Raw genomic sequence first — 72,089 nt, 5'->3', positions numbered from 1 at the left:
CATTAGGCATGCCAGATTATGGGAAACCCTTTGAATTGTACGGTATGGAAAGTGTGGGTGTGCGGCAGGTGTTTTAACACAGAAACATGGTGATGCCAGCAGACCAGTAGCATACTACAGTGCACAGTTGGACACTGTAGCAAGGTCTCTCCCCACATGCTTGCGAAGTGTTGCAGCGATAGCTTTGCTAGTGAGTAAGAGCGAAGACGTAGTGTTAGGACACAACCTGACAATCCATACACCTCATGCAGTATCAGCCTTACTGAACTCCGCCCAAACCAGACATGTCTCATCGGCACGGTTTACAAAGTGGGAATTAGCACTAATGGCCCCTGTAAACATCACCATAAAGAGATGCAGCGCACTAAATCCTGCAACTTATCTGCCAAGTGTGCCTGGACAGGCACAAAGGGTGGAGGATGAGAATGATGGTGAAGGAGGATTTAGTGCAGACACTGATATGCATGATTGTATGGAATTCCTCAACCAAACTTTCACTGCGAGACCTGACATTAGTGACAACCCACTGGAAGGCGTAGATTTAACTTTTTACACTGACGGTAGTTGCCACAGACAGACGGACTCGGGAGACCTGTGTACTGGATACGCAGTTGTAGACGACAGAAGTATCATAGAAGCTGAGCCCCTGGGCCCACCGCACTCAGCACAAGTTGCTGAGCTGGTCGCCCTAACCAGAGCGTGTGAACTGGCCATGGGTAAGTCAGCTAATATATACACAGATTCTAGGTATGCTTTTGGAGTGGTACATGATTTCGGGGCCCTATGGCGCCTCAGAAATTTCATGACAGCAGCTGGCACACCCGTGGCGCATGCGACCCACATCAAAAGATTGCTATCAGCAATACAAGACCCCGACAGAGTGGCTGTTATCAAGTGCAAAGCAAACACTTACAGTTAAGACCCAGTGTCACTTGGTAACAGCCAGGTAGACGAAGCTGCCAAGGCAGCAGCAAGTTCAGCCACACTAACCAACATCACACCACTGATGACATTTAACACAATAAGCACACAACAACTCATTGAAATGCAAGATTTGTGTTCCCTGCAGTAGAAGTCCATCTGGAAGGCGAAGGGATATGGAAGAGAGTCTTCGGGCCTCTGGACAGATGGGCAAGGTAAGCCAGTGGCCCCCAAGATATATCTTCCAGCCCTAGCGGAAGCAGCTCACGGCCTGACCCACTTGGGCAAGGAAGGTATGTGCAAACTTGTCAGGGCATACTGGAGTGCACCAGGGTTCTCATCTCATGCAGGTAGGAGGGCAATGGCTTGTATTACCTGCATGAGAAAGAATGTTGGGAAGACAATACCGACGGAACCATCCCATATCCCTCCTACGGACGGACCCTTCCAGGTAATACAAATAGACTTCATACAGTTACCACCCTGTAGGAATCTGAAATATGTCCTAGTGTGTACAGATGTCTTTTCAAATTGGGTAGAAGCATTCCCCGCTGCCACAAATACTGCTACGTTCACTGCAAAGAAAATTGTGCAGGAATTTGTGTGTAGATATGGTATCCCTAGAATAATTGAAAGTGATAGGGGTACCCATTTTACAGGTGAAGTCTTTCAGGTCATGTGCAAACTGATGAGTATTAATAGCAAGCTACATACTCCGTACCGGCCACAGGCGAGCGCAAAAGTGGAGAGAATGAATAGCACTATTAAGAACAAGCTTAGCAAAGTGATGGTTGAAACTGGATTGTTGTGGCCAGAGGCATTGCCACTAGTGTTGTACAGCATCAGAACTACTCCCAGGTCACCACTTAACCTATCACCCTTTGAAGTTATTTTTGGGCGACAACCTCACGTAATGATTGATCCCCAGGATGATTTGAAATGTAATAATGAAGTGACTGTGCAATATTTGGTTAGGATGAGCCAGCAGCTCAGAAATCAACAAAGAAATCTAAAGCTGGTGATTCCTGACCTACCAAACAGTAATTGTCATGACATTGAACCTGGGGACTTTGTGATGATTCAAAATTTTCTACGCTCAGGTTGCCTCATTGACAGGTGGGAAAGACCGTACCAAGTTTTATTGACCAGTACAACAGCACTAAAGGTCGGCGAAAGAGAGACTTGGGTCCACTCGTCCCATTGCAAGAAAGTTGCAGACCCGGAGACAGCTCGTGATAAGGAGAAAGGTGAAGAGAACCTTGTATCGCTGGAGCAGCTATTCCGGGAGAACTAAAAAGGCAAGACTGTTGAGCGGCACCCGAGCATAGGGAGCGGAAAGAGCAAAGAGGGTTGGTGCAGCCAGAGACAGTTAACAAAGATCAAGGAAGGTTGTCGCACCAGTTTTTCTTTTTTCACCTCCCCACTACTTTCTCTTTGTTTTTCCCCCTCATCTTCCTATTTTTGTCCCTAACGAAATGGATCCATCCCAAGAGACTGTATTCAGGCTTTTTCTGGTGGTTTTGTTTTTGTGCAGGACAATTTGTTTTTGTGAGGGCCCCCGAGACGTCGAGCAAGGATCTGGAGTGAGTTCTGATGGAGAGTACGGGTTGGTAGGACCCCAGGATCAGCGTATCACTTTCGCCAAGGCTAGTATCAGAAAAAGGAAATCCACAAACCGGAACCCAACTCATCAATCACCAAAAATGTCATTTTATTGTTGTATGTACCGTTACATGTCTTCTGTTCATCTCTGTAGGGCTAGGTTAGTGAAACACACATAGTCATTAGATAATAGGGTCACATAATTGCTCACACATATGGATCCCCACGATGTATCATCAGATAAATGTGCTCCCCATTTATCATATAGCTCGGTGGAGTTTGTTGGACCATGTACAGACCCTTAATACGGGATGTGAAGGAATATAATGAATACTTCGCAAAGCCTAGAAGCTAGTGATGCACGATGATACATCCCCCTCAGGCAGTTACTCATACATACACGTATTTCCTATCACACTAGGCCATCCATTTCTCACCTATGACCTTTTCTCCCTCTTCCAAGGTACATACTCGCCCATTGTAATGTATAGCATGTAAATATTTTTTTCTGTTATTAATATTAGTGGCAGTTATTGTTGACTGCCAAAGGGTGGACTGTCGAAGTCGGAAAATATTGCAATACACACACCACATGCAAACACCACACAGATGGCATCCATGCATGTACTCAGTCTGCCGTGCGTGCGCATACTCGCAAATTGCGTACAATTGCCTCCCACGGGAGTGCGCGTACGGGCATGGTATGAGCAATTACAGAAAGATTCTTACTTGCAATGGAAATGATTAGACACATGCCACAGTGCCCAGCCTGTGTCGAGTCACTGTTCACACACACACTAATCTAACCAAACATGCACATCCTTCCAACACAATGTCTTGTTCACTCCAATGTTTGAACAGACCCCCTGGTCTGTGAAGAAAGACAAACACAAACCGAACAAGTCATCGTTTGGTGGGAGCCAGAACAATGGGAGACAAATATCCCAATAGATACACATAAGCCTGCGTTTTCAAATTATTAACTACAGGCAGCCTGCGGTCTAGAAAACCTTTGATATAATAGCAGGGAAACACTTATAATATATATATATATATATATATATGTGTATCTTGAGAATGGTTGGTCATTTCATGTGTAGGATCATGTTGCCTGGAGATAACATAACAAAGTAACCTAATGAACATGGAAATATCTGTCACACATTACATATTTCCCAAACTTAGTACACACATTACACAGTCTCCCCTTTCCCCTCATGCAACTTTTACTTATTTACAAGGCACAACAAGGGAATTATACACCTTTACAGTATGCGAGGGGACAGTAACTGATCAGAGCATCATGCATGGTATCTACGTGTTTGGATAATTATGAGTAATAATCCGGTGTTGGTTTGGAGTAGATCGCATGTCATTGCGAATAGTTATTCGCAAAGGCAGATTAAAGGTATATTTGTGTTTATTATGTACTTGGTATGCGGTGGGAATCCAGAGCTGACCAGCTGTACACACCCCTGGATCAAGGCATCACCCATCTCTTCAAACCAACCAATGACCTTTCCTGTACTGTAAACGACCATCCCTCCAACCAATCAGTGGAGAGCATACAACCCCATTGTATTATATTTTGGGCAGGGGTATATAAACCTTGCACCTGGGCCGGTCACTCTCTCTCTCTGCTTTTTAAAGACTCATAGGTCGTCTCGTCAGATGACTGGGGACCGGATCCGGTTGGCGCAAGCGACAAAGCGTACGTATCATTGGGTGTGACTCTCTCTCTGTGATTGAATTGTAAAGTGTTGTACCATTTATATTGTAACTTATTGTAATCCCCTTTTCAAATATATTATTACTTGTTGCTGCTTTGGACCACAACTTACAATCAAATACTGGTGTCGCATTCAGTTTCTGTTGAGCGTTTGTATAGTGTAATTGCCACATCTAGAGCTGCCTCGTGCTCTCAGCGTGTCGGTCTGTGTGTATGCACTGGAGTGTAAGCTGCACGGCTATTCTGGTGGGTGGTATTCATGTGACCGACAGTCACATGACCTCCTCCACCATGCCGAGCGCTCACTATCCCGATGGTCGGCATGCCGACCAACAGGGACTATTTCCACTCGTGGGTGTCCACGACACCCATAGAGTGGGAATAGAACCCGTGGCGACCGCAGGTCGCCACCGAGCCCGCAAGGGGCTTGCTGCACTCGCCCCTCCCCGCCGGGATCCCGGCGTCTGTATGCTGCCGGGATCCCGGCGTCGGTAAGCTGACCGGCGGTCAGGAGACCGCCGGTCAGCCGTACTACACCCATTCTGGTGTGTGTACGCAAAGTGCGTGCACAGTACGGGACTGTGTACGCTAACTGGGGACAGAGTACGAAGGTAAAGGATTTATTACAGCGGCCGCAGCGGCTTCAGTTACAGTGAGCAATAGGGGTTAGTGGCTGCTTTCCAAGAAGTCTATCGAACTTCTCACCACTCTTGGGATGAACACTGTGGATAGTATCACCTGTTGTATTTCTGTCCATGTTAGGACCTGAGTGGTCTCTCGCATCGCCATGTAACTTCGAGTACTGCCTTGTCGGTTGATATAGGCGACTGCTGTCGTGACATCCAACTGTACTCTTACTGGTTGAAAATGAAGATGAGCCAGCTCCAGTAACATAGAGTTCCAGTACATTTACGGGCAACCTGCTTTCCTGGGTTGACCACCGTCCCTGAAAGTGATAGTCTAGGGCTACCGCACCTCATCCTCTGAGACTCGCATCGGTCGTTAGAAGTATACAATTCCAGATTCCAAATCTTCGACTTGCAGTCAGATTGTTGGTCTGGAGCCACCATAGGAGCAATAACCTGGTTTGAGGTGACAATTGGCCCGTCTGATGTAGATGTAGGTGAGAACCTGACCATTGAGAGAGCAGGTCTAGTTGAAATGGTCTGGAGTGGAAACACCTGAGTTGTAGTGCCTCGAAAGCAGCCAGCAACTTTCCTAACAGTCGAATGCAAAGGTGTAAGAACACCTTCGGTTTGAGGACAAGCTGACCATTTGATGAATGTCGTGTACCTCGACTATTGGCAGAAACACATGTTGCTTCTTCATGTAACGTATTAATCCTAGAAATCAAAGTCTTTGGGATGGAATCAGGTTGGATTTATCGAAATTGAATAGCAGCATGATGTCAGATGGAGCTTTGATCTATAGGTCGTCCAGGTATGGGACTATTGTGATACCCCGCAATCTTTGGTGTGCAACCATCACCGACATGACCTTGGTGAAAACGCGGGGTACCGATGACAATCCGAATGGCAGCGCCCGAAATTGATAATGATCCTGTAAAATTGCAAACCTAAAAAAATACTTGATGAGGTTTCCAGATTGGGATGTGGAGATTAAGTACTCCTCTGGTTCCAAATTCATAATCACTGATTGAATCGATTCCATCTTGAACTGGTTTAGAGTTTTCAGGTTTAAATTGACCTGAGTGAACTGTCTGGTTTCGGTACTACAAAAAGGTTTGAGTAGAGCTTTTCACTAGACGAGCTATACCAGCATCTACAGAGGAATGAACTTCCCACTTAGTACATTACCCCTCTGTGAGAGGGTAGAAAAAAAGCCAGTTTTCTTAGTAACTAAAACTTCCTGTTAGGGGGACGCAAAGCCTCACGCATGAGTTCCGTGAGCTATCATGTCACAGGCTGGGTTTGAAAAATGACAGTTAGGAGCTGACTGGCTGGTCCTTTATCACCTTCCACTTTATTACTTTACCGAGCTTAATTAATCTGTTCCTGTGTAAGGTTATACCTTCGGAAGGGGATGCTGAGTCTCTACAGAACGACTTACTTAAACTGGAAGCATGGGCGTCAAAATGGAGAATGAGGTTCAATATAGACAAATGTTAGGTAATGTAATGTAATCTAAGGTAAGGTAATGCACTTTGGTAGCAAGAACAAATATAGGGGGTAATTCCAAGTTGATCGCAGCAGGATTTTTGTTAGCAATTGGGCAAAACCATGTGCACTGCAGGGGAGGCAGATATAACATGTGCAGAGAGAGTTAGATTTGGGTGGGGTGTGTTCAATCTGCAATCTAATTTGCAGTGTAAAAATAAAGCAGCCAGTATTTACCCTGCACAGAAATAAAATAACCAACCCAAATCTAACTCTTTCTGCACATGTTATATCTGCCTCCCCTGCAGTGCACATGGTTTTGCCCAATTGCTATCAAAAATCCTGCTGCGATCAACTTGGAATTACCCCCATACTACCTACACACTAAATTGGAAAAAACTAGGGGATTCGGTTTTGGAAAAAGATTTAGTAGTTAACATAGCTAACAAACTTTGCAGTAGTAGTACCCAAAGCAAGAATGCAGCAAATAAGGTAAACAAGGTATTAGCTTGCAGAAAGCGGGGAATTGATGCAAGGGATGAGTGTGTAATACTCCCATTATATAAATCACTAGTGAGGCCACATCTTGAATACTGTGCACAATTATGGGCACCATACTATAAAAAGGACATCCTGGAACTAGAAAAGGTTTAGAGACGGGCAACCAAATTGATTAAGGGGTTGGAGACGCTAGAATACGAGGAAAGGCTTGCTAGGCTAGGCATGTTTACACTGGAAAAAAGGAGATTAAGAGGGGACATGATTAACATTTACAAATATATAAGGGGACAATACACAGAGCTAGCAGGGGATTTGTGTTTGGTAAGATCAACACAAAGGACAAGCGGACACCTGCTTAGATTAGAGGAGATTCTGCACCCAGAAACGTAAAGCTTTCTTCACAGTAAGCACAATAGGTATTTGGAATTCCCTGCCTGAGAGAGTAGTAATGGCAGACTCGATCATTACTTTCAAGAATGGGCTAGATAAATTCCTAATGGATAAGGATATACAGGGTTATGGAGGGTAAATCATGCACTTAAGTAAAAAAGATACAAAAAAATAAGAATTTACTTACCGATAATTCTATTTCTCGTAGTCCGTAGTGGATGCTGGGGACTCCGTCAGGACCATGGGGATTAGCGGCTCCGCAGGAGACAGGGCACAAAAGTAAAAGCTTTAGGATCAGGTGGTGTGCACTGGCTCCTCCCCCTATGACCCTCCTCCAAGCCTCAGTTAGGATACTGTGCCCGGACGAGCGTACACAATAAGGAAGGATTTTGAATCCCGGGTAAGACTCATACCAGCCACACCAATCACACTGTACAACCTGTGATCTGAACCCAGTTAACAGCATGATAACAGCGGAGCATCTGAAAAGATGGCTCACAACAATAATAACCCGATTTTTGTAACAATAACTATGTACAAGTATTGCAGACAATCCGCACTTGGGATGGGCGCCCAGCATCCACTACGGACTACGAGAAATAGAATTATCGGTAAGTAAATTCTTATTTTCTCTGACGTCCTAAGTGGATGCTGGGGACTCCGTCAGGACCATGGGGATTATACCAAAGCTCCCAAACGGGCGGGAGAGTGCGGATGACTCTGCAGCACCGAATGAGAGAACTCCAGGTCCTCCTCAGTCAGGGTGTGCCCCTGACCAAGTATCAGCTCGGCAAAGTTGTAAAGCCGAGACCCCTCGGGCAGCCGCCCAAGATGAGCCCACCTTCCTTGTGGAATGGGCATTTACATATTTTGGCTGTGGCAGGCCTGCCACAGAATGTGCAAGCTGAATTGTACTACACATCCAACTAGCAATCGTCTGCTTAGAAGCAAGAGCACCCAGTTTGTTGGGTGCATACAGGATAACAGCAAGTCAGTTTTCCTGACTCCAGCCGTCCTGGAAACTTTATTTTCAGGGCCCTGACAACATCTAGCAACTTGGAGTCCTCCAAGTCCCTAGTAGCCGCAGGTACCACAATAAGCTGGTTCGGGTGAAACACTGACACCACCTTAGGGAGAAACTGGGGATGAGTCCGCAGCTCTGCCCTGTCCGAATGGACAATCAGATATGGGCTTTTTTGAGACAAACGCCGCCAATTCTGACACTCGCCTGGCCGAGGCCAGGGCCAACAGCATGGTCACTTTCCCTGTGAGTTATTTCAAATCCACAGATTTGAGCGGTTTAAACCAATGTGATTTGAGGAATCCCAGAACTACGTTGAGATCCCACAGTGCCACTGGAGGCACAAAAGGGGGTTGTATATGCAGTACTCCCTTGACAAACTTCTGGACTTCAGGAACTGAAGCCAATTCTTTCTGGAAGAAAATCGACAGGGCCGAAATTTGAACCTTAATGGACCCCAATTTTGAGGCCCATAGACACTCCTGTTTGCAGGAAATGCAGGAAACGACCGAGTTGAAATTTCTTCATGGGGCCTTCCTGGCCTCACACCACGCAACATATTTTCGCCACATGTGGTGATAATGTTGTGCGGTCACCTCCTTCCTGGCTTTGACCAGGGTAGGAATGACCTCTTCCGGAATGCCTTTTTCCCTTAGGATCCGGCGTTCAACCGCCATGCCGTCAAACGCAGCCGCGGTAAGTCTTGGAACAGACATGGTACTTGCTGAAGCAAGTCCCTTCTTAGCGGCAGAAGCCATGAGTCCTCTGTGAGCATCTCTTGAAGTTCCGGGTACCAAGTCCTTCTTGGCCAATCCGGAGCCACGAGTATAGTTCTTACTCCTCTACGTCTTATAATTCTCAATACCTTGGGTATGAGAAGCAGAGGAGGGAAGACATACACCGACTGGTACACCCACGGTGTTACCAGAACGTCCACAGCTATTGCCTGAGGGTCTTTTGACCTGGCGCAATACTTGTCCAGTTTTTTGTTCAGGCGGGACGCCATCATGTCCACCTTTGGTCTTTTCCAACGGTTCACAATCATGTGGAAGACTTCCCGATGAAGTCCCCACTCTCCCGGGTGGAGGTTGTGCCTGCTGAGGAAGTCTGCTTCCCAGTTGTCCACTCCCGGAATGAACACTGCTGACAGTGCTATCACATGATTTTCCGCCCAGCGAAAAATCCTTGCAGTTTCTGCCATTGCCCTCCTGCTTCTTGTGCCGCCCTGTCTGTTTACGTGGGCGACTGCCGTGATGTTGTCCCACTGGATCAATACCGGCTGACCTTGAAGCAGAGGTCTTGCTAAGCTTAGAGCATTGTAAATTGCCCTTAGCTCCAGTATATTTATGTGGAGAAAAATCTCCAGACTTGATCACACTCCCTGGAATTTTTTTCCCTGTGTGACTGCTCCCCAGCCTCTCAGGCTGGCCTCCGTGGTCACCAGCATCCAATCCTGAATGCCGAATCTGCGGCCCTCTAGAAGATGAGCACTCTGTAACCACCACAGGAGAGACACCCTTGTCCTTGGAGATAGGGTTATCCGCTGATGCATCTGAAAATGCGATCCGGACCATTTGTCCAGCAGATCCCACTGAAAAGTTCTTGCGTGGAATCTGCCGAATGGAATCGCTTCGTAATAAGCCACCATTTTTCCCAGGACTCTTGTGCAATGATGCACTGACACTTTTCCTGGTTTTAGGAGGTTCCTGACTAGCTCGGATAACTCCCTGGCTTTCTCCTCCGGGAGAAACACCTTTTTCTGGACTGTTTCCAGAACCATCCCTAGGAACAGCAGACGTGTCGTCGGAAACGGCTGCGATTTTGGATATTTAGAATCCACCCGTGCTGTCGTAGAACTACTTGAGATAGTGCTACTCCGACTTCCAACTGTTCTCTGGACCTTGCCCTTATCAGGAGATCGTCCAAGTAAGGGATAATTAAGACGCCTTTTCTTTGAAGAAGAATCATCATTTCGGCCATTACTTTGGTAAAGACCCGGGGTGCCGTGGACAATCCAAACGGCAGCGTCTGAAACTGATAGTGACAGTTCCGTACCACGAACCTGAGGTACCCTTGGTGAGAAGGGCAATTTGGGACATGGAGGTAAGCATCCTTGATGTCCAGGGACACCATATAGTCCCCTTCTTCCTGGTTCACTATCACTGCTGAGTGACTCCATCTTTATTTGAACCTTTGTATGTAAGTGTTCAAAGATTTCCCATTTAGAATAGGTCTCACCGAACCGTCTGGCTTCAGTACCACAATATAGTGTGGAATAATACCCCTTTCCTTGTTGTAGGAGGGGTGCTTTGATTATCACCTGCTGGGAATACAGCTTGTGAATTGTTTCCAATACTGCCTCCCTGTCGGAGGAAGACGTTGGTAAAGCAGACATCAGGAGCCTGCGAGGGGGAGACGTCTCGAATCTCCAGTCTGTACCCCTGGGATACTACTTGTAGGATCCAGGGGTCCACTTGCGAGTGAGCCCACTACGCGCTGAAACTCTTGAGACGACCCCCCACCGCACTTGAGTCCGCTTGTACGGCCCCAGCGTCATGCTGAGGACTTGGCAGAAGCTGTGGAGGGCTTCTGTTCCTGGGAATGGGCTGCCTGCTGCAGTCTTCTTCCCTTTCCTCTATCCCTGGGCAGATATGACTGGCCTTTTGCCCGCTTGCCCTTATGGGGACGAAAGGACTGAGGCTGAAAAGACGGTGTCTTTTTCTGCTGAGATGTGATTTGGGGTAAAAAAAAGGTGGATTTTCCAGCTGTTGCCGAGGCCACCAGGTCCGATGGACTGACCCCAAATAACTCCTCCCCTTTATACGGCAATACTTCCATGTGCCGTTTGGAATCTGCATCACCTGACCACTGTCGTGTCCATAAACATCTTCTGGGAGATATGGACATCGCACTTACTCTTGATGCCAGAGTGCAAATATCCCTCTGTGCATCTCGCATATATAGAAATGCATCCTTTAAATGCTCTATAGTCAATAAAATACTGTCCCTGTCAAGGGTATCAATATTTTCAGTCAGGGAATCCGACCAAGCCACCCCAGCGCTGCACATCCAGGCTGAGGCGATCGCTGGTCGCAGTATAACACCAGTATGTGTGTATATACCTTTTTAGGATATTTTCCAGCCTCTCAGCTGGCTCCTTGAGGGCGGCCCTATCTGGAGACGGTACCGCCACTTGTTTTGATAAGCGTGTGAGCGCCTTATCCACCCTAAAGGGTGTTTCCCAACGCGCCCTAACTTCTGGCGGGAAAGGGTATACCGCCAATAATTTTCTATCGGGGGAAACCCACGCATCATCACACACTTCATTCAAATTTATCCGATTCAGGAAAAACTGCAGGTAGTTTTTTCACACCCCACATAATACCCTTCTTGTGGTACTTGTAGTATCAGAAATATGTAACACCTCCTTCATTGCCCTTAACATGTAACGTGTGGCCCTAAAGGAAAATACGTTTGTTTCTTCACCGTCGACACTGGAGTCAGTGTCCGTGTCTGTGTCGACCGACTGAGGTAAATGAGCGTTTTACAGCCCCTGACGGTGTTTGAGACGCCTGGACAGGTACTAATTTGTTTGCCGGCCGTCTCATGTCGTCAACCGACCTTGCAGCGTGTTGACATTATCACGTAATTCCTTAAATAAGCCATCCATTCCGGTGTCGACTCCCTAGAGAGTGACATCACCATTTCAGGCAATTGCTCCGCCTCCTCACCAACATCGTCCTCATACATGTCGACACACACGTACCGACACACAGCACACACACAGGGAATGCTCTGATAGAGGACAGGACCCCACTAGCCCTTTGGGGAGACAGAGGGAGAGTTTGCCAGCACACACCAAAAACGCTATAATTATACAGGGACAACCTTTATATAAGTGTTTTTCCCTTATAGCATTTTAATATATATATACATATCGCCAAATAAGTGCCCCCCCTCTCTGTTTTAACCCTGTTTCTGTAGTGCAGTGCAGGGGAGAGCCTGGGAGCCTTCCCACCAGCATTTCTGTGAGGGAAAATGGCGCTGTGTGCTGAGGAGAATAGGCCCCGCCCCCTTTTCGGCGGGCTTCTTCTCCCGTTTTTCTGAGACCTGGCAGGGGTTAAATACATCCATATAGCCCCCAGGGGCTATATGTGATGTATTTTTAGCCAGAATAAGGTACTATCATTGCTGCCCAGGGCGCCCCCCCCCAGCGCCCTGCACCCTCAGTGACCGCTGCTATGAAGTGTGCCGACAACAATGGCGCACAGCTGCAGTGCTGTGCGCTACCTTACGAAGACTGAAGAGTCTTCTGCCGCCGTTTCTGGACCTTCACTTTTCGGCATCTGCAAGGGGGGTCGGCGGCGCGGCTCCGGGACGAACCCCAGGGTGAGACCTGTGTTCCGACTCCCTCTGGAGCTAATGGTGTCCAGTAGCCTAAGAAGCCAATCCATCCTGCACGCAGGTGAGTTCACTTCTCTCCCCTAAGTCCCTCGTAGCAGTGAGCCTGTTGCCAGCAGGACTCACTGAAAATAAAAAACCTAACAAACTTTTACTCTAAGCAGCTCTTTAGGAGAGCCACCTAGATTGCACCCTTCTCGGCCGGGCACAAAAATCTAACTGAGGCTTGGAGGAGGGTCATAGGGGGAGGAGCCAGTGCACACCACCTGATCCTAAAGCTTTTACTTTTGTGCCCTGTCTCCTGCGGAGCCGCTAATCCCCATGGTCCTGACGGAGTCCCCAGCATCCACTTAGGACGTCAGAGAAATAGAGGAATTGACATAATGGATAACCATTCACCACAGTTATAATCAGTTTTAACATATTACAGTGTAGGAGATCATTAACAGGTTGAACTCGATGGACAAATTGTCTTTTTTCAATCTCAGAAACTATGTTACTGTGTTCCTATGTTACTGTACAAAATCCTGAGAGTCTAAGCCAGCCAAACAGGATCTGCATATAATCAGTATAGGAGCCCCAGCCTCCACCTTGTCTTTAGAGGACTTCCCTTTAGACGTAGTAAATAATTCACACAGTGTGTAATTACTAAACATGCAATATGACTCCCTTCACAATTTCCAAGTAAATGTGAGGTACAATAAAACCCTTAAACACCTGGTATGTGAGAGAGTAAATACAAGGATAACTATGCAGTACAGCATGATTTAAAAGAACAAACAGCAGTAGCTAGCAAGAAGTCTCATACAACGCATATATATTGGGCACTGTATCAACTACACAAGCCTCAGAGGCTGGAGAGGTATAAAGGGAGACTAAATCTGGCTTCTAAGACTTGCTGTGGCAGGCTTGTGTAACAACGGCTGCCGAGTGTCTCACTCACTGGGGGAGGAGGGTAGAAGTAGCAGCTCAAAAAGGTGGGAAAATCCTTAGAGAAATCACACCCTGGGCTGGGGGAGGGGCTACCAGGGAGAGCCACCTCCACTATGCTGACATCACCCCCAGGGCTGACCCTGGCCTTGCAAGTATCTCCCGATGCCAGATACATATTATAGCCCTGATTGTCTAGCGAAGGAACGTGAGCGACCGAGTTCCCGCCCTCAGTGGTCTCCGTCACCGGAAGCTAATGGCCACTGTGCACTATAGTACATGAGATTCCCCGCAAGCTGGGAATCACCTTAACTGATCACCTGTACATCCTGCTGCGGTCTGGGTCCAGAAGGAGCTGTTTGCTAGAAAGATCCAGCTGGCGTCTGCAAAAATCACTTGCAAAGTCTTCTGTGTTGTGGCGCCGGCAGTGATGCTGAAGCAGTAGTGCAGGCGCCCTATGGGACGTCCCCGCTACTTGCTCTGACAATCAAGTAACTAAATAGTTAAGAAAATCATAAAAGAAAGCTTGGAGCTGCTTAACAGCAGCTCCCCTGTCTAAAGGAGCATCCAGCGCCTACCAGCACCAAACAAAAACTGGATGGGCTGGGGTATATAGGAGGAAGGCCCAGTGCATCCTGGGACCTGAAAGGTTAACTGTTTGGTGCCTGTTTCTCTCCAAACCACTTATACCCCATGGTAAACCCTTTGGACCCTGAAGAAGAAATAAAACTTTCATGTAAGTGATGTAACATGGTATGTCGAGACAGATTCTGCTCATTAGATTTTGTTCTGTGTTTGTTTTTTAGTTATTAGCCAGCAGTACTGTAGCAGTCAGAAGGTAACTCCTTTTATTTTACTCCATTGCATATTAAAGTATAGATTTTAGGTCAGAAATCCTTCAGAGTATATTAAATGGACTCTGGGACTGTTAGAACTATAAGTACATAAAATGATCAGGGAAATCTATAGAGTACAACATAAAATAGTTGCTAGATTTAAAAAGCAAGCGCCACCATGTATGACTGAGAATCAGTATCAGATATGGGGACAACACAAGGGAATCGCATGTGCACACACCTTATATGCCATCAACAAAAATTGCAAGCTTTCTAATCCCAAGCAACAAACATGGAAACTGCTGATTATGCCTAGTCAAAACTCACACTGTAATGTGGCTACAGTAAGGAGTACAATTTGTGCCTTACAGTAAAAAAAGATTAATCAAGTTCCCTGTAAAATATAGGTTTGGGGGAAACAAGAATCTGTAGAGGCCACCCATATACCTGAATTAAGCCAATTCTGGTCATATCCTCTTTTGGTTAGAATACGGACAATCACATAAACCAAAGCATAAGTAACACTAAATTTGCAGGCAGGTGTAAAATCCTTAAGATTTTGTTACTATGGAACGTTTAAAACTTAAGGGGTCAATTCAATTAAGAGCGATGCAAAAATAATTTGTTCTGGCAGTATGTATATAAGATGTGCAGTGCACATACATCTCATACAGGTGGTAGACTTAATTTGTGCATTCTAATATTCAGCTCTAAAGCTGTAAACAAATGTGCAACTTAGGGTTCCATTGCTGGCATTCAGATGCTGTCACTCCGAATTGTATTAACCTTACAATGGTCTGGGCCATTGCAGTCCTCTAAAAAACAAAAACAACAACTAAATTGTTTGATGGAATAGAAGCATTGACAAATAATAGCTATGGTAGACTTACCGTTGATAACTCTATTTCTCCTAAGTCCACAGGATAAACATTGGGATATGAGGTAGCGAAAGCGGATTGGCACCAACGATCAAAGTTTTCGGCCTCCCAGAATGCAACGGGCCAGTCCCCTATATCCACACCCCCTGAGACTCAGCCAATTCAGTTGTTTTTCAAAGCTCAAGGCAGGAGCATTATAGAGAGCCCTAATAAGGCGAGAAGAACACACATGCACACCCTTCCGTACAAGAAGTAAGATATTAGTAGGTGAAAGGATCCTCAAATCAGGTGCATCGGGGGGATCCCTGTGGACTTAGGAGAAATAGAGTTATCAACGGTAAGTCTACGTAACTATTATTTCTCCTGCAGGGTCCACAGGATAAACATTGGGATGTCCCATAGCAATTTTAGTGGTGGGGACGCTCCTGATTGGACAGGAGTATCCTTCGCCCGAATTCAGCATCCTGAGAGGCAAAGGTATCAAAGGCATAATGTCTAATGAATGTGTTAATGGAAGACCATGTGGCCGTCTTACATATCTGTTCAGCTGAAGCACCACGTTGTGCTGCCCATGAATGACCTACCTTACGAGTAGAGTGAGCAGAGACATTAGCCGGAATAGGGAGATCAGTTTGAGAATATGCATCTGAAATAATCATCCAAAGCCACCTCGCCAGTGTCTGCTTGTCAGCAGGCCATCCTCTCTTGTGAAATCCGTAGAGAACAAAGAGTGTCTGCCTTTCTGATAGCACTGATACGATCCACGTCGATCCTTTAGGCACGGACTACATCCAACGATGCATCTCCAGTAGAAATGTCCGGCCCTTGGAAGGCCAGGACTACAATTTCTTTGTTAAGGTGGAATTCAGACACCTTTGGAAGATACCCAGATTGGTTCTGAGAACTGCTCTAAACTGGATGAAAAATCAGAAAAGGAGGGCGACATATTAATGTCCCTAAATCCGAAACTCTTCTAGCTGAAGTAATAGCCAGTAGAAAGAAAAACTTTAGCTGTCAGCCATTTAAGATCCACTTGCTTTAGTGGTTCAAATGGAGCATCTTGAAGGGACTTTAGGACTAAACTTAAATCCCAGGGCACTGCAGGAGGAATAAAAGGAGGTTGGATGTGAAGCATTCCCTGGAAGAAAGTGCGAACATCTTGTAGGTTAGCAATTTTCTTTTAAAACCATACAGTCAATGCTGACACCTGCACTCTCAAGGAAGCCACCCATAGACCTTTGTCCATTCCTGCCTGACTCTGGAAACCCTGAAAGACCTAGGGTCAAATTTCCAGTCACCGCACCATTGAATATAGGCTTGCCATATTCGAAGATAAATGTGAGCAGAGGATGGTTTCCTTGCTCTGAGCATTGTTTGAATTATAGGTTGTGAGTATCCTCTTGCTTTCAGGATGGAAGTCTCTTGATCCACGCCGTCAAAGACAGTCGATCCAGATGGGACAGTAGATCTGGACGTTGAGGGAGTAGTAATGGAGGATCCATCGACAGCCTCTGCAGATCTGTGTACTAATGTCTTCTGGGCCAAGCCGGAGCTAATAGTATCACGGCACCCTTTCCTTGTTTTACCTTTCGCATCACCCTAAGTTACAGGGCTATCGGTGCAAACACATAGGCCAGACGAAAGTCCCAACCCACTGACAAGACATCCACAGAGGTCACTCTGGGATCCTTTGTTCTTGACCCGTATGCGGGAACTTTGTTGTTCTGACGGGACGCCATGAGATCTCTCTCCGGTTACCCCCACTTGTCTACCAGACCTCGGGTTGTAAAGCCCATTCATTTGCATGAATTGCGTGTCGACTGAGAAAATCCTCTTCCCAGTTTAGGACTCCCGGAATGAATACTGCGGACAAGGCTGGATGAGGACGCTCTGCCCAACTTAACGTACAGCTTATCTCCTTCATTGCTTTTTGGCTGCGAGTTCCTCCCTGATGATTGAGGTACGCTACTGCAGTTGCATTGTCCGAGTGAATTTGAACTGGTTTCCCCTGGAGGATGTCCTTTGCCTGAATGAGTGCCATATATATGGCCTGAAGTTCCAATATATTTATTGACAGGCAACTTTCTTCCTTGGTCCACTGCCCCTGGAAGCAACTTCTTCCTGACACTGCTCCCCAGCCCTAAAGACTAGCATCCGTTGTCAGAAACTTCCCAATCTGATATCCAAAAGGGTCTCTCTTTGTTCAGATGGGATGTCTGTAGCCACCAGGCTAATGACCTCCTTACTTCCAGAGGAAGGACCATAGTCTGTGTTTTCATTGTCTGATGTAACCCATTCCATCTGGAAAGGATCAGACGTTGCAGAATCCTCGAATGAAATTGAGCAGACTCCTCCATGTCGAATGTCGACACCATAGATCCCATCACACGCATTGCTGCGTGAATGGATACCCTTTGAGTGTGTAGCAGCTCCTGGATCCTCTACTGAATTTTGGATAATTTTGTTCAGAGGTAAAATTACTCTCTGAAGACTCGAATCTAACACTGCTCCCAAGTGAGTCATCCGTTGTGACAGAACCAGGGACGACTTTGCCCAATTTATGAGCCAACCGTGTCTCTGCAAACAAGCTATTGTCTGTTGCAGATGACACTGAAGCAATTCCTGAGACTGTGCCAGGATTAATAGTTCATCGAGTTATGGCAAAATTCTTATCCCTGCTGACGGAGATAAGCCGCCATAACCACCATAATTTTGGTGAACACTCTGGGAGTTGTGGCCAGTCTACATGGTAGGGCCTGAAACTTAAAGTATTGCTGGAGGATAGCAAACCTGAGATGGCACTGATGGGACAGTGCTATAGGAACATGCAGGTAAGCATCCTGGATATCCAGGGATACCATAAAATCCCCAGGCTCCATGGCCAAAATAATGGAACGTAAAGTCTCCATATGAAACCGAGGCACCCAAAAGTACTTGCTTAGCACCTTGAGATTGAGTATGGGCCATAACGACCCATTTGGCTTCTGAACCAACAGGTCGGAATAAAAACCTTGTCCTCGTTGCACAGGAGGAACTGGAATTATCACTCCTGACTGAAGCAACTTATGAACTGCCTCTTGCAAAGCCCTGGCCTTCGTTTCCACTGAAGACGGGCTGGTACAAAAAAATATATATATATTTGCGGAGGGTGTTTCTTGAAGGCAAACGCATAACCGTGAGATACCGCTTCTTGCACCCAGGCATCCATGGTGGACTGCTGCCAGATATGTGCAAAATAAAGAAGTCGGCCTCCCACCCTGGGATCCCCCAGGTGGAGGCCGGCACCATCAGGCTGATGGCTTATCTTCTGACTTGGAAGCCGGCCCTCTGGTAGACAAATGCTTTTTAGTCTTACCTGACTTGTCAGATTGAGACTGTTTGCCATAACCCTTTCCTTTTGCTTTTCCCAGAGTCCGAAAGGGCCGAAAAGCTGGAAATCTAGGCTTGGATTTGTATGTGGAAGGAAACTTCACTTTATTGGAGTCTGCTTCTGACTCCAAAATACTGTTTAATTCTTTACCAAAAAGAATATCTCCAGTAAAAAGGCAAAGACTCTAGAACCTTCTTAGATTCTGAGTCAGCTTTCCATGTACGTAGCCAAACTGCTCTGCGAGCTGCTACTGCTGAAGTTTGAGAAGCAATTGTACCCAAATCCAAGGCTGCTTCTTCCATAAAAATAGCCGCCTGTTTAATATGTGCAATATGGGATTTTTGCTCTCTAGATGCCAATGAAAGATCATCCTCCAATGCATCAGCCCAGGCTGCCACTTCTTTTGCCATCCAGGCTGATCTTACGATTGCTCCAGACAATCTATTTTCCTATCCGTGACATCATTTAATGATGTTGAAGGCAGAGATAAGGTAGATTTTCGCACCAATCGAATGACATGCGTACCTACTTTGCGAGCCACCTCCCTTTTTAAACAGTCCCCACCCGAAGTGGATAATTGGAATTCCATTTCTTTGGAATTCTAAACTTCTTACTGGGTGTAACCCAAGCCTCTTGCATAATTTCAGTCAGCTGTTTTGACCCAGGAAACCCAGTCCTAACTGTTTTGGGACATTTAAACACAAGTGCCGTAGAGTTTAACAAAGGCTCTGCTGCTTCATCTAAGGATAGAATGGCTTTCATATCACTAATTAGCTCAGGTATGTCCACTGAGCTGAGGCCTTTATCCTAGTCTCTGTATGAAGACCCAGTGTGCGATGAGTCCTCATCTGAAACATGTGTAGATTGTGAAGATGTTTTCATGTCAATGTGATTTACTTACCACTGGCCTTTCAGGCTGTTTTTGTTGAGAGGCTGCAGATTCTTGTACTGGATGTGGTAAACCACATGGAGAATGTTGCATGTAAGTACTAATAGGGTAACTTATCCCTGGTATAGGTGCTGGCATTATCCGCTCAGCTATACTGGATAATGTCTGTACAAAAGTAGCTAATGGGGGTTCATCTTGAACCTGTGCCTGCCTCAGATTATTCAGGAGGCTTTGGTGAAAGCTAAAACAGTTTGCACATAATCCATTTTGAACCAGATCCCGAGAGGTTAACCCAGCTTTGCAAGACAAACATGAAATGAGTGTTGGTGCTGTTGTAGAGAGTGTATCCTCCCCACCCTTGCCTCTCCTAGAAATGATAAATAAATCACACACCTGTACAGTGTTATCTACGCAATTTGTGACTGCAATCACTTTAAAATTTGTTAAAGTGACAATCCCTACTTTGCACCAGCATTGAGGATCGGAATACACAGAAACTGACAGAATATAGGGGGTCATTCAGAGTTGTTCGCTCATTGCCGATTTTCGCTATACTGCGATTAGTCGCTTACTGCGCATGCGCAAGGTACGCAGAGCGCATGCACTTCGTTATTTTACACAAAAGTTAGGTATTTTACTCACGGCCTAACGAGGATTTTTCATCGTTCTGGTGATCGTAGTGTGATTGACAGGAAGTGGGTGTTTCTGGGTGGAAACTGGCCGTTTTCTGGAAGTGTGCGAAAAAACGCTGGCGTTTCTGGGAAAAACGCGGGAGTGTCTGAAGAAACGGGGGAGTGTCTGGGCGAACGCTGGGTGTGTTTGTGACGTCAAACCAGGAACGAAACTGACTGAACTGATCGCAATGTAGGAGTAAGTCTCGAGCTACTCAGAAACTGCTAAGAAATTTCTATTCGCAATTCTGCTAATCTTTCGTTCGCAATTCTGCTAAGCTAAGATACACTCACAGAGGGCGGCGGCTTAGCGTGTGCAATGCTGCTAAAAGCAGCTAGCGAGCAAGCAACTCGGAATGAGGGCCATAGTAAAGTCAGCAATCACACTAGCAATCAGTCACAGGTTATACATTAGTATAATAAGCAATATGAGCACATAATCAACTACAGATACATTTCAAGTATGTAGAAACATATTACTGCAATACCTTATATAGGATTTTAAACATATTCAGTCACACAGCGACAGAAACAGCAGCAATAGTTTACAGACTCCTATGCATCAGGCACTTATCCAACTATTCATACTCAAAGGTAGAGAGAGACTTAGGGGGTAATTCAGACCTGATGGCAAAGGTGCATTTTATGCATCCCTGTGATCAGGTAGTCACCGCCTACAGGGGGAGGTGGAATTCGCTGTACAGGTGTGCGATTGCATGTGCAGGAGAGCTGCACAAACAGAAGTTTGTGCAGTCTCTGCACAGCCCAGGACTTACTCAGCCACTGCGATGATCAGGGCCAGAGCGGATGTCAGGAATCCTCCCTCCAAACACCTGGTCCCTCCTGCATTTTCCCGTACACTCCTCAAAAACGGTCAGTTGCCACCCACAGACTCCCTCTTCCTGTCAATCTCCTTGCGTTCGCCGATGCAATGGGATTTTGTACACCATCCTGTCACTCCCCGTTGCTACGGATCATCACGCCTGCGCATTGCGGTGCATACGCAGTTCAGACTTGATCGCCCGCTGTGCAAAAACGCACAGCAGCGATCAGGTCTGAATGGGCCCCTTAGTGCTGTATCACCCGGCTCCGGATAGTGGGATACAGGGAGACTTCACCCCGCTTCCTGGATCGATCAATACGTTAGAGAACGCTGAGTGGATCTAGACGCTATTAGTGTACACAACCACCCCGTGAACCTACAGTGAACACAGACGCCCAAGTGAACACCGACACACCAGTTATACAGTCGCCTATGCTGCAACTGGGTCCTTTTAGATACATAGCATCTCAGGCGACAGCGGGAACTCAGTTTATGGGGGGAAATTCGGAGGAAACTGGTCATGAACCGGGGGCAGGGGCAAACAAGAGAGCATCTTACTCCCCACTGCTGACATCAACCCTAGGGATCGCAGCCTCATACTTCCCCTGGAGCCTATGATCCCTGAGGCCTAGCGCTGGGGCACCCGAGGTGGCAGCCACGTCAGCGACTGTTCAGCAGTCTCCATCCTGAAGCGGCTGTATCTCGCATTTCCCCTATTAAGCGGAACCAATGTTTACCTTCTCCCCGTGCTCCGGCCACAGCCTGGTAACATCTGCTGGACTTGCTAGTACATCCTACGCAGACGCCTGCCGAAACAGCACTGTACACATAGGTAAGCGCTGTTGCGATCCGGCGAGGAGTTGTTGGAGCAACTCTTTCTAAGGTACGTATAAGACGCTTTTTAGAAAGATCGCTCAAAAAAAATAAGATTTTACTTACCGATAAATCTATTTCTCGTAGTCCGTAGTGGATGCTGGGGACTCCGTCAGGACCATGGGGATTAGCGGCTCCGCAGGAGACAGGGCACAAAACTAAAGCTTTAGGATCAGGTGGTGTGTACTGGCTCCTCCCCCTATGACCCTCCTCCAAGCCTCAGTTAGGATACTGTGCCCGGACGAGCGTACACAATAAGGAAGGATATTGAATCCCGGGTAAGACTCATACCAGCCACACCAATCACACCGTATAACTTGTGATCTGAACCCAGTTAATAGTATGACAAACGTAGGAGCCTCTGAACAGACGGCTCAGAACAATAACAACCCGATTTTTTTTTTTGTAACAACAACTATGTACAAGTATTGCAGACAATCCGCACTTGGGATGGGCGCCCAGCATCCACTACGGACTACGAGAAATAGATTTATCGGTAAGTAAAATCTTATTTTCTCTGACGTCCTAAGTGGATGCTGGGGACTCCGTCAGGACCATGGGGATTATACCAAAGCTCCCAAACGGGCGGGAGAGTGCGGATGACTCTGCAGCACCGAGTGAGAGAACTCCAGGTCCTCCTCAGCCAGGGTGTGCCCCTGACCAAGTAGCAGCTCGGCAAAATTGTAAAGCCGAGACCCCTCGCGCAGTCGCCCAAGATGAGCCCACCTTCCTTGTGGAATGGGCATTTATATATTTTGGCTGTGGCAGTCCTGCCACAGAATGTGTAAGCTGAATTGTACTACACATTCAACTAGCAATCGTCTGCTTAGAAGCAAGAGCACCCAGTTTTTTGGGTGCATACAGGATAACAGCAAGTCAGTTTTCCTGACTCCAGCCGTCCTGGAAATCTATATTTTCAGGGCCCTGACAACATCTAGCAACTTGGAGTCCTCCAAGTCTCTAGTAGCCGCAGGTACCACAATAAGCTGGTTCAGGTGAAACGCTGACACCACCTTAGGGAAAAACTGGGGACGAGTCCGCAGCTCTGCCCTGTCCGAATGGACAATCAGATATGGGCTTTTGTGAGACAAAGCCGCCAATTCTGACACTCGCCTGGCCGAGGCCAGGGCCAACATCATGGTCACTTTCCATGTGAGATATTTCAAATCCACAGATTTGAGCGGTTTAAACCAACGTGATTTGAGGAATCCCAGGACTACGTTGAGATCCCACAGTGCCACTGGAGGCACAAAAGGGGGTTGTATATGCAGTACTCCCTTGTCAAATTTCTGGACTTCAGGAACTGAAGCCAATTCTTTCTGGAAGAAAATCGACAGGGCCGAAATTTGAACCTTAATGGACCCCAATTTGAGGCCCATAGACACTCCTGTTTGCAGGAAATGCAGGAATCGACCGAGTTGAAATTTCTTCGTGGGGCCTTCCTGGCCTCACACCACGCAACATATTTTCGCCACATGTGGTGATAATGTTGTGCGGTCACCTCCTTCCTGGCTTTGACCAGGGTAGGAATGACCTCTTCCGGAATGCCTTTTTCCCTTAGGATCCGGCGTTCAACCGCCATGCCGTCAAACGCAGCCGCGGTAAGTCTTGGAACAGACATGGTACTTGCTGTAACAAGTCCCTTCTTATCGGCAGAGGCCCTGAGTCCTCTGTGAGCATCTCTTGAAGTTCCGGGTACCAAGTCCTTCTTGGCCCATCCGGAGCCACGAGTATAGTTCTTACTCCTCTACGTCTTATAATTCTCAGTACCTTTGGTATGAGAAGCAGAGGAGGGAACACATACACCGACTGGTACACCCCTGGTGTTACCAGAACGTCCACAGCTATTGCCTGAGGGTCTCTTGACCTGGCGCAATACCTGTCCAGTTTTTTGGTCAGGCGGGACGCCATCATGTCCACCTTTGGTCTTTCCCAACGGTGCACAATCATGTGGAAAAAACTTCTCGATGAAGTCCCCACTCTCCCGGGTGGAGGTCGTGCTGAGGAAGTCTGCTTCCCAGTTGTCCACTCCCGGAATGAAAACTGCTGACAGTGCTATCACATGATTTTCCGCCCAGCGAAGAATCCTTGCAGTTTCTGCCATTGTCCTCCTGCTTCTTGTGCCGCCCTGTCTGTTTACGTGGGCGACTGCCGTGATGTTGTCCCACTGGATCAATACCGGCTGACCTTGAAGCAGAGGTCTTGCTAAGCTTATAGCATTGTAAATTGCTCTTAGCTCCAGTATATTTATGCGGAGAGAAGTCCCCAGACTTGATCACACTCCCTGGAAATTTTTTCCCTGTGTGACTGCTCCCCAGCCTTTCAAACTGGAATCCGTGGTCACCAGGACCCAGTCCTGAATGCATAACTGTGGCCCTTTAGTAGATGAGCACTCTGCAGCCACCACAGAAGAGACACCCTTGTCCTTGGAGACAGGGTTATCCGCTGTTGCATCTGAAGATGCGATCCGGACCATTTGTCCAGCAGATTCCACTGAAAAGTTCTTGCGTGAAATCTGCCGAATGGAATCGCTTCGTAAGAAGCCACCATTTTTCCCAGGACCCTTGTGCAATGATGCACTGACACTTTTCCTGGTTTTTGGAGGTTCCTGACTAGCTCGGATAACTCCCTGGCTTTCTCCTCCGGGAGAAACACCTTTTTCTGGACTGTGTCCAGAATCATCCCTAGGGACAGCAGACGTGTCGTCGGAGACAGCTGCGATTTTGGAATATTTAGAATCCACCCGTGCTGTCGTAGAACTACTTGAGATAGTGCTACTCAGACCTCCAACTGTTCTCTGGACCTTGCCCTTATCAGGAGATCGTCCAAGTAAGGGATAATTAAGACGCCTTTTCTTTGAAGAAGAATCATCATTTCGGCCATTACCTTGGTAAAGACCCGGGGTGCCGTGGACAATCCAAACGGCAGCGTCTGAAACTGATAGTGACAGTTTTGTACCACGAACCTGAGGTACCCTTTGTGAGAAGGGCAAATTTGGACATGGAGGTAAGCATCCTTGATGTCCAGGGACACCATATAGTCCCCTTCTTCCTGGTTCGCTATCACTGCTCTGAGTGACTCCATTTAGAATAGGTCTCACCGAGCCGTCTGGCTTCAGTACCACAATATAGTGTGGAATAATACCCCTTTACTTGTTGTAGGAGGGGTACTTTGATTATCACCTGCTGGGAATACAGCTTGTGAATTGTTTCCAATACTGCCTCCCTGTCGGAGGTAGACGTTGGTAAAGCAAACTTCAGGAACCTGCGAGGGGGAGACGTCTCGAATTTCCAATCTGTACCCCTGGGATACTACTTGTAGGATCCAGGGGTCCACTTGCGAGTGAGCCCACTGCGTGCTGAAACTCTTGAGACGACCCCCCACCGCACCTGTTTTTACGGCCCCAGCGTCATGCTGAGGACTTGGCAGAAGCGGTGGAAGGCTTCTGTTCCTGGGAATGGGCTGCCTGCTGCAGTCTTCTTCCCTTACCTCTATCCCTGGGCAGATATTATGGGGACGAAAGGACTGAGGCTGAAAAGACTATGTCTTTTTCTGCGGAGATGTGACTTGGGGTAAAAAAGGTGGATTTTCTAGCTGTTGCCGTGGCCACCAGGTCCGATGGACCGACCCCAAATAACTCCTCCCCTTTATACGGCAATACTTCCATGTGCCGTTTGGAATCTGCATCACCTGACCACTGTCGTGTCCATAAACATCGTCTGGCAGATATGGACATCGCACTTACTCTTGATGCCAGAGTTTCGCATATATAGAAATGCATCTTTTAAATGCTCTATAGTCAATAAAATACTGTCCCTGTCAAGGGTATCAATATTTCCAGTCAGGGAATCCGACCAAGCCACCCCAGCGCTGCCCATCCAGGCTGAGGCGATCGCTGGTCGCAGTATAACACCAGTATGTGTGTATATACTTTTTAGGATATTTTCCAACCTCCTATCAGTTGGCTCCTTGAGGGCGTCCGTATCTGGAGACGGTAACGCCACTTGTTTTTATAAGCGTGTGAGCGCCTTATCCACCCTAAGGTGTGTTTCCCAACGCGCCATAACTTCTGGCGGGAAAAGGTATACCGCCAATAATTTTCTATCGGGGGAAACCCACGCATCATCACACACTACATTTAATTTATCTGATTCAGGAAAAACCACATGTAGTTTTTTCACACTCCACATAATACCCTTTTTTGTGGTACTTGTAGTATCAGAAATATGTAACATCTCCTTCATTGCCCTTAACAAGTAACGTGTGGCCCTAAAGGAAAATACGTTTGTTTCTTCACCGTCGACACTGGAGTCAGTGTCCGTGTCTGTGTCGACCGACTGAGGTAAAAAGGACGTTTTAACGCCCCTGACGGTGTTTTAGACGCCTGGACAGGTACTAATTGGTTTTCCGGCCGTCTCATGTCGTCAACCGACCTTGCAGCGTGTTGACATTATCACGTAATTCCTTAAATAAGCCATCCATTCCGGTGTCGACTCCCTAGAGAGTGACATCACCATTACCGGCAATTGCTCCGCCTCCTCACCAACATCGTCCTCATACATGTCGACACACAAGTACCGACACACAGCACACACACAGGGAATGCTCCGATAGAGGACAGGACCCCACTAGCCCTTTGGGGAGACAGAGGGAGAGTTTGCCAGCACACACCAAAAACGCTATATTATACAGGGACAACCTTTATATAAGTGTTTTTCCCTTATAGCATTTTAATATATATATATACATATCGCCAAATAAGTGCCCCCCCTCTCTGTTTTAACCCTGTTTCTGTAGTGCAGTGCAGGGGAGAGCCTGGGAGCCTTCCCACCAGCATTTCTGTGAGGGAAAATGGCGCTGTGTGCTGAGGAGAATAGGCCCCGCCCCCTTTTCGGCGGGCTTCTTCTCCCGTTTTTCTGAGACCTGGCAGGGGTTAAATACATCCATATAGCCTCCAGGGGCTATATGTGATGTATTTTTAGCCAGAATAAGGTATTATACATTGCTGCCCAGGGCGCCCCCAGCAACGCCCTGCACCCTCCGTGACCGTTGGTGTGAAGTGTGTGACAACAATGGCGCACAGCTGCAGTGCTGTGCGCTACCTTCATGAAGACTGAAAAGCCTTCTGCCGCCGGTTTCTGGACCTTCAATCTTCAGCATCTGCAAGGGGGGTCGGCGGCGCGGCTCCGGGACGAACCCCAGGGTGAGACCTGTGTTCCGACTCCCTCTGGAGCTAATGGTGTCCAGTAGCCTAAGAAGCCAATCCATCCTGCACGCAGGTGAGTTGAACTTCTCTCCCCTAAGTCCCTCGATGCAGTGAGCCTGTTGCCAGCAGGACTCACTGAAAATAAGAAACCTAAAAAAACTTTTTCTAAGCAGCTCCTTAAGAGAGCCACCTAGATTGCACCCTGCTCGGACGGGCACAAAAACCTAACTGAGGCTTGGAGGAGGGTCATAGGGGGAGGAGCCAGTACACACCACCTGATCCTAAAGCTTTAGTTTTGTGCCCTGTCTCCTGCGGAGCCGCTAATCCCCATGGTCCTGACGGAGTCCCCAGCATCCACTTAGGACGTCAGAGAAAATAGCAAGACTATAAAAATAAAATAAAAAGCTTATGGTTGCTAAAAACCAGCAGCCCATTGACCATGGTCCGGCTCCTGCCGTACCACACAATAAATTGAATTGCCTGAGCCAGGAGGCGGGGATATAGGGGACTGGCCCGTTGCATTCTGAGAGGTCGAAAGCTTTGATCTGTGGTGTTAATCCGCTGTCGCTACCTCATATTCCAATGTTTATTCTGTGGATAACCTGTGGATCCTGCAGGAGAAAACAATATCCCTACTATCAGTTTACAACAAAATGTTAATTCTCTATTCAGAATTTAGTTCTAAGTAAGAGCAGTAAAACGCAATAACTTGCAATCCAATTTAGGAGATGCATAAACATACTGTATTTATTGTTAACAAGACACAGATCAGTGATAGCAAACGGATATGTTTGGAAGATCAGCGCTGGGCACGGTGTCTGCTTGTAGTTAGCCGGCGGGCACTAGAATACATTGTGGCTCACTCTGGAGATCAGTCCTCTGCAATGCCACTTATTTTCCTGTGTCCATTAGACCTGGACACACTCTGTGTTCCTCAGACATACGCTATGGCATCTCCGTTTAGGTGCTCAAGTACCCAGCTGTCCTCCCCACAGTGAGTACACAGCCTGATGGTCCATTATAACACCCAGCAACTCCTTGCATGCTCCACACTGACATTACTGTGTCACTGTTGTTACTCTGTACCTGCTGTTCCACAATAAACCTAAAAGCCTGGTTAAGGATCTTTGTGTTGGCTAAATTCCATTTCACAATTCAACTGGTGCCTATGGTTAACCTCCCAGGACCAAGGTTTTACTTTAAGGGCTTCCCATACAGCATTTTAACCTTCATGAACCATCTATATATTAACAACGCAAGGACGATTTTTACAAGCGACGTATTTCTATGATGCAGTTACCTCAGCAGGGCAAATCATACACTAAATTAAAGCTCTCAGTCCGTAGATGTGCAGAATTACACTGGCGTTGTATTTGGTTGCTTTGTTTCTGTGTTATGGGTCAACACATGAAAAGGTCAACATGAATTTTTTACAATTATGTTTATTTTTAACTTTTTTATACTTTACTATCAACGTGGACTACTATTGGTAATAGTAACCTGTACAGAGGCACCTTGCCTGCAGCATGCAAGAGGACGCGGTGCACTAATTGAGTATCCTGGTAATGTTACGCAGGGGGGGGGGGGGGGAAGCTTTTTTTTTTTTTTTTTTTTTAAAGTCTCATGTTGAACCTTGTCATATGTTGACCTGTCTGGTGTCAACCTTTTCACTGTATCAACTAATAGTGGTCGACCTATTGACTGTTGACCCACTACCCTGTTTTGTACTTCTGCTCTGAAAGGTAATTTGCATGGTTTAAATTCACTCTTAACAGGGAGGGGCTATTCTATGGCACTGTTTCTCTGCCAGGGGCAGATGTACTAAACCTTAGAGAGTGATAAAGTAGAGATAAACTACCAACCAAATCAGCTTCTGTTATTTTTATGCACAGCCTGGAACACAGCCGTTAGGAGCGGATTGGTACTTTATCTCAACACTTATCACTTGCCAAAACTTAGTACCTATGCCCCCCAATCTTAAGCCTATAGTAAAAGTTGGGCGACTACCTACTACAGATTTGTGGTTACGGAGTTGGGCAAATGAAAGCACTCCCACAGCACACATTACCTGTTTGTTTGAATAACAGAAAATAGAAACGTAATAGTGTTGCATTCCCATTTGAGGCGCAACTTGACATATTTTAGGATTCTAGTTCACTTTATTTTATTGCTCCTGGCCAACTCAATGTAGCGGTATTAACAGCAGTTTTGTGTGTCATACAAAGGCAACTAGATAATAGAGGCCTTAGGGAAGAAAAAGATAAAGCAATGGAGTACATACAAGTTTGTGGGATTCAGCAGGGCACATTACTGCTGTACTTCAGTCACAGGTAGGGGGAACAAACACACACACACGTACAAGCTTTAAATAGATTTATTTTTATAGACTGCATGGTAACAAGTGATATGGGGCTTTTCTCTGTATCAAATATTGTTCACAATGAGATTTTACAGTAATAGAAAGGACAGTCATTATTTCCTACATTCATTCATATGAAATCCTCAGACCGTAAAACAATCAAGTGTCCAAAATTTTCCTGAAAGTTACATTTTGGTGACTAGTAGCAAGCAGTCCTGCCATCAGCTGGGTAATTGATGGTACATCCTATTTTATGTAGGTGCATAGCATCAAAGAGGTCAAACAAATCTATATCCAGAAAAAATAGTAACCATTCCTAGACCCAGCAACATATGAAATAATTACTAATTACTTAAATTTACATAATACAAAAAAAGAAAATAACATTCCTGCACACATATCTACGACTCGTCACATGCTGTAGCACATGAATTTGTGCAGATTAAAATTCAGTTATCTATGGCTGACCATTTATTTTTGGTTCTTTCACAACCTCCCTCCTCAGTATTAACCTAAACCTACAGAATTCTGTATACACAAAATTAACATTAACCCCGGGGCCGGTACAAACGCTGTAATACCCCTTTCACATCGCACCCCTTTCACATCGCACAAATAACTTGGTATCGACCAGGCATATTGCCAGGTAGACATGGGTCACTGTGCGATGTGAAAGGGCCATGTCCGAATTCCCGGGTCGCCTAACCTGGTAATTAACCCAGGTAATAAGAGGGGTTATTCCCGGGTTGAATACCGGGTCAGGCACAGTGTGAATGGGTTGCCGGTTCGATGCGACCCAGTACCCATTCACAGCTTAGGGAGAGGCGGCGCGGAGATTAGCTCGTCTCCCAGCGCCACCTCCCCCCCACCCTTGCCGGCTCCACCCCCGCCGCTATGACAGCCGACCTGGCAAATTGCCGGGTCGGGAAGCCAGCAAGCAGCCTCTAATGCCGGATCCCACCTGAGAAGGACCCATTTCCAATTCCCCGGTGGGATCCGGAATTGGAAATGTGAAAGCGGTATGACTGGCAAATGCTTTAATATTGCACTTCAGAATGTTTGCATGGTACAAGAGTTTGCCTGCCATCTTGCAGGTAGCTAATTAAACAAAAATAAATAAATATTTCTGAAACTACTGCTCTCCCCTAGACACTAATATACTTGCCTTGAGTAGAAAAATAAATATTTAGGAAAAAGTGACATTTATTAAACATTTGCAAATCTGACAAATTAAATATTACAAAAAGGCAATTTGTTTGTTTTGAAAAATGCTGCAATCCCAGTGGAAGAACACACATTAAATTAAAGTCTATACATAAAATATATTAATATATAAGTTAATATCAGATACAGAGTTCTGCCTCATTTTAACAATTTAAATGGTGTACAAACTCCAGTAAGGGAGTGCCAGAAGAAAACGAGAGTTACAGAGTGATTATTCATGCATTAAAACAGTGCAGCTTTAATACAGTTCTTTCAAATAAATATGAGGTTTGTGATAAATGAGAACCACATACAGACAAGAGCACTTGCATCTTTTAGCCTTTTCAACTCCTTAAATCACTTCACAAAGCTACAAGTCACAGTGATGAATGTGGAGAACAACACTTATTATAACTGGTCAGGGTCCATTTTAAAACTGAAGCTGCAGACCAATGACAGGTGATCTGAAGGGTAATTGAAAGAAGGAAGCCTGTTGGGCCCAATTTGCTCTTCTGTAAGAAGGCTCAAAGCAGAATTCACATTTAGGGCATGCTGGGAATACCATATGTAATCCAAAGTGTTGCAAGATTCTCCTGTGGGGCGGATTTTCCACGTTGTGTACGGAGGTTCGGTCTCTCCGTCTTCACTAAGAACCTTATAAGCACTATTGAGATTCAGGCTAGAGGAGGCAAAACGCTTGTAGACTTCCTCGGTTGGCTCTGCATTGAAGTCGCCGCAGATGACCAAGGGGATTTTGGCACCTTGTGTTATAGACTCTAGATTCCGCAGCAGATCTGTACCCTGTGCAAGCCTGAACCTCTCCCACCCGGTGCGAGCTTTCAGGTGTGTGACAACAAAGCACACTAACTTCCCAGTCTCGTTGCACTGCAGTATCTCTGCAATGGCCACCTGGTTGGTTTTGAGAGTCCGGGCTGATAGCCTCAGTTTGGCACTGCTGACCAGCTGAAAGCGGTCTTTCAGAAAAAACAAGGCACAGCCATCTGGCCCATTATTGTGCTCTACATCAAGGCAGGGAGACCATGGCTTTGCTAGGAAAGTGCATTGATAGCCTAACCTACTGAGGATAGGTTGGAAAGTGTCAAAATAATGATCCACTTCCTGTAGGCACAACACATCCGGCCGATAAATTAGGATCTCTTCCAGTATCAAGTACTTCCTTTCTTCCCAATTCAATGCTTCCATTGGACATTTAATAAAGTTGTCCTTGCCTTCTCCAAGAGCTGGAAAGGAAAAACAAATACTTTAATGAAATGTAGGTCCTGAAACCAGATGGTAGTCTGAAGTGGGTATTCTTTAATATTGGGAGGATACAATTTGTATCTCTTCAATTGCACGCCTCTCAGTCTATTGCCCTGCACATTACCATTACATTCAGTTATCAGACCACTCTCCATTGCTGCCACCTGTTAACTAGTCCCCCATACCGTGCCTTTAAAAAAAAAAAAAAAAATGGGAACGGAGGAGAGACTGAATTACACAAAGAGCACTGATCTGCAGGACAACTGCTGAACAGTGAATTGCCAGAAGGAATAAAAGACCATCAAATCCAGTCATAGCTATATGATTTTTCTGGAAGGCATTCACACATGTATATACATATCTCTATTATTTTCCCCCAAATAACTATTTATTAATCCTTTATTGTTAAGGCGCTGCAAAGTTTCTGCAGCGCCACATAGTGTCTTTACACAGGAACAGCAAAATGTGATGGATCACTGGTACAGCAAGTGTACAAAGACACATCAGTGCACAATACAGGGCAATAAAACTGACAAACTAGGTAGGATCCAGACTATAGACTGAGGAGTGGAGACTCACTGTTTATTAACAGGCAAGTGTTGGTGAGACATTAGAGGAGGGAGTCCGACCAGCACTCAATGAACCTGTACTGGTGAATGGGCAAGCACACAGTAACTGAAAGGGACAGAGAATTGGAAGCAAGGATAGATCTGGGGAGTAATATCAGGGATGAGGGCCCTGCCCGTGAGACCTTACACACTATTCAGGGAGGGGAGAGAAGAGGGACAAGGAAGGGATTGTGGACTTTGATAAAAAGGTATGTTTTGAGTGACCAAAGTGCTGATCCGCATAGTTTGGCTGTGGAGGTGGGAGATTAATTTAATATTTTTAATTCTTTAATTTTATCAATTCCACAAGACTTTTAATAGCTTTTACTAGGGGGGGGGGGGGGGGGAGGGGGGGGGGATTCAATTAGCATTGCAGGATGTAGCTCCAGTGTTAATTGACTGCACTGAGCCAGCCACTTAATGCTGGAGGAGGACCTTGCTGCAACGAATGCCTGGGCTTAGCTGTGGTTAACTGCATTTCCTGGGTTAAATCTGGGGAACAATGTGGTAGCAATACGACTAGCCCAAAGGCATTAGTTAACACACTAGGGGCGGTATCCTATTAGCCCCGAAGCTCTTTCGGACGGAAAAAACAGGCGAGTATCGCGATGATTGAACGATAGTCATTATCGCGGTATCCAATGAAGACCCCCGTTCACATATGTTTTCGCGGATTATGCTTCAGAAGCATAATCACCAATAAATGCCAGCATCGGGAGAAAACTGTGCCGGCATCAAGGCTAAAAGGGATCACCCCTGGCGATCCTATTAGCAGTGGGAAAGTACCACTGTTAATAGGATACCGCCCTAGGTAGTCACGGGATTAATGCGCAAGCAATTTAATAGCACCGGGCACTTAACCCGGTAGCTTCATACCAGAGATGCTAATTGAATTCCCCCCGGTGTGTAGTTTGAGAACAAAACCAAATTTTGTTTATAGCCCAGTTTCTTTACAGCTACTTCAAAAGTATTACAGATATAAGTGGAAACCATGTATTTCTGTTGGGAGCTGCATCCAAATCCAGTTTATGTTCTGAAAATGTATGTAAATATACAATGGTGTTAAGCTTACAATTCTAGTTCATATTCTCTTTAACACATAAAACAATCTCTATAATACTAGGAAATGTACAATACATATCTTACAGCGGACACAATCAGATAATAACAAAATAAAGTCAAAGTTGGTTAACCTCTCAGTGTGATCATACCTTGAGCCAAGATATTCCACTGCATCACTCGAAAGGGGTTTGGGCTGTTGAAATCATCCTTGCGACTGACAAACTCTCTGTGGAGTCGGGCAGGTCGTCCCTGTAAAGCCACCTGGCACTCCTCCAAGAGATTCTTGGGGTCCAGTGGATCCTGCTGTTCATGCTCAGACTGTTCCAAGTACTCCTGATGCTGAGCAATGGCAGCTGTACTGCTGAGCGTCTTGGCAAGAGCACTGTACAGGCGGCTGGTGCTGTTTCCCATGGAACACCCTGTGTGGAGGAAAACAAGAAAATGTTCACAAGATTATTCATATGAAAAAGGTGTTCATGCAGATGTTTGAGCTTGTGGTCACAGACCGAATATATGCACCAGTGATGTCCCATGAACGCCATAAAAGCATAGCAGAGGTGAAAGTCAACAAGAACTAAATTCAAAAGCTAAATTGGCCATTTAGGACCAAGATTGTTTATAAAAACAAAAAGGTGATTCCATACCACAGTGCTAGCTATGCATCATATAACAAATAAGATCGTGAAATGGTACGATATCATATGGGTGGCTAGCATAACAGGGCCAGTCAGTACAGAGATGGTTACGTCACACAAGGGGTCTTCAAACAGAAGATTTTGATCTAGATTAGTAAAAAGCAAAAGAATCAGAGACTTAAAGACAAAAATATATATATATGGGTCTATTCAATTAGAGTCGGAATTTCTAGATTCGACACATTCAAGTCCAGTGCAGTTTTTCCGACATGTCATAAAAAACATGTGGAACGACAGATTAGCCGCAGATCCACTTTTTTTTGTCAAATATGAGGGCGTTTCCGACAGGTGTTTTGGCCAGTTTTCGACAATGCCAATTCGACTTTAAAAAAAAAACGTTGGATCGGCATTGTCGGAAATGGCCGCAAATTGAATAGTGAGGTGATCTGACACTAATTGAATATACCCCCATAGAGTACATGAAGGAATAATATTCTGGACAGTTTATCTGTGTTAATGCGGGAAAGCCCTGCATTGCATACCAGGATTAAAAAAAAAACAAATTAAAAAAAAACAGAAGAAAAAAAAAAAAAAAAAACACCCCACACACAGGACATTGTCTAGAGTAGGGATGGGGAACCTTTGGCACTCCAGCTGTTGTTGAACTACACATCCCAGCAGGCCCTGCTAGTCTTAGCATTGCCAAATACCAAAACTGTAGCAGGGCCTGCTGGGATGTGTAGTTCAACAACAGCTAGAGTACCAAAGGTTCCCCATTACTGGTCTAGACAGTGTAGTTCCCAAGGATCCAAGACAGGCCAGCATTATTGATAGCTCCTCATTTAGCATGGAGCTAGGTCAGTCAAAGCAGTCTGAGCCGCTAGGTCAGTCTGACAGCTTGACCCAGTTGTGTCTAAAGGTGGGTACACACTAATAGATATATCTGCAGATCAATTGATCTGCAGATATATCTATGGGCGGATCGGGCAGTGTGCTGTGCATACACACTGCCCGGTCCGTCGGGGACAGACGTCATGAACTGGGCGGGCGTGTACACACGCCCGCCCAGTTCAGCTGTCAATCACCGCCGGCCGCCGCAGCATGTGTACGGGCGCTCAGCCGACCCGCCCCGTACGCACACAGCGACGCGCCAATATATCGGTAGATATATTGGGCGTCGGCTGTGCTGCGCGGCCGATGCGATACGTCTGTGAACGACGGAGTTCACAGACGTATCGGCCGTACACACTGGCCGACGGTCCCGGCGATATATCGGCCGTTCAAGAGAACGGCCGATATATCGACCAGTGTGTACGGGCTTTAAGAGGAGCTAATTGTACAGTTTTGCTACATAAATATGTTAAGATGATCTAAGTACAGTTAGAAATTTGTGAAACAAAAATACCATATCGCTAAGGGCTTTCCACCTTAATATAGGTATTAAGGGAAAAACTTTCCCAGGGTAATGATGAGCACAGTTAAACAGTGTGATAGCCCAAACGGGCCATAATAGAATTTTGAAACAGAATTTGACGGCAGATAAGAACCACTACTATATCATTCCCATTATCTAAGGATAAGGAAAATGGGAAAACACATATACACCTTATCTGCACCTTTTGTGTGTGTGTAAAGCCCCGTACACACTAGATGAGAAAGTAAAAGATCTCGCTCAGAAGGTCCAATCTGAGCGAGATCTTTCACAACCTCGTCCAGTGTGTACCCTAAATGTCATTAATGATGCGTGCTCCCGCGCATCATTAACGACCCCCTCAGTCGTCTGAACATGTACCAGATGAGGAAGGTACCCGTTAGCGACAGCCAGGCTGTTGTTCCCCCTGCCCCCCCACCGTTGCTCCCTTCCCGCTGGCATTGGCAAGTGTGTATGCACTTGCCAATGCCGGCACCCTGCCAGGTCCCCGTCGCCGCCAATATCAGCGGTGGCTCGGCTAGTGTGTATGGGGTTTAAGTATACATCCTATTTAAAATGTACAAATGATACATTGTATACAGACAGACGAAGTGCCCTTGACTGCAACATCATAATCAAAAATAAATAGCTAGAAGTTCAACAAAAATCATTTAGTGACGATGTACCCTACCTTGGTGAGACAGACCATGGTATTCTTTTTGAATGCTTGTCATGGTAACCGCAAAATATATGTCCATCCTGCCTGAATTACAGTCACCCAAACTAATGCAGTGATCTGTCTGCTCCACTCCAAGCAGGACTTATATCTCCTTGCCTACTAAGTCTGTGTAGGCCAATCAGTGGATAAAAGGTAGTTAAACACGTTAGACCCTAAGCTATGTCTGACACACAAGGGCATCTGTTCCAAAGAAATTACTGTACTGAAGAGCAAATATAAAGGGATAGAGAGGAACCAGTGTTTCTGCAAACCATGAACAAGAAAGCATGTGTATCTACCCGCCTGCAACTAATGCCTTTCTCTACAGAGTGGACCACACTTAAGTGCTTATGAGTATTTCTAAGTACTATATATATATTATATATATATATATATATATATATATATATATATATATATATATATAACACTCTCCTTGGTCTGGCACTCCTCTTTCCCGCAGGTCGTCTATATACCGGGTATATAGAAAAATGGACCTGGCTTGGGCTGCACTACATGTAGCTACATGTTAACAGGGGACTCCATCTCACACCCACATACTGGGAAGAAGTTGAAGATCCCCAAACCATTGACATGCAGCTCCATGTTTGTAATTTACGTTTTGATCTGTCCCTGCAGCCTTTATTATGTGGGCAAGACCCAATGCTTATTTAAAGAGCGGATGGCCCAACACAGATCGGCGATCAGGGCAGCCCTGGTGTCAGGGAGTAGCGAACAACCTGTGGCACGACATTTTGCGCAGATGCGTCACAGCCTTGCCTCCGTCCGCTACAAGATACTGGACCAGGTTCCTGATTCCATCCGAGGTGGCAACCGAGCAAAAAAATTATTGCAACTGGAGGCAAGATGGATCCACAAATTAGACACGATCCATCCTCGTGGTCTAAATGAATATTTAAGCCTAAATTGCTTTCTTTGAGGCAGGGTATAGATGCAAGGTTGAGTATGGTTAATAGAGCACGCATTCCCCCAGCAACACGTGCAGGGTTACTCAGAACTTAATAGACAGTGCATCTAAGTTAGAGCACTGGAATCATTAATAAGTTCCAGACAGATGTATACATGGGGACCCACGTACCTGTGAGAGAGGTAGTGGTTTCCCCCTCCAACTGCTGGCTGACTGACGAGGGTAGAGTTTATATAGTTATAGATCTGTATGGTAGTCTGCTGTATACGTACTCATCAAGATTAGACATAACAATTGACAGCAGTATGTGTCTTATGTTTTTAACTTTTCACTTAATTATGTCAGTATGTATTCTTTAGGTGAGATTAGCTTTAGATCACAGATTTTTACGGAGCATAACATGTTCTTCACATTATCTATTGTGCACAGCACTGTGTGCCTTTCTGGCATTAGATGTGTCTTTTAAATATTTATGTATTGCTATATCCACGCAAGTGGTCCGATTTGCACAGTTTGCTATATTTATGTATTTTCTTTCTGTTGTCATGGCAACATGTTGCCATGACTATACAGGTTCCCTGCTCGTGTGGGTCCTCCCCGCGGCTACGTCGCCCGGCAACGGAGCAACGTCATCCGGAAGGGGCGGGTACTGCCGAAACCGGAAGTGCGGGCTCCGGAGGTCGGGACGCCGCTGGCCGTGACCGAGCCAGGAACTGGTAAGGTATTTAAGTTTGTTTTATCACTGTGATCACTTGTATTGCTGTGTCTTGAAGAAGGGAGTACGTCTCCCGAAATGTTACACATTAAAAGCACGTTTTCTACTTTCAAGAAAGTCTCCTGAGTGCCGCCTTCCATTATATATATATATAAATATATGAGAGAGAGAGAGAGAGAGAGAGAGAGAGAGAGAGAGAGAGAGAGAGAGAGAGAGAGAGAGAGAGAGAGAGAGAGAGAGAGAGAGAGAGAGAGAGAGAGAGAGAGAGAGAGAGAGAGAGAGAGAGAGAGAGAGAGAGAGAGAGGTAGCATACGGAGAGTCTGTGTTTTATGCATTTAAGTCCGCGAGTGCCGCCTGAATATACTGTGATTAGGAAGGCACCCAGCAGGTTAATTTTTACTACGTATCAGAGTGCCCAGTGGATTTTAGTTTTCTGGTGTGCACTGGCTCCTCCCTCTATGCCCCTCCTCCAGACCTCAGTATCTGTGCCCGGCCAGAGCTGGATGCACCCTAGGGGCTCTCCTGAGCTTCCTAGAAAAGAAAGTATTTGTTAGGTTTTTTATTTTCAGTGAGACCTGCTGGCAACAGGCTCACTGCAACGAGGGACTAAGGGGAGAAGAAGCGAACCTACCTGCTTGCAGCTAGCTTGGGCTTCTTAGGCTACTGGACACCATTAGCTCCAGAGGGATGACTCTGCAGCACCAAATGAGAGAACTCCAGGTCCTCCTCAGCCAGGGTATCAAATTTATAAAATTTTGCAAACGTGTTTGCCCCTGACCAAGTAGCAGCTCGGCCAAGTCGTAAAGCCGAGACCCCTCGGGCAGCCGCCCAAGATGAGCCCACCTTCCTTGTGGAATGGGCTTAGAGATTTAGGCTGCGGTAGTCCCACCGCAGAATGCGCAGCTTGTTGGGTGCATCTAGGATAAACAGCGAGTCAGTTTTCCTGACTCCAGCCGTCCTGGAAATATAATTTTTCAGGGCCATGACTACGTCCAGTAACTTGGAATCCTCCAGGTCCCTAGTAGCCGCAGGCACCAATAATAGGTTGGTACAAGTGAAAACCTGATACCACCTTCGGGAGAAAGTGAGGACGAGTCCTCAACTCTGCCCTATCCATATGGAAAGTCAGGTAAGGGCTTTTTTATGACAAAGCCGCCAATTCTGACACATGCCTGGCCGAAGCCAGAGCCAACACATGACCACTTTTCATGTGAGATATTTCAAATCCACGGTTTTAAGTGGCTCAAACCAATGTGATTCCAGGAACTCCAAAACCACATTGAGATCCCAAGGTGCCAGTGGGGCACAAAGAAGGGGCTGAATATGCAGCACTCCCTTACAACGTCTGAACTTCAGGCTGACATCCTTCCTGGCTTTGATCAGGATAAGAATGACTACCTCCGGAATGCCTTTTTCACTCAGGATCCGGTGTTCAACCGCCATGCCGTCAACGCAGCCGCGGTAAGTTTTTGAACAGACAGGGCCCCTGCTGCAGCAGATCCTGTCTGAGCGGCAGAGGCCATGGGTCCTCTGAGATCATCTCTTGAAGTTCCGGGTACCAAGCCCTTCTTGGCCAATCCGAAACAATGAGTATAGTTCTTACTCCTTTTTTTCTTATTATCCTCAGTACCTTGGGTATGAGAGGGAGAGGAGGGAACACATAAACCGACTGGTACACCCGCGGTGTCACTAGAGCGTCCACAGCGATCGCCTGAGGTTCCCTTGACCTGGCGCAATATCTTTTTTATTGAGGCGGGACGCCATCATGTCCACCTGTGGTCTTTCCCAACGGTTTACTAGCATTTGGAAGACTTCTGGATGAAGTCCCTATTCTCCCGGGATGGAGTCTGCTGCGGAAGTCTGCTTCCCAGTTGTCCACTCCCGGAATGAACACTGCTGCCAGTGCTACCACATGATTTTCCGCCCAACGGGGAATCCTTGTGGCTTCTGCCATTGCCCTCCTGCTTCTTGTGCCGCCCTGCCTGTTTACATGGGCGAGCGCCGTGATGTTGTCTGATTGGAACCGTACGGCTGGTGAAGCAGGGGCCTTGTTTTGCTTAGGGCCTTGTAAATGGCTCTTATCTCCAGAAAATTTATGTTAAGTGAAAACTCCTGTTTGGACCATAGTCCTTGGAATTTTATTCCCTGTGTGACTGCACCCCAGCCCCGAAGGCTGGCATCCGTGGTCACCAGGACCCAGTCCTGTATTCCGAATCTGCGGCCCTCTAGTAGATGAGCCCTCTGCAGCCACCACCGCAGCGACACCCTGGTTCTTGCCGACCGGGTTATCCGCTGCTGTATCTGGAGATGGGACCCGGACCATTTGTCCAACAGGTCCCACTGGAAAATCCTTGCGTGGGACTTTCCGAATGGAATTGCTTCGTACGAAGCTACCATTTTTTCCCAGGACTCGTGTGCATTGATGTACCGACACCTGTCCCGGTCTTAGGAGGTTTCTGACTAGAGATGACAACTCCTCGGCTTTTTCCATTGGAAGAAACACTTTTTTCTGGTCTGTTTCCAGAATCATTCCCAGGAACAGAAGACGTGTCGTCGGGACCAGCTGTGACTTTGGAATTGAGAATCCAGTCCTGCTGTTGCAGCACTTCCCGAGAAAGTGCTACCCCCTTACCAACTGTTCCTTGGACCTCGCCTTTATCAGGAGATCGTCCAAGTACGGGATAATTAAAACTCCCTTCTTGCGAAGGAGTATCATCATTTCGGTCATTACCCTGGTAAAGACCCTCGGTGCCGTGGATAATCCAAACGGCAGCGTCTGGAACTGATAGAGACAGTCCTGTACCACAACCTTGAGGTACTCCTGGTGAGGAGGGTAAATGGGGACATGCAGGTAAGTATCCTTGATGTCCAGAGAGACCCTGTAATCCCCCTCGTCCAGGTTCGCAATAATCGCCCTGAGCGATTCCATCTTGCACTTGAATCTTTTGTTATATGTGTTCAAGGATTTTTTATATTTAAGATGGGTCTCACCGAACCGTCCGGTTTCGGTACCACAAACATTGTGTAAAAGTAACCCTTTTCCTGTTGAAGGAGGGGTACCTTGATAATCACTTGCTGTGAATACAGTTTTTTGGATTGCCACCAACACTGCCTCCCTGGCAGAGGGAGTTGCCGGTAAGGCAGATTTTAGGAAACGGCGGGGGGGGAGACGTCTCGAATTCCAGCCTGTACCTCTGAGATACTGTTTGAAGAACCCAGGGATCCACCTGTGAGAGAGCCCACTGTGCGCTGAAATTTCTGAGACGGGCCCCCACCGTACCCGGGTCCACCTGAGCAGCCCCAGCGTCATGCTGTGGACTTACCGGACGCAGGGGAGGACTTCTGCTCCCGGGAACTAGCTGTGTGCTGCAGCTTTTTCCCTCTACCTTTTCCTCTTGGCAGAAAAGATGAGCCTCTAGCTCTCTACTTTTCTGGGGCCGAAGGGACTGTACCTGATAATACAGTGCTTACTTTTGCTGTGGGGTAGCTTGTGGCAAAAGTTTTGATTTCCCAGCCGTAGCTGTGGAAACAAGGTCTGAAAGACCATCCCCAAACAGTTCCACCCCCTTCTAGGGCAAACTTCCATGTGCCGTTTTAAATCGGCATCGCCCGACCATTGCCGAGTCCATAACCCCCGTCTGGCGGCAATGGTTTTACATAGCGCTTATTAGTGATGCCAGTCGGCAAATATCCCTCTGTGCATCACGCATGTATAAGACAGCGTCTTTTATATGCTCTATTTTCAGCAAAATATTGTCCCTATCTATAGTATAAATATTATCCGACAGGGAATCTGACCACGCAGCTGCCGCACTGCACATCCATGCCGAGGCAATAGCAGGTCTCAATATAATGCCCGTGTGTGTGTATATTAGTGTTCACTCTAGGATTTTTTTAGGGCAGGGTGCTGATCACGGGGAGGGCACATTTTTCATTCGGGAGGGCACATTTTTCATTCGGGAGGGCACATTTTTCAGTTAGAAGGGCAAAATTAGGTACATACTAAAATGCTTGGTCCTCCCATTCCCACATGCTAAAGAATGGACAGTGCAAAAATGTAGGGGAGTTGTTTTTCGTGGGGAAGGGGCATGGCCACATAATAGTGGCACTTCCCATTACACCACACAGTAGTGCAGCTAATACACACTGCACCGGGTAGAACCTCCTATACACACTGCGACAGGTAGAGCACGTTATACACATTGCGCCAGGTACAGCATGTTATACACTTTGCGCCAGGTACAGCACGTTATACACTTTGCGCCAGGTACAGCACGTTATACACTTTGCGCCAGGTACAGCACGTTATACACTTTGTGCCAGGTACAGCACGTTATACACATTGCGCCAGGCAGAGCACGTTATACACATTGCACTAGGTACAGCACGTTATACACATTGCGCCAGGTAGAGCACGTTATACACTTTGCGCCAGGTAGAGCACGTTATACACATTGCACCAGGTAGAGCACGTTATACACATTGCGCCAGGTACAGCACGTTATACACATTGCGCCAGGCAGAGCGCGTTATACACATTGCGCCAGGCAGAGCGCGTTATACACATTGCGCCAGGCAGAGCGCGTTATACACATTGCGCCAGGCAGAGCGCGTTATACACAATGCACCCGGTAGAGCACACTGCACCAGGTAAGAGCACTGAGGCACACTGCACCAGGTAAGAGCACTGAGGCACACTGTACCAGGTAAGAGCACTGAGGCACACTGCACCAGGTAAGAGCACTGAGGCACACTGCACCAGGTAAGAGCACTGAGGCACACTGCACCAGGTAAGAGCACTGAGGCACACTGCACCAGGTAAGAGCACTGAGGCACACTGCACCAGGTAACAGCACTGAGGCACACTGCACCAGGTAACAGCACTGAGGCACACTGCACCAGGTAACAGCACTGAGGCACACTGCACCAGGTAACAGCACTGAGGCACACTGCACCAGGTAACAGCACTGAGGCACACTGCACCAGGTAACAGCACTGAGGCACACTGCACCAGGTAACAGCACTGAGGCACACTGCACCAGGTAACAGCACTGAGGCACACTGCACCAGGTAACAGCACTGAGGCACACTGCACCAGGTAACAGCACTGAGGCACACTGCACCAGGTAACAGCACTGAGGCACACTGCACCAGGTAACAGCACTGAGGCACACTGCACCAGGTAACAGCACTGAGGCACACTGCACCAGGTAACAGCACTGAGGCACACTGCACCAGGTAACAGCACTGAGGCACACTGCACCAGGTAACAGCACTGAGGCACACTGCAGCAGGTAAGAGCACTGAGGCACACTGCAGCAGGTAAGAGCACTGAGGCACACTGCAGCAGGTAAGAGCACTGAGGCACATTGCAGCAGGTAAGAGCACTGAGGCACATTGCAGTAACCACCTTGTCCCCCTCCCCCCCCCAGGGCCGTAGCGGACACCTCAAAGCAAGAGCGACAGCGCGGCCACCGCCTCAGACGGCACCGCGGGAAGCCCCAGTCACAAAGCCCAGCTTTACCTACAAGATCATGGAGGACACCGATCCCTGCAAATCGCCAGAACCCCCCAGAAACGCTGTGGCAACCCATCCATCACCCGCACTCTGCAGCCTTCACTCACCTGCCGCAAGCAGCCAGGCGCCAAGAGGAAAGGAAATTGGCTCCACCTCCTCTTTACATCATTCAGCCCGGGACCAGCATCAGGCAAACATACAAAAATCCCCCTTAGGGATTGGCCTAATGAGGAGCGCGTCACCGGGTCTCGCGTCACCGGGTCTTTGCAATCACTGGGGACAGTGTGCTTAATGTGTCCGGCGGCGTGGTGGGGTCCGGCGGGCAGCAAAGTGCGGGGCGGGAGGGCGCACGCAAACGGGCAGGGCGGCATTTAGGTGTCTAAAAAAGGGGCAGGGCGCAGCGCCCTGTGAAAGACACCTAGAGTGAACACTATATATAGCTTTAAGGGTAGTTTTCTGCTTTCTATCAGCAGGTCCTTCAGGGCGGCCGTATCCGTGATGGTAGTGCCACCTTTTTTAATAAGCGTGTAACCGCTTTATCTACCCTAGGGGTTATTTCCCAACGTGACCTATCCTCTGGCGGAAAAGGGTACGCTGCTTTAGAAATTATCAATTTCTTATCGGGGGAAGTCCACGCTTCCTCACACACCTCATATCAATTCCTCAGATGCAGGAAAACTACTGGTAGTTTTCTGTCACCAACATAATACCCCAGATACCACAAAAAAGGGTATGATCAGAAATGTGTAATACATTTTTCATTGCCTCAATCATGTAACGGGTGGCCCTATTGGAAGGTACACTAGTCTCATCGTCGTCGACACTGGAGTCGGTATCCGTGTCAACATCTATGTCTGCCATCTGAGGTAGCGGGCGTTTTAGAGCCCTTGATGACATGTGAGACGCTTGGACAGGCACAAGCTGAGCAGCCGGCTGTCCTATGTCGTCAAACCTTTTATGTAAGGAGTTGACACTGTCACGTAATTCCTTCCATAAGTCCATCCACACCGGTGTCGACCCCGCAGGGGGGTGACATCCCATTCACAGGCATTTGCTCCGCCTCCACATCATTATCCTCATCATACATGTCGACACAGCAGTACCGACACACAGCACACACACAGGGAATGCTCTGACAGAGGACAGGACCCCACAAAGCCCTTTGGGGAGACAGAGGGAGAGTATGCCAGCACACACCAGAGCGCTATATATCACAGGGATATCACCTATAGAGAGTGTTTTCCCTTATAGCTGCATAATTTTTTATATATATATATATATATATATATATATATATATATATATATATATATATATATATATATATATATATATATATATATATATATATATATATATATATACTGTGCCTAATTTGTGCCCCCCCTCTCTTTTTAACCCTTTTCTGTAGTGCAGGACTGCAGGTGAGAGCCAGGGAGCGATCCCTCCAGCAGAGCCGTGAGGGAAAATGGCGCCAGTGTGCTGAGGGAGATGGCTCCGCCCCTTTTTCGGCGGGCTTTCTCCCGCTATTTTATCGTTTCTGGCAGGGGTTAATATACACCTGTATAGCCTCTGGGGCTATATATGGTGTTAGTTTTGCCAGCCAAGGTGTTATTATTGCTGCTCAGGGCGCCCCCCCCCCAGCGCCCTGCACCCATCAGTGACCGCAGTGTGTGGTGTGCATGAGGAGCAATGGCGCACAGCTGCAGTGCTGTGCGCTACCTTGGAGAAGACAGAAGTCTTCAGCCGCCGATTTTCCGGACCACCTTCTTGTTTCTGGCTCTGTAAGGGGGACGGCGGCGCGGCTCCGGGAACGGACGACGAGGTCCGGTCCTGTGTTCGATCCCTCTGGAGCTAATGGTGTCCAGTAGCCTAAGAAGCCCAAGCTACCACCACTTAGGTAGGTTCGCTTCTTCTCCCCTTAGTCCCTCGTTGCAGTGAGCCTGTTGCCAGCAGGTCTCACTGAAAATAAAAAACCTAAACTATACTTTCTTCTAGGAGCTCAGGAGAGCCCCTAGTGTGCATCCAGCTCAGCCGGGCACAGAAATCTAACTGAGGCTTGGAGGAGGGTCATAGGGGGAGGAGCCAGTGCACACCAGATAGTCCTAAAGCTTTCTTTAGATGTGCCCAGTCTCCTGCGGAGCCGTCTATTCCCCATGGTCCTTACGGAGTCCCCAGCATCCACTAGGACGTCAGAGAAATGAAAAGACTTAAGCTGGCAAAAGCGTTCTTCTAAATCACAAATCCCCAAGGAGAGTCCAATTGTGTCGGTTGCGATGCCTGACCTTCCCAACACTGGACGGGAAGAGCTTGCGCCTTCCACCATTTGCACGCCCCCTGCAAGTGCTGGAAGGAGCACCCGCAGTCCAGTTCCTGATAGTCAGATTGAAGATGTCACTATTGAAATACACCAGGATGAGGATATGGGTGTTGCTGGTGCTGGGGAGGAAATTGACAAGGAGGATTCTGATGGTGAGGTGGTTTGTTTAAGTCAGGCACCCGGGGAGACACCTGTTGTCCGTGGGACGAATATGGCCATTGACATGCCTGGTCAAAATACAAAAAAAAAAAAAAAAAAAAAAAAAAAAAAAAAAAAATCAGCTCTTCGGTGTGGAATTATTTCAACACAAATGCGGACAACAGGTGTCAAGCCGTGTGTTGCCTTTGTCAAGCTGTAATAAGTAGGGGTAAGGACGTTAACCACCTAGGAACATCCTCCCTTATACGTCAACTGGACCGCATTCATCAGAAGTCAGTGACAAGTTCAAAAACTTTGGGTGACAGCGGAAGGAGTCCACTGACAACTAAATCCCTTCCTCTTGTAACCAAGCTCCTGCAAACCACACCACCAACTTCCTCAGTGTCAATTTCCTCCTTACCCAGGAAAGCCAATAGTCCTGCAGGCCATGTCACTGTCAAGTCTGACGAGTCCTCTCCTGCCTGGGATTCCTACGATGCATCCTTGAGTGTAACGCCTACTGCTGCTGGCGCTGCTGTTGTTGCTGCTGGGAGTCGATCGGCATCCCAGAGGGGAAGTCGGAAGACCACTTGTACTACTTCCAGTAAGCAATTGACTGTCCCAACAGTCCTTTGCGAGGAAGAGGAAATATCACAGCAGTCATCCTGCTGCAAAGCAGATAACTCAGGCCTTGGCAGCCTGGGCGGTGAGAAACGTGGTTCCGGTATCCACCGTTAATTCAGAGGCAACTAGAGACTTGATTGAAGTACTGTGTCCCCGGTACCAATTACCATCTAGGTTCCATTTCTCTAGGCAGGCGATACCGAAAATGTACACAGACCTCAGAAAGAGAGTCACCAGTGTCCTAAAAAATGCAGTTGTACCCAATGTCCACTTAACCACAGACATGTGGACAAGTGGAGCAGGGCAGACTCAGGACTATATGACTGTGACAGCCCACTGGGTAGATGTATTGCCTCCCGCAGCAAGAACAGCAGCGGCGGCACCAGTAGCAGCATCTCGAAAACGCCAACTCGTTCCTAGGCAGGCTACGCTTTGTATCACCGCTTTCCAGAAGAGGCACACAGCTGACAACCTCTTACGGAAACTGAGGAAGATCATCGCAGAATGGCTTACCCCAATTGGACTCTCCTGGGGATTTGTGACATCGGACAACGCCAGCAATATTGTGCGTGCATTACATCTGGGCAAATTCCAGCACGTTCCATGTTTTGCACATGCATTGAATTTGGTGGTGCAGAATTATCTAAAAAACGACAGGGGCGTGCAAGAGATGCTGTCGGTGGCCCGAAGAATTGCGGGCCACTTTCGGCATTCAGCCACCGCGTGCCAAAGACTGGAGCACCAGCAAACATTCCTAAACCTGCCCTGCCATCATCTGAAGCAAGAGGTGGTAACGAGGTGGAATTCAACCCTCTATATGCTTCAGAGGATGGAGGAGCAGCAAAAGGCCATTCAAGCCTATACATCTGCCCACGATATAGGCAAAGGAGGGGGAATGCACCTTACTCAAGCGCAGTGGAGAATGATTTCAACGTTGTGCAAGGTTCTGCAACCCTTTGAACTTGCCACACATGAAGTCAGTTCAGACACTGCCAGCCTGAGTCAGGTCATTCCCCTCATCAGGCTTTTGCAGAAGCTGGAGACATTGAAGGAGGAGCTAAAACAGAGCGATTCCGCTAGGCATGTGGGACTTGTGGATGGAGCCCTTAATTCGCTTAACCAGGATTCACGGGTGGTCAATCTGTTGAAATCAGAGCACTACATTTTGGCCACCGTGCTCGATCCTAGATTTAAAACCTACGTTGTATCTCTCTTTCCGGCAGACACAAGTCTGCAGAGGTTCAAAGACCTGCTGGTGAGAAAATTGTCAAGTCAAGCGGAACGTGACCCGTCAACATCTCCTCCTTCACATTCTCCCGCGACTGGGAGTGCGAGGAAAAGGATAAGAATTCCGAGCCCACCCGCTGGCGGTGATGCAGGGCAGTCTGGAGCGAATGCTGACATCTGGTCCGGACTGAAGGACCTGCCAACGATTACTGACATGTCGTCTACTGTCACTGCATATGATTCTCTCACCATTGAAAGAATGGTGGAGGATTATATGAGTGACCGCATCCAAGTAGGCACGTCAGACAGTCCGTACGTATACTGGCAGGAAAAAGAGGCAATTTGGAGGCCCTTGCACAAACTGGCTTTATTCTACCCAAGTTGCCCTCCCTCCAGTGTGTACTCCGAAACAGTGTTTAGTGCAGCCGCTCACCTTGTCAGCAATCGGCGTACGAGGTTACTTCCAGAAAATGTGGAGAAGATGATGTTCATCAAAATGAATTATAATCAATTCCTCCGTGGAGACATTCACCAGCAGCAATTGCCTCCAGAAAGTACACAGGGACCTGAGATGGTGGATTCCAGTGGGGACGAATTAATAATCTGTGAGGAGGGGGATGTACACAGTGAAAGGGGTGAGGAATCGGATGATGATGATGATGATGATGATGATGATGATGAGGTGGACATCTTGCCTCTGTAGAGCCAGTTTGTGCAAGGAGAGATTGATTGCTTCTTTTTTTGGTGAGGGCCCAAACCAACCAGTCATTTCAGTCACAGTCGTGTGGCAGACCCTGTCGCTGAAATGATGGGTTCGTTAAAGTGTGCATGTCCTGTTTATACAACATAAGGGTGGGTGGGAGGGCCCAAGGACAATTCCATCTTGCACCTCTTTTTTCTTTCATTTTTCTTTGCATCATGTGCTGTTTGGGGACAATTTTTTTGAAGTGCCATCCTGCCTGACACTGCAGTGCCACTCCTAGATGGGCCAGGTGTTTGTGTCGGCCACTTGGGTCGCTTAGCTTAGCCATCCAGCGACCTTGGTGCAAATTTTAGGACTAAAAATAATATTGTGAGGTGTGAGGTGTTCAGAATAGACTGGAAATGAGTGGAAATTATGGTTATTGAGGTTAATAATACTATGGGATCAAAATGACTTCCAAATTCTATGATTTAAGCTGTTTTTAAGGGTTTTTTGTAAAAAAAAAAAAAAAACGAATCCAAAACACACCTGAATCCGACAAAAAAATTTCAGGGAGGTTTTGCCAAAACGTGTCCGAATCCAAAACACGGCCGCGGAACCGAATCCAAAACCCGAAAAATGTCCGGTGCACAGCACTACATTATATCACTATATTTACATACACACACAGCTCCATATAGATCCTGAATTCCCAATTCAGAGTGTTAAAATCAATGTTATTTATTAAATGCCAGATAGTTAGAGTAAGGAAAGATGCAGAACATCAAAAAATGAATGCAAAGACTTTGTGCATTAAACAAAATTGCCGTGTGACAGATTATGGTCTAAAACTAACACAGGGCCTGATTCAGAGATTTACACAATTCCAATATTTAGGTAAATCTCCAATGTTTAATTAGGTGCGCATGCGCAGGAGCTGCATTGCAAATCTGGTCTTGGGACGCCTGTTAATGTGCCCCTAAAGCTGCAGCATGAGTGACATGCTGCTGGCGTTTGGGGGCAGCCACAGGGAGTGTTCCAGGGAATGGAGGCGTGTCAAGCACGTACACAGCTTCATTGGTCCTGGCTTTTGAGAGACATCCCGATTAACCTAAGAGTTACTCAGATGTTCATGCAGAGAATCTGATATTGCGTATTTTAGTGTTCCCACAGGGATGCAGGCAAGGCAGGGTGCAGAGGCAGCATGGCCGCGCTCATGTTCGAAGCGGGGGCACGGCCAGCAAGGAGGGCATGCTCCCGCTGACATTACTACTGGGGGTGTTGCGGCCCAGTCAGCGTCACAAATGGGGGGAGCACTCAGCCTTACTAATGGGGGTGTTCCCAGCCTTTACGGAGGTGCTAGCCTACCCCCAAGCTCTCCCTTTAATGTGAATAGATGCAGTGCACATCAATTCATATGGCGGCAGCAAGGCACCAGGCAGGCCGTTTTAGCAGGAAGCAAGTAAAAAGGCCAGGCCACACTTTGCCCTTTAAAAATCGGTCAGCCTAGCCACAGGGGTGTAGAGAGGGTGGCTCCGGTGGTGCGCGAGCTCCGGGTGCCGGAAAAGTTAAAGGGCGCATCGCTGCCTGACACCCTCCCTACACCCACTATACCGTGGGCCGCTGTACAGGCAGTCACAGAGCAGGAGGAGAAGAAGCAGAGGGGCACACACACTGACTCGGACTCTGAGATTAGGTAGAGAACAGGGCAGGCCAGAGACTCTGCCACCCTCTTTATATGTCTGCTTGCAGCTGTGCAGCAGGGTTACTTCTGTCCTGCTACACCCCTCTCTTCCCTGGCCGCTGCTACACCCCTCTCTGCCCTAACCGCTGAAACACCCCTCCATACATTGATGCTGCAGCATAACATTTATAAGGGGCTCTACTGTGTGGTGTAATGTGAATAATGGGCAATTCTGTGTGGTGTAATCTGAATTGGTGCTATTCTGTGCCCACGCCCCTTCCCCATGAAGCCACACCCCTATATTTTTGTGCTGTCCCTATTTTATACATGGGAAGCGCTCAAAGGAAACTTTCACCCAGAGATCCACAAGGTCTAGAACCAGCCCCATCACCGATTTAGGATTTTTAAATGTAACATGCACCCAATTCAGTAAAGGAGAGGGGCCGCCGAAACATACCCTTGCTCCGGGCACCATGGCACCTAGCTACACCTCTGAGCCTAGCGTGAAGACTAGTCTTTGGACACAGCCATTGCATCACAGAAGCTGGCAATGTGTGTCTTTTTCCTGCTTTTGAATATTTTGGCACAGCTGCAGTGTATTGAACATATAACTAGGAATCAGGCCCACCAGGTGCATCTTATGCTGCCCATACACTTATACGATATGGCATACAGTTTCGATCGCATGATTGTATGCACATAATGTGCACCATGCGACGCGATGTGCAGGCACGCCGGTCAGCCATCGCGTCGCATAGTCTTATGTGCTGAACTTAATATTTATTGCATCACAGTGCGATTGCATGCGTTTTTAAAAACACGTGATATATCGCACTGAAATGCGCACCCTACGGGAGCGACCAGAGACCACTCCCACTCGGCGGTGACGTGCCCATCATGTGATTACCATGCGATTTATCGCATGATAATCACTTTGGCATCGCACCTGTACTGCCGGTGCGATGCCCCGCGATGTCACGTCACGGGGCATAGCACAAGTATATGTGGGGCATTACAGAGAAATAGGTTTAAGTTCACCAGTAATGTTTTATCCTGTAACACACTCCCCATTAGTATAGATAACCTTACACAATACAGTCCGACGTGTTACAGGAAGCAAGAAGCAGTACTGGTGATCTACACAAATAAAAAACAGGCTGGTGAGAAAAGTTCCATAAAATATTCTGACAGATTCATGAAAAGAACATGGCTTGTTCACTAGAAAAACACAAAAACGCTTGTAACAGTTACTCATCACTTATTAATTAACCAAACAAAAACTAAACAAATACTCATGGTGGCCATGAGTTAAGAGTTAATAAAACCAAGCAACATCTCTGAAAACATTTACATTTTTAATTCAATGGAAGACTTCATACAACAAAGTGCTGCAGTGTACAGGAACAATATTTTTTTTATTTTTTTATTTGTTACTTCCATAACAAGTTAACACCAAAAAATAACCAAAATTTATTGAACTTCAGGAAACAAACAAAAACGAACAACAAAACAAAAGGAACAGGTAACACTCGCGCATTATAGTAAGCCGGCACTGAAAACTAAAACGTAAATAAAATAAAAAACAAAAAAACACATTATCAAAGTATACAAATATCAATTGCTACGGCCAGGCAAAGTATGAGTGAGACAAGTGGATGAATGTAAATATTATACCTTGTTAGACACAGTAAAGAGGTCGGGTTGCATAAGATTATTTTGTTTATGTTACAAGTGCCAAGACAGAGGCAGAGCCCATACTGTTAACGACAGCCATACTCAAAGCAGCTCTGCTTGACCTCGTTGACTTTGGGTAGAGTGGTAAAGACAGGCCTTTCCAATACACACACACGGATATCAGAGACAGTGTGGGTTTGGCTCTAGTCACATGAATGCACTCCTTTTCCATAACTTGTGGGGTTCTTAAGGTGAAAAACACTACCCAATATTAATCCACGACCTACAACACAAACAATGCTCAGATAGATTTTGGTTATCTGAGCTGCCAACATGCCAAGGACTTGGAACATAAAAGAAAAGCTGGCATACGTACCCGAGAGAAGCTGTAAACTTTACCAACCCAGGGAACGTTGCAACCACCTAACAGGGACGTACATGACATTTAAACTTCATGGTCACATGGGTGGATAAGCTGGGAAAAGGTGATACTGACATCTAGTGGAAGTAATTGAAAACTACAAGAACTGCAGAAAATTATACTGCAATACAATCTAAACTACAGTACAACTATATGAAAATGATAACATTCTTAAAATGAAAACGTTAAACTTCAAGACAACTGCAAATAGTTTAAAACTCCGTGGTTCCCAAACTTTTTTGAATTACGGTGCACTAGAGCAGTGGTTCTCAAACTCGGTCCTCAGGACCCCACCCAGTGCATGTTTTGCAGGTAACCCAGCAAGTGCACAGGTGTATTAATTACTCACTGACACATTTTAAAAGGTCCACAGGTGGAGCTAATTATTTCACTTGTGATTCTGTGAGGAGACCTGCAAAACATGCACTGTGTGGGGTCCTGAGGACCGAGTTTGAGAACCTGTGCCCTAGAGTGTCGGAATTTTTTCCGTGGCACCCTTAGGCCAAAAGTTTCTTAAATGAAGTAAACAGTGTTTATAGGTCACCCTCAAGCTGCATACACAGCAATATTCTAGTCAATACCACTCATTTTCCCCTTCTGAGCGATGTGGAGAAAATAGTGTACAGTGTGTATGCTGCAAACGATAGCCAATGCGCATTCCCAGGGGTCGTTAACGACCCCTTCTGTCGGCCGTACATGCAGGTCAATTTTAGTTATGTAGGCCAAAACTATATGTACGGGCAGGCCGTGGCGTGACGTCACTGAGTGATATCGCTCAGTGTGTACACACAATGTCGGGCAACACTGGAAGAAAGGGGGCACACTGTTCGATATCGCTCATGGAGCGTATCGCACAGTGTGTACCCAGCTTAAGGTTCAATTGTGTGGTGATGAAAAAGATTTGCTTCTGTCTTTCCACATATTTTATGACTGGCAGCTACCAGCACCGGTTTTGCCTATTACATTGACAGGATGCAGTTAATTTGCTGGCTGTCAGGATCCCAACAGCCGGAATCCCGGCGCACAGTGGCTATTCCCACTCGTGGGTGTCCACGACACCCACAGAGTGGGATAAAACCTGTGGCAAGCACAGTGAGCCACAGAGCCTGCAGTGAGGGGAGTGCAGCAAGCCCACAAGGGGACTCTTTGCACTCGCCCTGCGGCCGGCATATTGGCCGCCGGTAAATCCTATCGATCCCACATTGACCATAAATAATTTTAATTGGTCCCGGACCACCAATCCAAGGGACCCCTGCAAGTGCCCCGAGGCATTCCAGGCTGCCACGCCAGAGTTTGAGAACCACTGGTTTAAAAAATCCCCCTTCGCAGGATTAGATCTATTTTCCTTTTTCGGCTATTCATATAGACTATCACCTACACAGTGTAGGTAGGCATTTTGTGGGCTCATCTAACATTTATGACTATGCAGTTCACCAGAAACTACCCTTGTGTAATAATGTGCCTGAGTGAGGTCACTGGCTCCTAGTAATCTGGCAGGTCCTGTCCTCATGAATATTGGCTCACTCAAACATGTCACCTAGCTGAAAAGTACCAGGTCTGTATAACCGTGGTTAATATTTTATGGGGCCCATAGTTCTAGGCTTTATAAGAACAATTCCCAATTCTGCCAACAACAGGGTCAGGGGATCGGAAAAGCCAGACATGTTATTAAAATGCACTGAAGGGGTCAATGCAGTCACCTTGTATATAAAAAGACAATGCATTCCTTCTCTGCTACATTCATCAGACCAGTTCTATAGGTTAAACAATTTCTTGAAAGGTGCAGACTCCAGCTAATGTCTGACTTGGAGACATTACAACAAAAATACAGTAGATCAGCTCAACTGTAACTGGATTTGTCCACAACCAATTCTGTTTCTATGTAACATGGCTTCTAAAAAGACAACTCTTTCAATCTTCACTATCTTCAAGTGAACATGTGCCAGCCTGCCATACTGCCGCTGCGTGAATAGATACTGTGCACACGCATATGCCATCTATTCACATGAAAGGGAGTGCTTGGAGGAAGCCCAGCACGCATGCTCCCCATCAGTGATGCTAATGGCTCGGGCACGCCCCATTAGTAATGTAAAAGGGCTAGCCCAACCCCAATAATGACACCTGCGGGCCGCACCCTCTCCCCATCCGGACGCACGTCCTTTTCGCAGCCCCGGCACCCTGTCCGCCCGGATTCCTGGCAGGAACACCAAGACCACAGTAATGCTATCATTCCTGCATCCTGCCACTCTGAGGGGTATATTTACTAAATGTCGGTCTTCATTTATTTAAAAGCAATCTAAATAAACATTGTTTCAGGGGCTAAAACACACATTTACTAACAGATGATTATTTATATATTGATTTTTAAAAGTTAAATGTGTGTTTTACACCTGAAACACATCAATTAAAGTCGACCCTTAGTAAAATATACCCCTGAATTTCATAATCCTGATATGTATCATTAGTGGAACTAGAAGAGAAATGAGAGAGATTCTCTAAAAATGTTTATAGAATGTATATTCCTAGAATCGGAACAACTAGCAGATTCATTTTTGGCGTAACTTCCTGGAACTGGAGTAATTGGGTAAATATAATTATGTAACTAATGCGTGTTCCTTTATTCTGGACTTAGGGGGTAATTCAGATCTGATCGATCGCTAGCGTTTTTTTTGCAGCTCTACGATCAGGTCAGAACTGCGTTTGCGTATGCACCGCAATGCGCAGGCGCATCGCACAGGTACAAGGCGGATCGCCGCTCAGCGATGAAATTTGTGTGAAGAATCCATTCGCATGGGCGATCGCGAGGACATTCACAGGAAGAAGCCATTTGTGGGTCGTAACTGACCGTTTTCTGGGAGTGGTTGGAAAATCGCAGGCGTGTCCAAGGGTTTGCAGGGAGGGTTCCTAACGTCAATTCCGGTCTCGGACAGGCTGAAGTGTTCGCAGCGGCTGAGTAAGTCCTGGGCTACTCAGAGACTGCACAAGATCTGTTCGTACAGCTCTGCTACACATGCGTTCGCACACTTGCAAAGCAAAAATACACTCCCCTATGGGCGGCGACTATCTGCTCGCTGCAGTGCAAAAAAAAAAAAAAAAAACCCTAGCAAGCGTTCAGGTCTGAATTAGAAAGGGCTGTCTGAGCGATATTGTTCACAATATCACCTAGTGTGTGCACTCATTATCGTTAATGATGCACGCTCCCCTGTGTCATTAACGGCCCCCACCCTCATCTGAACATGTACAGATGAGGGAGGTCTTTGTTAACGACAGCCATGCTGCACCCCCCCCCCCCCCCCCCCCTTCATCTTCGCTCACTTGTGTATGCACTTGCTGATGCCGGCACCCCGCAGAGTCCCTGCCACCACCAATATCTGTGTCAGCACAGCTAGTGTGTACTGGCCTTAAAATGTTTGTGTTGCTGTTCTTTATTATACAGCATGCCTAGAAACTCAGTGTTCTATACATGCCAATGTGGTGACTAGTGAGATACTTTCATATATTGTTCTAGCCTGACTCTAGGATTGGCACTTTACTGGTAATATAGGGGTCTGAGTTCTAAGCCTTGGAGAGAGATAAAGGGGTGTATTCAAAAAAGTGTCGGAAGCTGCTGTCTTGTCGGAAAGACTGCAGTTTCCGTCAGGTTTAGATCGGAAGGGGATCCGACCTACTCAATTCGGGCTGTTTTTTTCCCCGACAAGTTGGGAATTCCCGACTTGATGGATTAGCCTTGGATCCACGTGTTCCGCAGCCAATTCCGACAGGTTTTGGCCCCGGTTCCGACAATGTCAATCCAACTTTATTTTAAGTCGGATTGACATTGTTGGAACTGGGAAGATGAGACGGGGAAGCAGGGACAGGTCATGAGGGTGAGCTGGGACAGGTAGGAGGGGACGGGACCATGTGAGCCAAGCAGCGTGGACGGGTAAGGAGAGGAGCGGCAAACAGCAGCAGCACGGACGGAGTGTGAGCGGCTGTGACAGTTGTCAGGAAAAGTGATGAAAAGGGGATTCTTCTTGAGGGCATGACCCCTTTTCGGACATGAGCGCAATAGTGCCCTATTGAAGGCAGGACTCCCTGGCCACTCCAGCCTGAAGTGAACGCTAGACACCATGTGCCATATGGAAAGTTTGGCTAAATAACTGATATAGGTAGGTAATAAGGAAGAGTGGAGTTGAAGGGGTGTGTAATATTTTCATAGTCTTATATTAGCAATATATTCCCTACTCCATATTTCAGACAAATAAATCCTTCCTTACAAGCTGTACCTGTTTTAGATCCAGTGAACACATCTAGAACTCTATTTGCTCCCAGGATATAACAGTATTCGCCACTAGCTGTTCAAAAACAGCCTATCCCAAGCAGAAGTGGTCCTCCTGCTCAGGCCACCACCAGCACTGGAACTGCACAGTCAGTGATCTATTACTATGGGCTAGAATATCCAAAAAATGCTAGGAGCGGAGAATAGGATAAACATTACTTATTCACATATCCTAAAGCTGGCCATACACTTTAAGATTATCGGTCAAACCATTCAACTAGGGATTTTTTGACATGGTGTTTTTTTTCCTGATTCCCCGGAATGGATCGTTGAATTGGATTGGCAGATCAGATTAACGGGTAATTGGGCCATAGATGTATGGCCCACGTTAATATTATTATTATTATTATGAATTCATACTGCATTCTTTATCCATTGTTTTCAAAACACCTCATACATCCCCATCACTAAAGCCACTTTTCATATATGTGTGTCGTCATCAAATACATTGCTATGGCTTTGGATTTAGTTGTGAGGCTGGACAAAGTTCTCAGTGCATATAGCTGTAAACTTATTTTCAATAAAACAGGACTCAGAACTACACAAAATCATGCAAATATCATCCAAAACAAAACACTGACTTGCTCTTTTAGCTCCATGTGCATCTGTGGTGCATTTCCCTACTGGCCTATTCCATGACGGAAGAACTTGGCCAAGCAATAGATGAATAGTAACTCCCATGTGCTTACGGACAGCATCTAAACATTACACCTAGATATTCAATTACCCACAGTTATTGACCGCAGGTAATTGCGTCGCCGGGGGCAATCCAATAAGCCCCAATACGCCTGCGCAAGCTGCGGCTTATCTGAGATTTTGTTTCACCTGCCTCAAACCCAGCAAAAACACACCATTTTCACTGAACCGGTGTGTTTTTGTTAGAGAATGTTTTGGGTTTTTTTTTTATGGGTGATCCTAATTGGACAGACCGTCAAAAATTTTTATATTGGTTAAACATCGGGAAAAACTTCCATTTTCTATTATCAATGTTTTACCGTTGGTAATTGGATATCTTCCCCCCGATCTTGTGATGGGCAGATACAATGTGATGATATATCATGCCCACATCCAAACTGTACAATCCACCATACGACAAAACAAATGTATCATTACAGCATCAATGTTAGTGAACCACATTGTATGTCGCATTATACCACGTGACTGAGGACCGCCAGCCCTGTCACCCAACCTGTGTGCCGTAATCGGTCTGAGGACCGCCAGCCCTGTCACACAACCTGTGTGCAGTAATATGGCTAAGGGCCATCAGCCCTGTCACCCAACATGTGTGCCGTAATCGGTCTGAGGACCGCCAGCCCTGTCACCCAACCTAATATGGCTAAGGGCAGTCAGCCCTGTCACCCAACCTGTGTGCAGTAATAAGTCTGGGGACCGCAAGCCCTGTCACCCAACCTGTGTGCAGTAATATGGCTAAGGACCGCCAGCCTTGTCACCCGACCTGTGTGCCGCAATTGGTCCGAGGACCGCCAGCCATCACAGAACCTGTGTGCAGTAATATGGCAAAGGACCGCCAGCCCTGTCACACAACCTGTGTGCCGTAATCAGTCTGAGGACCGCCAGCCATCACAGAACCTGTGTGCAGTAATATGGCAAAGGACCGCCAGCCCTGTCACACAACCTGTGTGCCGTAATCGGTCTGAGGACCACCAGCCCTGTCACCCAACCTGTGTGCAGTAATATGGCTAAGGACCGTCATCCCTGTCACACAATCTGTGTGCAGTATATACACGGTTTTCCTTGGCACATGCTGTCCTCCCAGATAGAACAGGATGTGCTGATGACAGCCTGTTCTGTCACACAGCAGCACAATGACACTGTGTGAAGTGTGTACTGACTCAGCCTATTTCCTGTAATAACAGGGACTCCTTAATATCCACCATCGTGCCGCAGTGTAGGAGCATCCCTGGGGAAGAGACTACATAACTCACCCCTCCCCCACCTGTTACATAATACAGTTTTACAGCAGCTCCACATCACCCACCTCCCTTAACACATCGCCCGTGACATACCCCACCACACAACGCGGCCCGGAACGTTCCGTTTACACAACATAATATGACCGTTATTGCATCACTGAGAGTCCGAACGTTCCATCACTCACTCACCTGGTCTGGCTGCGGTTCCCGCTGCTCCGCCTGCCGCTGCTGTAGGTGCCGACGCACCCTGATTGGAGACCACTTTGGCCGGTGCCTCCCCGATCCACCCGGCCAGACTGTGACAGCAGCCGAGGCTGGCCAGGGAGCCCAGTACGGGCGGCGAGAGAGCCCTCCTCTTTCCCGGGGAGTGGTGTGGCTGCTGCTGCCGCAAAGAGGAGGCGCACAGTGCGGGCACGTCTCTCAGCGCCGAGCACAGTCTGCTTGCCGCACTGTGATACATCCCGCGGTGATCAGCACGGAGGATGTCACTGCTCGTTACCGAGCTTCCTGTTGCTGTCACCGGCTTCTTCCTACTATAGTGCCGGCAGCAGCGAGCCCTGTGTACTCACACTCCGCCCCGCCCTCCGTGTGACGTGTGTGCGCTATGTAATAATGCCGGCTTCTCTCACCCCACTCTTCCGTTACATCATACCGAGACCGCTACGTCACCGCCCGGGACGGGGCGGCAGCAGCACAGCCGGCTCACAACGGGCACTTAGCCCGACGGGAGAGCCTGACAGACTGTATGTGTGGGATATACACGTTATATACATGATGTCGGGAGTACAGGAAAATGATTTACAATTTGATCGCTCAGTTTTACTTCTCTGTCATTTCGGTCCCTCCCCTCCTACCATACAGAGTGGTGCCGTCCACTCCGGACAGGGTTCCCCCTGTGGGTGGCTGATGGGAAGTGGGACAAAGGTTACATACACACTCACACGAGCCCTGACCTGTGTTGTGCTGCACTCTGCAAATACTATTTATATCACTGGCACTAAAAATGCTAACAAAGCTGGTGACTGTGAGGGTAAAAGGCAAATTCCATGGACTGTGGACTAAACGTATATGCTTAAACTCTATACTGTAAAAAAACGATCTGGCAATGCTTGCTTCAACATGCTTATATCTACAGCATATATATTTACTCCCTCCTCCTTAATTAGTGCTTGAACAAAATAGCAACAGTAGTCAGTCAGTCTCTCTCTCTCTCTCTCTCCCCCGCCCCACTTCTAGACCTCTATAATATATAGGGATATACAATTACCCGTCATGGAACATCAGGAGTGGAAAATGTTAGTGAGTGAGTGAGGGCTTTTGCATTTTTGTACTTTATTAAATTCTACACACTGGAGGTGCAATTCAAATTTTGATCCGATTGTCCATTTGGGCATTATCGTTCACACAACCCAAGCCATGCATCGGTAGTGACGTAATTATGTCAACCCCCTTTGGGGAGGTTTATTAAAATTCTAATTATGTAGTTTTCCTATTTCCCACCTGAAGAATACCTATGTTACCTATGAGTCAGTCAGTGAATGAGTGAGTGAGGGCTCTCGCATTTATATATATGTAGATGTAAATATTATTTATTACCAGTTATTTATATAGCGCACACATATTCCGTAGCACATTGCAGAGAATATTTTGCCCATTTACATCAGTCCCTGCCCCAGTGGAGCTTTCAATCTATGGCCCTCATTCCGAGTTGTTCGCTCGTTCTTTTTCATCGCATCGCAGCGATTTTCCGCAAACTGCGCATGCGCAATGTTCGCACTGCGCCAAGTGAATTTGCTAAGAAGTTTGGTATTTTACTCACGGCATTACAAGGTTTTTTCTTCGTTCTGGTGATCGTTGTGTGATTGACAGGAAGTGGGTGTTTCTGGGCGGAAACTGGCCGTTTTATGGGTGTGTGTGAAAAAACACTGCCGTTTCTGGGAAAAACGCGGGAGTGGCTTGAGAAACGGGGGAGTGTCTGGGTGAACGCTGGGTGTGTTTGTGACGTCAAACCAGGAACGAAACTGACTGAACTGATCGCAGTGGCAGAGTAAGTGTCGAGCTACTCAGAAACTGCTAAGAAATTTCTATTCGCAATTTTGAGAATCTTTCGTTCGCAAATTTGCTAAGCTAAGATTCACTCCCAGTAGGCGGCGGCTTAGCGTGTGCAATGCTGCTAAAAGCAGCTTGCGAGCGAACAACTCGGAATGAGGGCCTATATTCCCTATCGCATTTACACACAGACACATTCACACTAGGGTTAATTTAGTTGGGAGCCAATTAACCTACCAGTATATTTTTGGATTGTAGGAGGAAACTGGAGTACCACTGTCACAACTGAGGGCCTGAGCTGACGGGAGGCAGCCTCAGTTGTAGGGGCTGAGATGTAACGGAACCTGGGAGGTTGTATCAGACCCCAAGACATGTAAGTAACATGTAGAATAACTGCCCGAAGGCGTGACCACGACAACCAGGATAAAAGTCAATGATGTTTATTATGACAAACTCCGTAACACAGCAGCAGTAAAGGAAACATAAAAGTCAACAGAGGATAAATACAATTCCTGGGTACTACAGGGTGGCAAGGGCCACAGGCACTGGTAGTGTGAGACAGTTCTTATAATCTTCTAGTTGGAAAGTCCTTACCAGGCCTGACTGTAGCAATGGAGAGAACCCAGGATCGTACCAGCTGGTGTTCCAGGAAAGGCTGGGCTGCTGAAGATAAAACGGCTGCTGTGGATACTGGCTGGAACCAGACTGTTGTTGGTACGGAGTGGATACTGGCTGGAACCAGTTAAATAATAAACGAACGTGAGAGCGATGAAATAATAATACCGGTGGAGAGTGGTAAACTGCAGAAAGGACACCGACCCTTTAAGAGAAGCTGTACACTGCTGGAAGCTGGGCTGGAAGCAGGTGATTGATAATGAAGTTTGGAGTTTGAGAGCGGTGAAATAATAATACCGGTGGAGAGTGGTAAACTGCAGAAAGGACACCGGCCCTTTAAGAGAAGCTGTACACTGCTGGAAGCTGGGCTGGAAGCAGGTGATTGTTGTAACTGGAAACAGGTGAGTCCAGAATGGATCGGAGAGTCAGGCTACACCGCAGATGGAATGCTGGTGCGGGTCTCTATAGCAGAAGTCTGGAGACAGGAGCTGGAACCTGGAAGACAACCACAGGAGAGAGACAAACTGGAACTAGGTTAGACAACCAAAGCACTGACGCCTTCCTTGCTCAGGCACAGCTTACTTATACCTGCAGCAAGGAAGGGGTTGGCTAGGCAATTATGCAAATCAACAATACAGACAGCAGATTGGTGGAAATGCTCAGATGACAAAATCCAAGATGGCTGCGCCCATGCAGACACTTGGAGGGAAGTTTGGTTTGTAATCCATGTGAGCATTGAAACAGTAATGGCGACGCCGGCCACAGGAGACAGGAGACGCCAGACTGACAAGCGCACATTTAACCACGCGGGCACAGCGGAGGCCGCGGCTGATGAAATCACCACTCTGACATTCTGCATGTGGAAACTCAGGAACAGCGGGATCCGGTCCTGGAACGCTGAGCCAGCCTTAGGAGGCATCTGAAGAGTAAGTAATGGCGTCCAGATACCCGGATCGTGACAGCACCCCCCCCTTTAGGAGTGGCCCCAGGACACTTCTTAGGCTTTAAAGGAAACTTTGCATGGAAATTTCGGACCAAGGCAGGAGCATGGACGTCTGAGGCATTGGTCCAAGAGCGTTCTTCAGGACCATAGCCCTTCCAGTCAATTAGGTATTGTAACTGACCGTAACGGAAACGTGAGTCCAAAATCTTGGCCACCTCGTACTCGACTCCCCGTTGAGTCTGAACTTTGGGAGCTGGAGGAAGTGCGGAATGAAACCGATTCAGGATCAGCGGTTTCAACAAAGAAACGTGAAATGTCCTGGGTATTTTCAAGAAGGATGGTAACTGTAACCTGTAGGCAACAGGATTGATGACTTGTTCAATCTTGAAGGGTCCGATGTAGCGAGGTGCTAATTTCATGCTGGGAACTCTCAACCTCAAATTCTTCGTGGACAGCCACACACGATCACCCACCTTGAGAGCAGGAACCGCTCTACGCTTCCTATCGGCAAACTTCTTATACCTGAATGAGGCTTTAAGCAGGGCTGCGCGGACGTTCCTCCAGTTATTTGAAAACTGACGCAAGGTGACATCCACTGCTGGAACAGAAGTTGCGGGAAGCGGTTGGAATTCTGGGACTTTAGGGTGGAATCCATAATTAATGAAGAATGGTGTAGAAGAAGATGAGGAATGGTATTGATTGTTGTGGCTGAACTCGGCCCAAGGAAGGAGTTGAACCCAGTCATCTTGAGAGGAAGACACATATATACGGAGGAAGGCCTCCAAGTCCTGATTCACCCTCTCGGTTTGACCATTGGTCTGAGGATGGTAAGCCGTGGAAAACTTTAACTTGACTTGGAGGGCTTGACACAAACTTCGCCAAAATTTGGCTACAAATTGTACTCCACGATCCGAGATGATCTCTTCAGGAAGACCGTGAAGTCGGAAGATCTCTTGTATAAACACTTGAGCCAACTTGGAAGCTGACGGAAGACCGGTGAGAGGGATGAAATGTGCCATCTTGGTGAACCGGTCAACTACCACCCAGATGGTATTAAACTTGTTGCAGATAGGTAGATCGGAAACAAAGTCCATCGACAAATGGGTCCAAGGTCGACGGGGAACAGATAATGGAACCAGTTGCCCCGCAGGCGACTGGCGGGAGACTTTGTGTTGGGCACACTTTGGGCAGGAGGCAATAAATTCCATAACGTCCTTCTTCAGAGTTGGCCACCAGTAGGACCTAGAAATAAATTCAAGGGTTTTTTGAATGCCTGTATGTCCAGCAAAACGGGAAGCATGGGCCCAATGCATGAGCTTCTTCCTTAGAACTGGCTTAACAAAACTTTTCCCTGGTGGAGGCGTAGAGTCCATCCCTACCGTGGAGAATGCCAACGGATTAATAATAGGATGCTTGTCTGCATACTCGGACTCATTTTCTTGCTCCCATGAGCAGGAAAGGGCATCAGCCTTACGATTCTGAGAACCCGGACAGAACTGGAGTTTAAAGTCAAACCTGGAGAAGAAAAGTGCCCATCTGGCCTGACGAGGATTCAGACATTGTGCGCCTTTGAGATATAAAAGATTTTTGTGGTCGGTAAGTATGGTGATTGAGTGGGAAGCTCCCTCCAACAGGTATCTCCACTCCTCCAGAGCGAGCTTGATGGCTAGCAACTCCTGATCGCCAATGGCATAGTTGCGCTCAGCTGGGGAGAACTTCCGGGAGAAGAAACTGCAAGGATGTAGATGTCCATCTTTGGCCCTCTGGGATAACACTGCTCCTACTCCAACGGAGGAGGCATCTACCTCTAAGATAAAAGGAGAGTCGGTGTCGGGCTGTTTCAGAACTGGTGCAGAGATGAACCGTTGCTTCAGAAGGTGAAAGGCCTGTGTAGCTTCCTCGGACCACTTGGACGGATTAGCACCTTTCTTGGTTAATGCAGTGATAGGCGCCACAATGGTGGAAAAGTCTCGTATAAATTTTCTATAATAATTGGCGAACCCTAAGAACCTCTGGACCCCTTTGAGGCTTAAGGGTATAGGCCAATTCTGGATTGCTTGGAGTTTCTCAGGATCCATCTCTAGTCCGGAACCGGACACAATGTAACCTAGAAACGGAATGGTTTTAACTTCAAACACACACTTCTCCAATTTACAATAGAGGTGATTGACACGGAGACGGGAAAGAACCTCTTTTACCCAGAAACGATGATCTTCGAGATTATTAGCAAAGATGAGGATGTCGTCTAGATAAACCACGACATGGCGGTACAAGATGTCCCTGAAAATCTCATTCACGAAGTGCTGGAAGACTGCTGGAGCGTTGCTCAATCCGAAGGGCATGACGAGGTACTCATAATGTCCGTCACGGGTGTTAAAGGCGGTCTTCCACTCGTCACCCTCACGGATTCGGATGAGATTGTAGGCACCCCTCAAGTCCAGCTTTGTAAAAATGGTTGCACCACTAACTCTATCAAAGAGCTCGGTAATCAGGGGTAAAGGGTATCGTTTCTTGACGGTAATGTCGTTCAGACCTCTGTAGTCGATGCACGGACGCAGACCACCGTCTTTCTTCTTAACGAAGAAGAAGCCTGCGCCGGCTGGAGAAGAAGATGGTCGGATGAAACCCTTCGCCAGGTTCTCTTTGATGTACTCTTCCATGAAGTGTGTCTTAGGCAGAGACAACGGATAAGTTCGGCCTCGCGGTGGAACCTTCCCTGGAATGAGGTCGATTGGGCAGTCCCATTCTCTATGAGGAGGAAGGATATCAGCAGAGGCTTTACTGAACACGTCCGTGAAGTCTTGATATGGAGAAGGCGGAACATCAGATGACCTGGGGAAGGAAGAACAAAACAGGAAGAACTTTGGCTAAACAAGTCTCAGCACAGGAGGGACCCCATGCCAGTATTTGCGTAGTCGTCCAGTCAATTGATGGGTTGTGGAGACGGAGCCATGGAAGGCCTAAAACCACTGGATGTGTGGCTCTTGGAATCACTAAAAAAGAAATATACTCAGAATGAAGAACTCCCACTCTCAGACGAACTGGAAGAGTCCTTAAGGAAATGACTGCGTCAAAAATCTTGCTGCCATCCACGGCAGTCAAAGAGATGGACGAGGACAGTCTCTCGGTGGGTAGGGACCACCGTTTAACATAAGCTTCGGTTATGAAATTCCCAGCTGCTCCGGAATCAAGGAGGGCAATGACGTTCCTGTAACGTTGAGCAATTTGGAGCGACACTGGGAGGTTACAGTCATGAGGAGATGGAGAGGAGATCATTACTCCTAGCCGGCCCTCTCCTTGGCGAGCTAGGATCTGGAGTTTCCCGGACGTTTGGGACAGGCATTGATAGTGTGCGATGGAGCTGCACAGTAGAGACAGAGAGACTCAGAGAGACGTCTTCGGCGCTCAGCGGGAGATAGACGGGAACGACTAATTTGCATAGGCTCATCCTTGGATGGAGATGGTTGACGAGGAGGAGGAGCAGAAGATTTAGGAGTAGATGATCTTCCTCGCTCGGTTGCTCTCTCTCTGAAACGTAGATCAACCTTCGTGCAAAGAGAAATTAGCTCATCCAACTTAGAGGGTAAGTCTCTGGTAGCTAACTCATCCTTGATGCGTTCTGATAAGCCATGCCAGAATGCAGCATACAGGGCCTCGTCGTTCCATGCCAGTTCGGATGCCAGGATTTTAAACTGTATAAGATACTGTCCCACAGTACGTGTTCCCTGGCGTAAACGGAGAATCTCAGATGAAGCAGATGTTATCCGGCCTGGCTCGTCGAAGATGCGCCTGAATGTAGCTACAAAGTCAGTATAGGAGGATAGCAGGGGATCAGACTTCTCCCATAAAGGTGATGCCCAGTCAAGGGCTGAGCCACTGAGAAGGGAGATGATATAGGCAATTTTGGTACGGTCGCTGAAGAAATTGCCAGGTAGAAGCTCAAAGTGGATTTCACATTGATTGAGAAATCCCCTGCAGAACCTTGGAGATCCATCAAATTTTGCTGGCGTTGGAAGATGAAGATGTGGACTGGAAATGGGTAAGGTGGGTGGGGTTACAGCTGGTGTCACTGTAGTGGACGCACCGGACGTGCCAGGTCCACGGAGGGTCGTTTGAATCCCATCCAGCCGTGTAGAGAGATCCTGGAGACAGCGGATGATGTGGCCCTGTGCAGCCTCCTGATGTTCAAGTCGGGCTGCCAGTTCTTGCATCGGCCTGGTCGCTTGATCCTGGTCTCCGGCTGGATTCATTAGGTCAGTGCTTACTGTCACAACTGAGGGCCTGAGCTGACGGGAGGCAGCCTCAGTTGTAGGGGCTGAGATGTAACGGAACCTGGGAGGTTGTATCAGACCCCTAGACATGTAAGTAACATGTAGAATAACTGCCCGAAGGCGTGACCACGACAACCAGGATAAAAGTCAATGATGTTTATTATGACAAACTCCGTAACACAGCAGCAGTAAAGGAAACATAAAAGTCAACAGAGGATAAATACAATTCCTGGGTACTACAGGGTGGCAAGGGCCACAGGCACTGGTAGTGTGAGACAGTTCTTATAATCTTCTAGTTGGAAAGTCCTTACCAGGCCTGACTGTAGCAATGGAGAGAACCCAGGATCGTACCAGCTGGTGTTCCAGGAAAGGCTGGGCTGCTGAAGATAAAACGGCTGCTGTGGATACTGGCTGGAACCAGACTGTTGTTGGTACGGAGTGGATACTGGCTGGAACCAGTTAAATAATAAACGAACTTGAGAGCGATGAAATAATAATACCGGTGGAGAGTGGTAAACTGCAGAAAGGACACCGGCCCTTTAAGAGAAGCTGTACACTGCTGGAAGCTGGGCTGGAAGCAGGTGATTGATAATGAAGTTTGGAGTTTGAGAGCGGTGAAATAATAATACCGGTGGAGAGTGGTAAACTGCAGAAAGGACACCGGCCCTTTAAGAGAAGCTGTACACTGCTGGAAGCTGGGCTGGAAGCAGGTGATTGTTGTAACTGGAAACAGGTGAGTCCAGAATGGATCGGAGAGTCAGGCTACACCGCAGATGGAATGCTGGTGCGGGTCTCTATAGCAGAAGTCTGGAGACAGGAGCTGGAACCTGGAAGACAACCACAGGAGAGAGACAAACTGGAACTAGGTTAGACAACCAAAGCACTGACGCCTTCCTTGCTCAGGCACAGCTTACTTATACCTGCAGCAAGGAAGGGGTTGGCTAGGCAATTATGCAAATCAACAATACAGACAGCAGATTGGTGGAAATGCTCAGATGACAAAATCCAAGATGGCTGCGCCCATGCAGACACTTGGAGGGAAGTTTGGTTTGTAATCCATGTGAGCATTGAAACAGTAATGGCGACGCCGGCCACAGGAGACAGGAGACGCCAGACTGACAAGCGCACATTTAACCACGCGGGCACAGCGGAGGCCGCGGCTGATGAAATCACCACTCTGACATTCTGCATGTGGAAACTCAGGAACAGCGGGATCCGGTCCTGGAACGCTGAGCCAGCCTTAGGAGGCATCTGAAGGGTAAGTAATGGCGTCCAGATACCCGGATCGTGACAACCCAGAGGAAACCCACGCAAGTACGGGGAGAATATACAAACTCTGCACAGTTAGGGTCATGATGGGAATTGAACCCATGACCTCATTGCTGTGAGGCAGTAATGCTAACCATTACACCATCCGTACTGTAATGCATATCAATCCTGCACCTTATTTTGCTTAAAAAATAAAAATAAAAAAATGTAAAACAGTTTTTGATGCACATTTAAATAATGCCCCTTTGACATATTTGGAAACATTTGTATATCTTCATATAGTCATGGGTTCAAGTCCCACCACGGCCCTAACTGTGTGGAGTTTGTATATTCTCCCCATACTTGCATGGGTAGTACTCCGAATACGGAAAGATGAGAGAGCGAGGATGAATATGGAGAGGAGGAGGAATAGGGGGAGATGGGAGAGAGAAAGGAAGAACAGAGGGAGATGGTAGAGATAGAGGAGGAATAATGGCAGAGAGAGAAAGAGGAGTAATAGGGAGAGACAGAGGAGGAATAGAGGGAGAGAGAGGAGGAGAAGGAGGAATAGGGGGAGATGGGAGAGAAAAAGAAAAGAGGATGAATAGGTGGAGATGAGAGAGAGAGAGAGAGAGAGAGAGAGAGAAGAGGAATAGGGGGAAACAGGAGAGAGAAAGGAGTAATATGGAGAGATGGGAGAGGATGAATATGGAGAGAGAAGGAATAGGGGGAGATGGGAGAGAGAGGAAGCACAGAAGGAGATGGTAGAGTGAGTGGAGGAATAGGGCGAGATGGGAGAGAAAAGAATAGGAATGGTGGGGCAGGAGGAATAGAGGGAGAGAGAGGAGGAGGAGGAATAGGAGAGGGATAGAGAGGAGCAATGGGGGGAGATGGGAAAGAAAGATGCGGAATACGCACTGGGCTCCACTAGCCAGGGAGATCCCCATAGAAGGTGGGAACCTGCGGTTTGCGGCAAATCACAAGGTTACTTGGAGTCTCTCTTGTGGGTGGACCATTGGTTCCCACCCATTCACTTCTATGGGGATTTCCCCTCATAGAAGAGAATGGGCTCCGCTTGACTGACAGCCCTGCAGCTCTACTCCAGTCAGGAAAGCGCTACTACATGGCGCTCCCTGATTGGCTGGCAGGTCCCCAAGTGACAGGTTCCCTATGAATTTCTACTAGACAGAGGGGCCAAAGCGGTATGGGGGATCGTAGGTAAGTGTGTTTGTGTGTGTGTGAAAGGATGTTTTATTAAAATTGTACTGTATAAAAAGTGTCCATGTCCTGTTTATTGTAATAAACTACAGGCACCAGCTGGCCCTTAATGCCCTGCATTCTGGTACTTGTAGTTCTCCAAGTACCAGCACGTGGGGGAGGCTTGCTGGGACCTGTAGTTCCACAAATAAAACATCATATTAATTCTTAATTTTACACTAAAATGGACTATGAACTCACCACCCTCAGCCCCGGCGTGGTGATCATAGCCTTTGGCTTCAGTCCTGGCCCTTGGGTGCCTGGAGGGGGGTCCCACTTCCCCAGGGTACCCCGGCTAGGGCTAACTAGTTGGGGGGGTGATACTGCAGCCACTGGGACCAATATAAACATGTCCCCCAGCTGTGGCATTACCTCCCTGGCTAGTGAAGCCCTGTGCTGGTTCCACCTCCGCGCCTCCAAGCACCTCAGTGTCTCCAAGCGCCTCCAAACACCTCTGTACCTCCAAGCGCCTCTGCGCCTCCAAGCACCTCAGTGTCTCCAAGCGCCTCAGTATCTCCAAGCGCCTCAGTATCTCCAAGCACCTCAGTGTCTCCAAGCACCCAGTGCACTTTAGCGCAGTTTGTGCCTCCAGCACCTGGTATTCTTCACTGATTCATCAGCGCCTTTCAAGTTCTGTCTTTCAGGAGACCTTCAGCGTCCACACGTGCCTCCTGTCTGCCGACCTAATCCTGCATGAGGAAAACTTACATTCGGCCATCCCTGCTGCGGCCTGGTTGCAGTTCCTCTTCCCGGTCACCGGAAGAAACCCAGAGTCCACAACACTCCCAAACCAGGTCAGTGATAGCGTTGACCAGAGAATAACCTGGGTCCAAGTTGCAGAGTGAAAAGTATATAGGATCTGTGACCATGTTCAACCAGTGTTCAAAAACCTGGGAAAATGCAGGGTCTGAAAATTGAATAACTTGTCAACAAACACGTTTGTAGAATGGCTTATACTATTTTTTTTACAAATATCTTTTCAGGTGGTTGGACATTTGGTGAAAGATGCACCATGTTTTGGGGAGTGGTGGGGGGGGCTTTCCCTCATACATCATTGTGGAAGAACTGGCACTGCGGTCTATACAAAAGCAGTAGGTCACATTGGGCCACATAGATTCTCGTGCAACTACTATACAAGCTCCACATGCTGCGATTGGTATTTTTATTTTTGTTGTTGTTGTTGTGATATTAATTATTTTCTCTTTCTTTTTCAGATGAGGATGCTAACTCTCCTCCGGCTCATTCTGAGGAGGAAAAAATAAAAATAGAAAATATTTTGTCAACCATTGTTGCGCCGACCATTATCATGTTGACCTTTTGTCCCTGTCAACCTAGTGCATGTCGACCATTAGTGGTCTACCTATTGACTGTATACCTTTTTAGTGTAGATCTATAGACTAGGTACCCTCCACCAGGGGACCCCATTCTATGGAGGACTGAAGCTAAATACAATCACAATGGATTCTCCTCTTGGAGATTTGAGCATCACTGGTGCATCAGAATGAGCTCCTGGAGAGTCAGAATGTGGTAATTGTCACTGGCATCTGGTAGCCCTTTGCTCTTCTTGCCCAAGGATTGAGGGATCGTAGCTGTCACAGAGCCCTCCACCTCACGTAAATGGCTGAGGCCACTACTGGTCAGGGGCAAAGAAGATTTAGACAGCAGCTGTCCCCTCGTTTTGCCTGCACCAAAGCGTGGGTGCAGCAAGTGACTGTGCAGTGATCTATATATTAGCCATAGCCACCAAGTGCCTGTTGGCCAGTTCTCCATTGTCACAAATTCTTACTCTTCTTAAGGCTGAAATGTTACATTTGTGATTTTTCATTTGGACCCTACCTGGTTGAGGAGTTGATCAGGTGATTTAGCCCTGGAATCTCATGTTCCACTTCCTTCATGTAAATCATAGTGCTGGTTTCTGGAGTGAGTGTTTGACAGGCATTGCGAGACCTATTTCTTAGTTTTCATAAATTATCATACATACTGTATGTTTCAAATTGAAAAAAATATTTTTTTTGTTTATTATCAGTATGTTGTATGTGTGTTACTACTTGCAAATTATATTGTTTAAAGATATACATAACTATGTTGTAAAGGAGACCAAGGGTCCTTTTTGCCCTTTTAAAAACCCATGACAAAGCTGACCTGGAGTGTACTAATATGGGGAGGAGAGTCATAAGACAGGATGCAGTTTAGTATGTCAGTTAACATCTGTATTAAAGAGTACTATGGGCCTATAATTTGTACAGTCTGAGTGGTCTTTACCAGGTTTGGGGATAGTTACAATTAGAGATGAACGGGTTCGGTTCTCTGAGAACCAACCCTACCAAACTCCACGTGTCAAACACGGGTCCGAGCCAGGCTCGGTTGTTCCCGCCTGACTCGGAAAACCTGAACGAGGCAAAATGTCATCATCCCGCTGTCGGATTCTCGGGAGATTCGGATTCCATATAAAGAGCCGCGCGTCGCCGCCATTTTAACTCGTGCATTGTAGAGGGTACAGAGAGGACGTGGCTACGTTCTCTCAGTGTCAAATCTCAGTATCAGTGCTTATTGCTGCTCAGTAATACTAGTACAGTGTCTCTCTTGTGCTGCATCTTGCTGCTGTAGGGTGCTGTGGTAGTAGTGTCCTGTGACTGTGTATCGGTCATCATCATTCCAGTCACAGTGGTATCTGGGGGGTAACAATTCTAGAGTGCTTTTGTGCTGCTCACTAATACTAGTACAGTGTCTTGTGCTAATCGTGTTGCTCAGTGTCAGTTCTCCGTAGTATCATCAGTGCTCAGTATCATCAGTGCTAAGTATCACTGCTCATGGGGCCTAATTCTGAGTTGATCGCAGCATCACATTTGTTAGCAGTTGGGCAAAACCATGTGCAGTCAGGGGGGACAGATATAACATGTGCAGAGAGAGTTAGATTTGGGTGGGGTGTATTCAAACTGAAATCTAAATTGCAGTGTAAAAATAAAGCAGCCAGTATTTACCCTGCACAGAAATGAAATAACCCACCCAACTGTAACTCTCTCTGCAAAGGTTATATCTGCCCCCCCCCCCTGCAGTGCACATTGTTTTGCCCAATTGCTAACAAACTTGCTGCTGCGATCAACTCAGA

The 72,089-nt window shown here is 47.1% G+C and overlaps 1 protein-coding gene across 1 annotated transcript; it reads right to left on the bottom strand.

Moving 5' to 3' along the window:
• Nucleotides 1-29,514: 29,514 nt before the first annotated feature.
• Nucleotides 29,515-59,334, bottom strand: NOCT (nocturnin). Its single transcript, XM_063920359.1, has 3 exons — nt 58,787-59,334; nt 33,800-34,069; nt 29,515-31,961 (listed from the first exon to the last, which is right to left on the bottom strand). Exons 1-3 carry the CDS (start codon nt 59,055-59,057, stop codon nt 31,129-31,131), a joined length of 1,374 nt encoding a protein of 457 aa, XP_063776429.1. The 5' UTR covers nt 59,058-59,334; the 3' UTR covers nt 29,515-31,128.
• Between the last annotated feature and the right edge of the window lie 12,755 nt (nt 59,335-72,089).

The sequence above is a fragment of the Pseudophryne corroboree genome, chromosome 1 (genome assembly GCF_028390025.1).
Source record: "Pseudophryne corroboree isolate aPseCor3 chromosome 1, aPseCor3.hap2, whole genome shotgun sequence".
NCBI classification, from domain to species: Eukaryota; Metazoa; Chordata; class Amphibia; order Anura; family Myobatrachidae; genus Pseudophryne; species Pseudophryne corroboree.
The sequence above is the reverse complement of the archived record's forward strand: the minus strand, read 5'-3'. Positions and strand labels throughout refer to the sequence as shown.

What these genes read in the sequence shown, in the direction of transcription:
- NOCT (XM_063920359.1), bottom strand. Translation starts at nt 59,057, where the DNA reads ATGTATCACAGTGCGGCAAGCAGACTGTGCTCGGCGCTGAGAGACGTG. An exon ending in GGGAACCGCAGCCAGACCAG is followed by an intron (nt 34,070 to 58,786) that starts GTGAGTGAGTGA and finishes TCCTCCACACAG; the next exon opens with GGTGTTCCATGGGAAACAGC. An exon ending in GTGGAATATCTTGGCTCAAG is followed by an intron (nt 31,962 to 33,799) that starts GTATGATCACAC and finishes TTTCCTTTCCAG; the next exon opens with CTCTTGGAGAAGGCAAGGAC.